Genomic DNA, 72,089 nt, shown 5'->3' with positions numbered 1-72,089 from the left:
TTGCCCCAGTCCAGCCTCTTGTGAGTACGAACACTCCCTACCCGGACCATCCTTCACTTGCCCTGCCGCCCTGTTTCCATCCTTGGCACCTGCTGACACTCATCTCTTGTGTCTGCAGCTACACAAGTTAGATTCAGACATTACAAATCTTCCTCTTTCTGGCCTACCCCAAAGACCTTCTGGATCGCCTGTGGATTTGGGAGCATGAAGGGATTTCTTGCTTATAACATTGTTTGGGTAACGTGTAAAGAGAAGCTGAGTCAGGACTAGCTATGGACAGATGCAGCACCATCTGATAGCACCATTCCTAGTCTAACTCCCATAGATGTTGATCATCTTATCCACAGGATCCTGTCCCTGGGGAGGCAGTGCCCATGGTGACACACAAGCAAACGGATTAGCTAACCCAGGGGGTGGGTTGAGGTATGGACTTGCAGCTCCTCTGCCCATGAGCAGTTCAAGGCTCATTTTGCTGGGAGTGAGAAGATGGGGAAAAAAGCACCCACTTTTATATTCACAGACTGTTCCAGGCACTTTCAGGTAATAACTGGTTTAATCCTGCAACAACCCCACAAAGCAGGTGGTCTGATTAGCTCATGAGACATATGAGGAAACTGAGGTGCAGACAGCAAGGGTCTTGCTGAGGTCACACATGTGGTAAATGGTGGAGCTGGGTTGGTTTTTCAGGACTGAAATTGCTGTAGGGTGTTTAGGGACAGGATAAAAGTGATCTGGGGATCCTTGGGGCAGTCAAGGGCTTCAGGTATCAATAGTGAGAAACTGGAGGCCAGAGATGTCAAGGGGCCTGATAAATGAGTTCTCACTCTAGGGTGCCTTTGAGAGTCCCATAAAATGTATGGCCTGCCTTCTCAAAGTACTTGAGTAGTTCCTCCCCCCCCCCTCCCCCGCCTTTCTGTCTCATACACACTTGCACAAATACACACATATCCCCAAAAGTGAATTTCCCAGGCAGCAGTTTCATTGAACCATGAGAGCAAGACTATGTTTTCGACTTCTGTCTTCCTGGACAGATGCATAATCGACAGTACCTTACAGAGAATTCATTCCATTCCTGTCATTAGGTCATAGTGATGCCAGAGAAGGCTACCTTGCTCTTGACTCATTTTGGCCACGAGGGGGCACCAATGGGTTCTGGCCTGATTCTTGATTACCCCACTTGGACAGAAGCCACAAGGCCAATTTGACTCACTCAGGTGGTGTTTTTCAGAGGGGCAGATGTTTTAAAATTCACAGCCTCTCACAAATGAGACACAATTTTTCCTCCCAGCATGGTCTAACCATCTGAGGTCCACCAAAGACACACCCCAGCCTCATTTCTTCTCTGAGGATTTAATGGCAATGCACCCCTGCTCAGTCCTAGCCTCACTTCTTGTATCTCTAAGGGAACACTCTTCTCTCCCACAGATTGGGGACCTTGTAAGTACTGACCAGCTGTTCAGTCTAAGCGTTGTGGAATACAGGTGTGAGGATGCATCTTTTGATGGCATCTTGGGCTTGAACTACCCCAATATATACTATCCCTATTTTTGCCAACCTGAAGAATCAAGGTGCCATGTCTAAGCCTGTTTGTGCCTTCTACTTGAGCAAGTAAGTTTGAGATGAACAATTCCTTTCTCCAAAGTAGCTATAAGATGCTTTCAGTTGCATGAAAATTATTGAACACTTGATAAAGAAGAATCCTGAGAGATAATCTAACCAATGATAAATATAGCCCCAGGGCTGTACCTGGCTTCACCACTGGCCTTTATAAATAACTTTTTTTATTGGAATACAATCCTGCTCCTGGGCTCAAGACCAGTAACTTGGTCTAGGGGGTTAAGGAGGAAGAGGCCACAGGAAACAACTTGGAGGAAAAAGCAATACGATTTGCTTATGAATTTGATAAGGAAGGAAGGAGAAGGATGGTGGATATCTTTCCTTCCTCATTACCATTCCACTGGGAGCCCAGGACCAGCTACCCAATTAGCAGGAGCCAGTGAAAAGCGAATGGGTGGGATACAAAACAAACATGTGGGACCCCTTGTTCAAGAAATATTCGGCATTTCAAGACAGGGAGAGCAGAGGTGGGGTCCCTTATGAGTGTGGGGCCCTTTGAACAGTAGAGGTCACAGGCCAGTGGTGCCACATCTGGGTGTCGTGAACCCACACCCTTAGAACTCCCAGGCTTTGATTTTCCTGAAAAATGACAAGCTGGACAAGGAGAAAGCCAATATGCTTCAGCACCGTGTCCTCTGAGTGTGTCTGAACACTCAGGTCTCAGGAGGTAGGGCATCTTCAGAAGATATAGTGGGTGGATCCCAGCCAGGTGACTCAGCTTCTAACCTCCTCTGTGCTACTCATTAGCCAGTAACAGACCTCAGTCTGGATCTCAATCGCTCCTAGATGCTATTTCTGCATCTGTACATCGGGACCTTATTAGGGCCTTGATAGGTGGACCAGCACAGCTCTCAGACAGTGCTGTTGTTACTGTCCACCAAGGATGTCCCCCTCTCTTCTCTCTATACCTGCAGGGCAAAAGACAGTGTGGTGATGTTTGGTGGGGTGGATAAATCCTCCTACCAGGGAGTGCTCAACTGGGTACCATTGATCCACACGGGTGACTGGAGTGTACACATGGACCGGTAAACATCTCCCTCTGAGGGTCAGCCCAAGTAATGCTCCCGCTACTGTACATGGACACAGGCAGTCACACACAAATGCATTCTCAGACACTCAGTCACACAGACATATACACCACCCACAATGACACTGACCCACAGACACATTGAAGCACACAAGCAGACACATATGAACATACACAGAGACACATAAAAACATGTATAGCTAGTCAGAGACACACAAACACTCACAGAGACACATACAAACACATATACAAAAAAACACACAAGCACATAGATATACAAACAACCCATGGGTTCATAATCCGCAGGCCTTCTGACCAGGGCTCTACCAGGGCCCTACCAGGGCCCTAAAAGGGTCCGGAGAGGTCTGTGCCACTGGGAGAGGATTGCACCCACTGCCCTGTGAGGCGTAGAGCATGGTTAGAGGACTCTACAGTGTGATGAACAGAGGATCAGGGAGAATTTCTCTAGCCTGAAGAGAGGTATAAGATGACCAACTGTCTGGAGCTATCTGGGACCAAAGAAGTTCTCAGTATAGGTAAATATCAGGTAGAAAACAGGGAAGGTCTTGAGCAAATTGGGAGAACTGGTCTACTAAGGGAGCAACTACTGAGAAGTGTACAGAGATTTGCTAGAGTCTTAAGATGTGAAAGCAACTAATAAAAAAGACACCCCAAGTTCATGGGCACAGTGGGGCAAGGGCTATAACAGAGAATCAGGAAGGTGGAATCGAGGAGTGACCTGTGGACAAGAGGCATAATTGATAGGATTCTGTGTGATCAGACAAAAGCTGACCCATCCTTTGGAATTTCTTTGGGCTAGTCATGTATTTCCTGGCCAGGGTCTCAGCATCTGAGCTGGTTGTAGGAGCAGTGCTGGCAGACACCCTCTCCAAGAGGAGCCCCTCTCTCCCACCACTATGAGAATCAGCTGCCCTTGTGAATCTCCATCATCACTCTGTGGTTGACTTGTTATTTGTTCCCAATCAGATACAGCTCTCTGGATGTTTCTCATTCATTATTTTCAGTCTTCGTTCACTCACAAAAAAGACAAGCATTGGGCATCCACAGTGTGCCAGGCACTTTAAGGAAGCAATGAAAAGAAAACTTGCCCTCACATCTAAGAAGGCAGATGCACAGGTAATGAGACACACACATAGTGAATTGTGACTTTGGTACATGCTAGACATGAGGGAATCTCTTGTGCCTCAGATGGTAAAGCGCCCACCTACAATGCGGGGGACCCGGGTTCAATCCCTGGGTCAGGAAGTTTCCCTGATGAAGGAAATGGCAACCCACTCCAGTATTCTTGCCTTAAAATCCCATGGCCGGAGGAACCTGGTGGGCAACAGTCCATGGGGTAGCAAAGAGTCAGACATGACTGAATCACTTCACTTCAGACATGAGGAAGTGTCTACAGAGACTGTCAAGAAAGGAGACTGAAAAACACTGAGGGAAAGACTTCCCTGAAACCATGACAACTAAGCAGGAATCTGGAAGATGAGAAGAAATTTGCTAGTCAAAGGGGAGTGGGCTCCTCTAGGAAGGAAGACCAGCTTGTGTCAAGGTGCAAAAGAGCCTGGTGTATTCAAGTACTGCATTCAAAAATGTCAAGGAAGATGCCATGTCAGGAGCAAAGGAAAAGAGGGCAAGAGACAAAAGGCTGTTTAGAAGACAGTCTGGAAGGGGGCATCTCTGGGGAGATCCAGAGTGACCTTGATGCCTGCTTAGTCACACTGTCTTTCAGCATCTCCATGAAAAGAAATATTGCTTGTTTGGCAGCTGTGAGCCCTTTGTGGATACCAGGACTCACTGATCCTTGGCCCAAGAAGACTGGTCAATAACATCCAGAAACTCATCAGCTCTACGCCAAGGGGTTCAAAGGTAAAGGGTCATGCCCCAGGGTCACTCCCAGTCTCCACACACAAGAAGGATCTCCAGGGCCAACCTCTGTCCCTCTCTCTCTAACAGCACTACGTTTCATGTTTTGCAGTCAATACCCTGTCCTCTATTATCTTCACCATCAATGGTATCAACTACCCAGTCCCAGCTCAAGCCTACATCCTCAAGGTGAAGGGAGGACCCTGAGGGGTGGTTCTCAAATAGGAACTTACAGGAACCCTTGGGCTGCTATGGGGAAGAAGGTGCCCTCTGCAGGCCATCTCACACTATTGCAGATGCTGCTGAGCCCTGTGGCTGGGCCAGAGCCTCCCACAACATGAACCATTTGAGAGTAAAGGGCCGTTTGGGACACTGATCATCTTGAAATAAATGTGGAGACACCACACCATATTGGCATGGTGGGAGTCACAAGGAGAGGGGAACACTCAGGTCCTCAGTGTTCAAAGAGCTTCAGTTCAATCTGAACCCTCAGATGTATGAACATGGTAGGTTAGCTCTAGCAGTCCTTGAAATAAGTCATGTGACAAGGAGAATGGCTGGGGACACTCCCAGTGTGCTGCCCCACCATAAGGATTAACAGTCTCCCTTCCCTTTTCGCAGTTTTCCTGGTTTGGATGATAAATTACAAGGTCACCCTAGTTCTCAGATGCATCTTCCCATAGCTCTGACCTGGTGCCCCCTTTGTGAGTTGAGATACCTGACCCCTCTGTGGGGAGGCTGGATGCTAATGTGAATAAAGGGTGCACAGTGACTGCTCAGCCCCGGCGCAGGGTGGAGGATTCATGTCAGCTCCCTGTGGGAGTTCAGAGCTGGCTGATGGGTTCAAAGAAGACTTTGAGGAAGGGAGGGAATTTCAGGAACTCTAAAACTGTAAACTCATGGAGCCATATGGAGGGTTACTTTGTTCTAGGCGAAACTGCACTGGATTCCATGCAAATGGCATCCCAAGGTGCTCTGCGTTGGGGCACTGGGGACTTTATCTGGGTGATGAAGGCTATGGACTGACCAGAGGGGCTGGAGAACCAGAGTATGTTACCCAACCAAGCCTGGAGTGGCCAAAGAGGGTGGGTTTCGGCCAAAGGAGGCTTCCCAGAGTTTCTAAGTTAAATCTTCAAGAACGTGTTGTGGGCACTGTTCTATTTAAGATGGATAACCAACAATGGTTTACTGTGTAGAATGGGGAACTCTGGTTAATTACATGACAACCTGGATGAGAGGGGTATTTTTGTAACCAGGATACAGGGATATACATGGTTGAGTCTGTTTGCTGTCCCCCTGAATCTCAGAATATTGTTAATCAGCTACACTCTAATACAAAATAAAGTTTTTTTAATCAAGTACAGATTGTGGGGATGCAGGAGGAGAACCAGCATTCTCTGCAGAGAAAACAAGGAGCAGGAGTCAGAAGGAAATAAACAGGGAGAGAGGAGAACTATGGACATTCTTTTTCTTTTCTAAAAATTTTATTGAACTGTGGCTAATCTTCAGTGTTGCATTAAGATCTGCTGCACAGCAAAGTGACTCAGTTATACACATACAGAAATACATATTATTTTTCTTATTCTTTTTCATGTGGTTTATCAATGGATAGTTAATATATTTGCTTATGCTCTTCAGTAAGACTTTGTTGTTTATCATTCCTCTGTATCCCCAACTCCCACACCCTTCCTCATGGCAACCTCATATCTTGGCCCCTTTGGTTGTGGATGAACTCTCATATCCCCTGCTTAGGAGAAAACCCTTTGATACTTACCAAAAGAGGGAAATAAAACCAAGAATTGTGCTGGGTCTGGATATTTATGGGAGTCGTAGGTAAGGGCTCAGGCTGACTGATGTGTGTCTCTGACTCCCCCAGGATTCTAGAGGCCACTGCTATAACACCTTTAAAGAAAACACAGTGAGGACATCTAGAGAGAACTGGATGCTTGGTGACGTCTTCCTGAGGCTGTATTTCTCAGTCTTGGATCGAGGAAATGACAGGATTGACCTGGTATAGGCAGTGTAAATGCTTGGAATGGTTCAGGAATCAGTAAGGCTGCTCCAAGCAAACACTAAATCACACTTAGGGTACTCCTGCCCAGGATGCTGTTGAACTGTGTTTTGTGGTCTGCACACCCTATTCTCAATAAAGAATAAAGTGTTTTACTCGTAATGTTGCTGAAACAAATGGATTACCTCTGTTTGTGTCTGGGAGGAGTAAAATGATCGGGAAGGATCTAGAACCAAGTCTGAATCACAGTTGAGAGGATCGCACTTTCAACTGGCTTTCAGGAAAGTGGAGACTCATTGAAATGATTCTGGGAATCCAGAACACAAGAATCAGAGCAAATGCAAAGATCTCAGTGACTGGACCCAAGAAATCAGAAGTCATCAGTTCTCTATTTCACACCCTCACTCTTTCATTCCCTCTTCTTTGATGGTCTTAGACTGACAACTTTCTTCCTTAAGGCTTCTACACCTAGTGAGGGAGTCCAAGTTACCTGCCCTAGGGTTCTATATCCTCAAGGCATCTCCAATAAGGAAAGAAAAGATTGAAGACATCAGAGTTCAAGGGTGTTCTCTGAATGAGCCACCTCAGATCACATTTACAGCCCTAGATCAGCCATCCTGACAGGGCCATTTGGCCCTATGATTGGCTTTACATGGTTCTGTGGCCCTGACCCAGCAGCATACATGATTGTCAATTTCCTCCAGAACTACATGACTGAAGCTGGGAGAGACAGCCTCAATAAAAGTGACTGGGAGATAGTCTAGGCCATGGAATGGTTGGTGATGACCCACCAACTTCACCACCTCCTCATTCAGAGGAATTATGAGGGATAATGAAATAGACTCTCTTCATCCCATCTCAAATGATCTTATCACTGGGCTTGTCCTCCAGGGGTGTTTTGGTGAGGTACTTCATGCAGAGCTGGTTCCTTCTTGTTCCCACACGAGCTCTCTGCTACATATGCCTGCTCTGTCCTTTCCAGTCTTACTTGGTAAGTGGTGGCCCTAGTGGATCCCTGAGCCATTCCCCTCCTCCAGGGCTCAGAATGCCCCTTCCTTGGCCTCCAAAGCTGCTAGTGAGAATGCAACACATGTATTGAGAGACCCAGGGTACACAGAGCCTTCAGCCTTTCTGAGCTTCTCCATGGGTGGGGATACACACTATTTGCTTGGAACTGCCATGATCAGGCACTTTTGCAGTGGAACCATCCGTTCTTTTCTCTTGGGGCCATCAGTAGATGCCTCAGCTGAGACAGCAGTGGTCAGAGGTTGATTTCCTTTCAGATTGACTAGTTTGATCTCCTTGTTGTATAAGAGACTCTCAAGAATCTTCCCAAGCACCACAGTTCAAAGCTCAATTCTTTGGCAATCACTGTTTCTTATGGTCTAGATATCACATTGCTACCTGATTACTGGAAAACCATAGCTGTGACACTACAGTCCTCTGTAGCAAAGTGAGTCTCTGCTTTTTAATACACTGTGCAGGTTTTTCATAGCCTTTCTTCCTTCCAAGGAGCAAGTGGCTCTTAATTTTGTGGCTGCAGTCAAGGTCCATAGTGATTTTGGAGCCCAAGAAAATAAAATCTGCCACTGTTTCCACTTTTCCCTCATCTATATGCCATGAAGTCGTGGGACTGGATGCCATGAATGTTGAGTATCTTTTTGTGAATAGTTTTTTGAATGTTGAGTTTAAGCTAGTTTTTTCATTTCTCCTCATCGAGAGGTTCTTTAGCTCTTTTTGCTTTCTGCTATTAGGGTAGTGTTATCTTCACATCTGTGGATGTTGATACTTCTCCCAGCAATCTTAATTCCAGCTTGTGATTTATCCAGACCAGCATATTGAAAGATGTATCCTACATGTAAGTTAAATAACCAGAATGACAGTGTATGCCTTGTCATTCTCCTTTCCCAGTTTTAAATCTTCCAGTTGTCCCGTGTCTGATTCTAACTGCTGCTTTTTGACCTACATACAGACTTTTTAGGAGTAGGCAAGCTGATCTGGTACTCCCATTTCCTTAAGAATTTTCCACAGTTTGTTGTGGTCCACACAGTGAAAGGCTTTAGCATAGTCAGTGAAGCAGATGGAAATATTTTTTCTGAGATTCCCTTGCTTTCTCTATGATGCAATGGATGTTGGCAATTTGATCTCTGCTTCCTCAAACCAGTTTGTGTATCTGGAAATTCTCAGTTCATGAACTGTTGAAACTTATCTTGAAGGATTTTGAGCATTACCTTGCTAGCAAGTGAGATGAACACAATGGCATGATAGGTTGAACATTCTTTGGAATTGCCTTTCGTTTGGATTTCAATGAAAATTGACTTTTTCCAGCACTGTGGCCACTGCAGAGTTTTCCAAATTAGTTGACATATTGAATGCAGCACTTTGGCAACCTCATTCTTTAGGATTTTTAAACAGCTCAGCTGGAATTCCATCACCTTCCCTAGCTTTTCTTGTAGTGATGCTTCCTAAAGCCCGCTTTACTTCATACTCCAGCATATCTGGCTTTATGTGAGTGACCCCAGCATCATCCCTGTTGTGGTCATTATGACCATTTTTGTATAGTTCTTCTGTGCATTCTTGCCACCTCTTGTTAATCTCATCTGCTTCTGTTAGGTCTTTGACTTCTCTGTCCTTTATCGTGCCCATCTTTGCATCAAGTGTTCCTCTGGTATCTCCACTTTTCTTGAAGAGATCTATACTTTATACAGTTTTGTTCTTTTCCTCTAATTCTTGCACTTTTCACTTATGAACCTTCTTATCTCTCCTTGCTATTCTCTAGAAGTCTGCATTCCATTGGGTATATCTTTCCCTTTCTCCTTTGCCTTTCCCTTCTCTTATTTTCTCAGCTGTTTTAAAGGCCTCCTCAGGCAACCACTTTGCTTTGTAACATTTGTTTTTCTTGAGGATGGTTTTGATGACCACCTCCCGTACCAGGTTACAAACCTCCAACCATAGTTCTTCAGGCTAAAGACCTAATCTCTTGAATCTATTTTTCATCTTCACTATATAATCATAAGGGATTTGATTTATGTTGTAGCTGAATGTTCTAGTGGTTTTCCTTACTTTCTTCAATTTAAATGTGAATATTGTTTTCTTCTGCGCAAGCATTGCTTCCAGATCACCACCCACCACTCCCAGTGGGTGTGGAGCAAAAAGACACAATATGAGCACTGTTACCCTGGGTTTGTGCTTGGCTTTTCACGTGCTTAGCTGTGTGACCTTGATCAAGTCTCTTAACCTCAGTTTTTTCATCTGGAAAATGGGTACCATGATGATAATTCCACCTTCTAGATTGCATGTGTGCCTGCAAAGAGCAAGTGGCCCCAAGAGGGTTCCTGAGTCTGGAACAAATATGAATTATTCTGCCACCTGGGGAGAAGGAAATGTGTTTAGAGGTTATGGCTGCCATCCCAAGGCTAAATATTGATTCCAGCCAAATGACATCTATTTCTGACCCAGAACTGACCCAGAACTCTGAGCCAGTGCTTCTGTTTTCTGGGATTCCTACAAGAGCTATTGATTACTGGCTCAGATCACTCCCTTCCTCAGCCTTACCAGTCAGCCTTTCCTTGTCAACTACTTCTCCCCTGAAGTCACACTGCAAGGAAAGTTGTACAGGCTCTTGGCCTCTTGCCAGTTTCCCACAACTTCAGTGTAGTAACAAGTAGCTGTTATGGCTACTTGTTATAGCAACAACAATGGCAACCTGTACAGTTCAATCTCAGCCTATTAAATGAATCTTTCTCCATTTGGCCCTTCATGTTTAAATTACCTATAGTTGCCTTTGTAACCTTCCTATGCTTACTGTTTAATGTTGAAATATGTGTGGACCTCATCTAGTTTTCTTTCCCAAGCATAATTCCAACCATGCAATTAAGTAACCAAATATTTAGTCATCGAACTACCCACAGGAATTAACAAAAACAAACCACCCATCATACATTTCTTGCTTTCCCCAAAACACCATTGAAATGATCTGCTGAAACAATGTGATACATTGGCATGTACTCTCCAGAAGGGACACTTTTTCACTGGATTTGTTTTCCACCTAGTGCAGAATGTTTACCATAAGCCTAGCCCTCCTTAGCTGGTCACCCAATTTTTGCAGACTCAGTCCACTCCAGATCCCTTCCACATCCCTCAGTAAATCTAGAGAACAGACTCAGCCAAAGGTCTCACTCCTGCAGGAAACAGTTTTTTTTGTTTTTTTTTTAGAAAACAATATTTGGTAATACATTCAAAATCTTGTGCTCCTTGCCTTGGATTCAAGGACCTGCACCAGAGGATGGGAAGCCTGTGCTTCCACCTAAATCTTTCATGACTCCCACCAGGGCCACAGGCTTGAATGGACCAGAAAGACTTCTGCCTGCTCGCTGATGTCCTCTGTACATCAGTTCAGCTCAGTCTTTCGCTCATGTCCAACTCTTTGCTATATCATGGGGTTCAGCTTGCCAGGTTTCCCTGTCCATCACCAACTCCCAGAGCTTGCTCAAACTCATGTTCATCAGGTCGGTGATGACAACCAACAATCTCATGTTCTGTCTGCCCCTTTGCTTTCTGCCTTTAATCTTTCCCTGCATAAGGGTCACTTCTAATGAGTCCGTTCTTCCCATAAATTGGCCAAAGTATTGGAGGTTCAGCTTCAGCATCGGTCCTTCCAATGAATATTCAGGATTTATTTCCTTTAGGGTGGACTGGTTGGATCTCTTTGCAGTCCAAGAGACTCAAAATTCTTGTCCAACAGCACAGTTTAAAAGCATCATTTCTTTGGTATTCAGCTTTCCTTATGGTCCAACTCTCACATTCAACACAACTTCTGGCAAAACCATAGCTTTGACTATACAGACCTTTGCTGTAAGTAATGTCTCTGCTTTTCAGTATGCTGTCTAGGTTTTTCATAGCTTTATCTTCCAAGGATCAGCGTCTCTTTTTATCACAGATGCAGTCATTATCTCCAGTGATTTTGGAGCCCAGGATAATAAAGCCTGTCACTGTTTTCATTGTTTCTCCAGGTATTTGCCATGAAGTAATGAAATGGGATGCCATGATCTTCGTTTTTTCTTTTTTTTTGATCTGTACATACCATATCAAGACCATCCTTAAGAAAAAGAAATGCAAAAAGGTTGTCTGAGAAGGCCTTACAAATAACTTAGAAAAGAAGAGAAGCAAAAGGCAAAGGAGAAAAGAAAGACATACCCATCTGAATGCAGAGTTCTAAAGAATAGCAAGAAGAGATTTTTTAAAAAGGCTTCCTTGCTGGGGTCCAGCCCCAGTGGATCCAGGGTGATTCGAAGGTGGGGATGGAATCAGCGTCCTAGGAAAAATCTTACTTACAGATATATAGAGAGATTAGAAATGGATAGTGTAGTAGGAAAATTAGTGGAGAAAAAGAGGCTGAATAACTGGTTTACATGGAATACCAATCACCATCTACATAGGCCACAGGCGTCTTTCCATTCTCCCGAAGGAGAGGAGGCACTGAGGCCTCCCTGGTCCAATCTCAGAAGCCCAGGCAGAATTAGCAGGCGTGGTGACTACCCACATTTCAGATGGGAATTCAGCCAGGAAAGCAAGAAAAAATGACACAGGGGAATCAGTCTTTCCAGAAACTGATCGGATTTCTTTATTTTTTAGGTTTGTTTATATAACCTGTTATACATAGGGATGAATACAGAGTCACAAGGGGGTTAGTGGACCTGACCCTTGTCAAAATCAGGTGCTTCATATAAAATTATACAAAGTTCTTATGGGTTTTTACATCATCTTCTGGCCATAAGGTCTGCTGACATTTTATGGCCCTTTCTGATACCGGTCAGTTAACCAGAAAACTTATTTTTCCAGGGGTGATTTTTTTCTTAAATCAGGCACCACCCTCTAAATAAAGTTGCATTCCTATAGGGTGAGGGTGTAGTGAGTTACAATCAAGAAAGGAATTTACTTAGCCTAATGTTTAACATGATTAATCTTAAAGGTTAATACATATTTTTCCTATATGCTAGTTATATTCATTATAAGGGCAAGGAATATGGAGATTTAGCAGCAAACATCAACCCAACAAATGAAAACCCTTCACCAATGTTTCCCTTAAGATCTATTTAGTCTTAAAATAGTGATAAAGTTACATTTTTGTGTAGCAAGGACGCAGTGATTTATAACAAGATACAGTGGTCTATAATAAAAGAGAAAATTCATTAACTCAAAAAGTCTGGTATTGCTAACATCAAAAGCTACTATATTTCCTTTTCTATATTCCAAATACATTGATTAATATATTCCCAGGTGCTTAAGGATATGGAGGCCTGATGGCAATCATGGACTCATCAGTGAAAAAAGCCCTATGCTAATACTCCAAACTCTCTGTGCTGTTTATGGTTGAGAGATTTTCACACAAGCTAGTTTGTCAGCAGAGAGGTTTGACCTGAGACATCCTTGTCACACCCAGGGCAAGGAATTATCAGTAATTATTGGCACGACAAATGAAAAAAAGCCCTTCTCCAATATAATTCCTAATCAACCCACTAATACTATACTAATAATCTTCTAACTTCTCAAAAGAGTCTGTATTTTGAAAGTTTTAAAGCACCTCGTGCCTCTCACAGTTGGGGGGTTTTAAACAATCACATGTGGCTGGACGAACCTATACAGGCAGGCTAGATAATCTTCAGAGTTTGTAAGTTGAAACACTCTTGTCACGCCCAGGAATTTTTATTAACTTGGAGTTGCAAGTTAACTCCTTTTCCGAGAGAAATGGTTATGGGGGAGAGCTCCCCATAAAGTACTCTGGTTTTGGGGGTAGATGCTTGGGAACAGGGGGTTTCCTGAGGCTTGATCACGCCTTTGCATATGCCAAGCTTCCTTCCTCATGACCTTTGCCATGAGTGGAGTTCCTCACGCCGGCTCCCGGCACTTCCTAAGGATCAGTGCAAAGAAATAGAGGAAAACAGGAGGACCGGAGGGAAAGATGGCGGAGGAATAGGACGGGAAGATCACTTTCTCCCTCACAAATTCCTCAAAAGAACATTTCAACGCCGAGCAAACTCCACAAAACAACTTCTGTAGGCTGGCAGAGGACATCAGGCAACCAGAAAAGCAGACCATTGTCTTCAAAAACAGGTAGGAAAAAATATAAAAGACGAAAAAGGAGACAAAGGAGGTGGGGAGGGAGCTCCGTCCCGGGAAGGGAAGCCCATCCCGGGAAGGGAATTTTAAGAAGAGAGGTTTCCAAACACCAGGAAACACTCTCCCTGCCGAGTCTGTGGCGAGCCTTGGAAACACAGAGGGCAACATAACAGGAAGGAAAAATAGATGAATAATTAAAACCAAGAGATTACAAGCCCACCAGTAACTCCCCCAGCGGAAAAGCAGCACAGACGCCTGCATCCGCCATTGGGAAGTGGGGGCAGGGCAGGGACGCGCGGGAGGCGTGGGCTGCAGTGCTTTGCAAGAATCGGGCAGGAATGCCCCATGTGCAACCAGAATGATCTAACTTGGGCTAGCAAACCAGACTGTGGGGTAGCTATCACGCGTAAAGCTCGAACATAAGACACTGCCAGGACCGAGCACAGAACAAAGGACGGAACGGAAAAGCCGGCTGCAGACCATCCCCCGCCGGGGACAGGCAGCCAGAGCCATAAGGACTGGAAAGGGGCAATTGCAGACCCGGAGAGACTTTACGTACCTAACTGCAAGCAGGCTCCTTTGCTAAGACTTCTGGGGGTGCTGGACAGTCACAGTCTGCCTCACAGGGTGCGCCAGTGGTCCACCCAGAAAGCTGAGTAGCAGCGGCAGAAAGGTGACAAGCCGCGGCGATCGCGCTCGCCAAACTCCTGAGCTACTTGGACCTGGGAAGGGCACAAAGCGCAGTCCCAGCCAAATCTGTGCCTCTGAGGGCTGCCTGAGCACCGAACCTGAGCGGCTTGGACCCGGGAAGTGCACGCAGCCTAGGGCCGGCCCCAGATGGTTCCTGGCTGAGCATCGTAGAGCCGGAGCGGTTTGTGCGCCGCGAGAAAGGACAGGTCAAGCGGAGCAGAGATACTGTGTGCCCAGGACAGTGCTATTTGTTTGTAGCATCCCCCCTCCCCACAGCGCGACTGAACTAGTGAGCCTAAAAAACCAGCAAACAGAAGAAGTTAAACAGAGGGAACCACCTTGGAAGAGAGCCCACACGGCCCATAACATCAGAGAAGGGCCAGAAATATTTTTAATATTTTTAAAATCATTCCTTTTTTTTTTTTTTTGCTTTTTGCTTTTTTGTTTTTTTTTTCTTTTTTTCTAGCTTTTTTTAAAATTGTTAAGTCTTCTATTTCTCCTCTACTTTTTATTTCTATAACCTATTATTACTATTTAAAAAAAAAGAATTTTTTTTTTTAAGGCAAACACCATATATACTCTTTGGATGGTTGTTGGTGTTGTTTTTCTTTTAAATAATTCTTTTTTTTTCTTCTTCCTTTTTCTTTCTGCTTTTCTTTAATATTGTATCTTTGAAAATCCAACCCCTACTCTAGATTTTTAATCTTTGCTCTTAGGTTTTTGTTGTCAATTTTGTACATTTAAAAACCCAAACTTCACTACCCAAGTTTACCTGAGAGTGAGATTACTGGCATGACCACTCTCTTCTCCTCTGGACTCTCCTTTTTCTCCACCAGGTGGCCTCTGTCTCTTTTCTCCCCCATCTCTTCTCTATCCAACTCTGTGAATCGCTGTGTGTTCCAGATGGTAGAGAACACCTAAGGAAGTGGTTACTGGCAGGATTTGTCTCTCTCCTACTCATTTCTCTCTCTTATCCTCCTGGTCATCTCTGTCTACTTCCTCCCTCTCCTCTTCCCCGTATAACTCTGTAAATACCTCTGAGCGGTCCAGACTATACAGCGCACATAAGGAAGTGACTACTGGCTAGCTTGCTCTCTCCTCTTTTGATCTCACCACATCTCATTCCAGTTACCTCTAACTACCCCCTCCATCTTCTCTTCTCCTTGTAACTCAGTGAACCTCTCTGAGTGTCCCTCCATGTGGAGAAACTTTTCATCTTTAACCTAGATGTTTTATCATCGGTGCTGTATAGATGGAGAAGTCTAGAGGCTACTGTAAAAATAAAACTGAAAACCAGAAGCAGGAAGCTTAAATCCAAAGCCTGAAAACATTAGAGAACTCTTGAATTCAGGGAACATTAAGCAATAGGAGCTCATCAAATGCCTTCACACCTACACCGAAACCAAGCTCCACCCAAGGGCCAACAAGTTCCAAAACAAGACATACCATGCAAATTCTCCAGCAACACAGGAACAGTCCCCTGAGCTTCAATATACAGGCAGCTCAAAATTATCCCCAAGCCTTTGATGTGTCATAACCCATTACGGGTCACTCCACTGGACTCCAGAGAGAAGAAACCCAGCTCCACCCACCAAAACTCCAACAGAAGCCTCCCTAACCAGGAAACCTTGACAAGCCACTGATACAACCCCACCCACAGTGAGGAAGCTCCATAATAAAGAGAACTCCACAAATTACCAGAATATAAAAAGGCCACCCCAAACACAGCAATATAACCAAGATGAAGAGACAGAGGAATATTCAGCAGGCAAAGGAACAGGAGAGTTGCCCACCAAACCGAACAAAAGAGGAAGAAGTAGGGAATCTACCGGAGAAGGAATTCTGAATATTGATAGTGAAAATGATCCAAAATCTTGAAATCAAAATGGAAACACAGATAAATAGCCTAGAGACAAGGATTGAGAAGATGCAAGAAAGGTTTAACAAGGACCTAGAAGAAATAAAAAAGAGTCAAAATATAATGAATAATGCAATAAATGAGATCAGAAACACTCTGGAGGCAACAAATAGTAGAATAACGGAGGCAGAAGATAGGATTAGTGAAATAGAAGATAGAATGGTAGAAATAAATGAATCAGAGAGGAAACAAGAAAAACGAATTAAAAGAAACAAGGACAATCTCAGAGACCTCCAGGACAATATGAAATGCTCCAATATTCGAATTATAGGAGTCCCATAAGAAGAAGACAGAAAGAAAGATCATGAGAAAATCCTTGAGGAGATAATAGTTGAAAACTTCCCTAAAATGGGGAAGGAAATAATCACCCAAGTCCAAGAAACACAGAGAGTTCCAAGTAGGATAAACCCAAGGCGAAACACCCCAAGACACATATTAATCAAATTAACAAAGATCAAACACAAAGAACAAATATTAAAAGCAGCAAGGGAAAAACAACAAATAACACACAAGGGGATTCCCATAAGGATAACAGCTGATCTTTCAATAGAAACTCTTCAGGCCAGGAGGGAATGGCAAGACATACTTCAAGTGATGAAAGACAATAACCTACAGCCCAGATTACTGTACCCAGCAAGGATCTCATTCAAACACGAAGGAGAAATCAAAAGCTTTACAGACAAGCAAAAGCTGAGAGAATTCAGCACCACCAAACCAGCTCTCCAACAAATTCTAAAGGATATCCTCTAGACAGGAAACATGAAAAGGGTGTATAAACCCGAACCCAAAACAATAAAGTAAATGGTAACGGGATCATACTTATCAATAATTACCTTAAACGTAAATGGGTTGAACGCCCCAACCAAAAGACAAAGTCTGGCCGAATGGATACAAAACAAGACCCCTCTATATGCTGCTTACAAGAGACCCACCTCAAAACAAGGGACACATACAGACTGAAAGTGAAGGGCTGGAAAAAGATATACCACACAAATAGAGACCAAAGAAAGCAGGAGTGGCAATACTCATATCCGATAAAATAGACTTTAAAACAAAGGCTGTGAAAAGAGACAAAGAAGGCCACTACATAATGATCAAAGGATCAATCCAAGAAGAAGATATAACAATTATAAATATATATGCACCCAATATAGGAGCACCGCAATATGTAAGACAAATGCTAACAAGTATGAAAGGGGAAATCAACAATAACACAATAATAGTGGGAGACTTTAATACCCCACTCACACCTATGGACAGATCAACTAAACAGAAAATCAACAAAGAAACGCAAACTTTAAATGATACATTAGATCAGTTAGACCTAATTGTTATCTATAGGACATTTCACCCCAAAACAATGAATTTCACCTTTTTTCAAGTGCTCATGGAACCTTCTCCAGGATAGATCACATCCTGGGCCATACATCTAAACTTGATAAATTAAAAAAAAATCGAAATCATTCCAAGCATCTTTTCTGACCATAATGCATTAAGATTAGATCTCAATTACAGGAAAAAAACTATTAAAAATTCCAACATATGGAGGATGAACAACACACTTCTGAATAACCAACAAATCACAGAAGAAATCAAAAAAGAAATCAAAATATGCATAGAAACTAATGAAAATGAAAACTCAACAATCCAAAACCTGTGGGACACTATAAAAGCAGTGCTAAGAGGAAAGTTCATAGCAATACAGGCATACCTCAAGAAACAAGAAAAAAGTCAAATAAATAACCTAACTCTACAACTAAAGCAACTAGAAAAGGAAGAGTTGGAGAACCCCAGAGTTAGTAGAAGGAAAGAAATCTTAAAAATTAGGGCAGAAATAAATGCAAAAGAAACAAAAGAGACCATAGCAAAAATCAACAAAGCCAAAAGCTGGTTCTTTGAAAGGATAAATAAAATTGACAAACTATAAAATAAATATATAAATATAAAATATATATAAATATAAAATATAAAATAATATATATAAATAATATAAATAATATAAAAAATATATATAATATATATAATATATAATATATAAAATAATATATATATAATTTATATATATATAAAATAATATATATAATTTATATATATAAAATATAAATATAAATATAAAATATATATATATAAATATTTATATTTATATATATAAATATAAAATATATCTACCTAAAGAAACTAAAGACCTATATGTAGAAAACTATAAAACACTGATGAAAGAAATCAAAGAGGACACTAATAGATGGAGAAATATACCATGTTCATGGATCGGAAGAATCAATATAGTGAAAATGAGTATACTACCCAAAGCAATTTACAAATTCAATGCAATCCCTATCAAGCTACCAGCCACATTTTTCACAGAACTAGAACAAATAATTTCAAGATTTGAATGGAAATACAAAAAACCTCGAATAGCCAAAGCAATCTTGAGAAAGAAGAATGGAACTGGAGGAATCAACTTGCCTGACTTCAGGCTCTACTACAAAGCTGCAGTCATCAAGACAGTATGGTACTGGCACAAAGACAGACATATAGATCAATGGAACAAAATAGAAAGCCCAGAGATAAATCCACACACATATGGACACCTTATCTTTGACAAAGGAGGCAAGAATATACAATGGAGTAAAGACAATCTCTTTAATAAGTGGTGCTGGGAAAACTGGTCAACCACTTGTAAAAGAATGAAACTAGATCACTTCCTAACACCACACACAAAAATAAACTCAAAATGGATTAAATATCTAAATGTAAGATCAGAAACTATAAAACTCCTAGAGGAGAACATAGGCAAAACACTCTCAGACATAAATCACAGCAGGATCCTCTATGATCCACCTCCCAGAATTCTGGAAATAAAAGCAAAAATAAACAAATGGGATCTAATTAAAATTAAAAGCTTCTGCACAACAAAGGAAAATATAAGCAAGGTGGAAAGGCAGCCTTCTGAATGGGAGAAAATAATAGCAAATGAAGCAACTGACAAACAACTAATCTCAAAAATATACAAGCAACTTATGCAGCTCAATTCCAGAAAAATAAATGACCCAATCAAAAAATGGGCCAAAGAACTAAATAGACATTTCTCCAAAGAAGACATACGGATGGCTAACAAACACATGAAAAGATGCTCAACGTCACTCATTATTAGAGAAATGCAAATCAAAACCACAATGAGGTACCACTTCACACCAGTCAGAATGGCTGCGATCCAAAAATCTGCAAGCAATAAATGCTGGAGAGGGTGTGGAGAAAAGGGAACCCTCCTACACTGTTGGTGGGAATGCAAACTAGTACAGCCACTATGGAGAACAGTGTGGAGATTCCTTAAAAAATTGCAAATAGAACTACCTTATGACCCAGCAATCCCATGGCTGGGCATACACACAGAGGAAACCAGAATTGAAAGAGACACATGTACCCCAATGTTCATCGCAGCACTGTTTATAATAGCCAGGACATGGAAACAACCTAGATGTCCATCAGCAGATGAATGGATAAGAAAGCTGTGGTACATATACACAATGGAGTATTACTCAGCCATTAAAAAGAATTCATTTGAATCAGTTCTGATGAGATGGATGAAACTGGAGCCGAGTATACAGAGTGAAGTAAGCCAGAAAGAAAAACACCAATACAGTATACTAACACATATATATGGAATTTAGGAAGATGGCAATGACGACCCTGTATGCAAGACAGGGAAAGAGACACAGATGTGTATAACGGACCTTTGGACTCAGAGGGAGAGGGAGAGGGTGGGATGATTTGGGAGAATGACATTCTAACATGTATACTATTATGTAAGAATTGAATCGCCAGTCTATGTCTGACGCAGGATGCAGCATGCTTGGGGCTGGTGCATGGGGATGACCCAGAGAGATGTTATGGGGAGGGAGGTGGGAGGGGGGTTCATGTTTGGGAACGCATGTAAGAATTAAAGATATTAAAATTTAAAAAAAATAAATATAAAATTTTTAAAATCTTAAAAAAAAAAAAAAAGAAATAGAGGAAAACATTAGAGTGGTAAAGACCAGAGATCGCTTCAAGAAAATTAGAGATAAGGAAGGAATGTTTCAGGCAAAGATGTGCACAATTAAAGAGAGACATGGGAGGGACCCAACAGAAGCAGAATGTATTAAGAAGAGTTTGAATTAATACATAGAAGAACTGCACAAAAAGATATTAATGACCCAGATAACCACAATGTTGTGATCACTTATCTAGAGCTAGACAATCCTGAAATGTGAAGTCAAATGGGTCTTCAGAAGCATCACTAAGAGCAAAGCTAGTGGAGGTGATGGCATTGCAGTAGAGCTATATCAGATCTTAAAAGATGATGCTGTTAAAGTGCTGCACTCAATATGCCAGCACATGTGGAAAACTCTGCAGTGGCCACAGGACTGGAAAGGTCGTTTTCCTTGCAATCCCCAAGAAAGGTGATTTAAAATAATGTTCAACTACCACATAGTTGCACTCATCTCACATGCTACCAAAGTTATTTCTCCAAGCAATCTTGAACAGTAATATTTCTTCAGGCAATCTTGAAACTGTGAAATTCCATATGTTCAAGCTAAATTTAGAAAAGGCAGATGAAACACAGATCAAATTGTCAATATTCGTTGGATCATAGAAAAAGCAAGAGAATTCTAGAAAAACACCTACTTCTGATTTATTGACCATGCAAAAGCCTTTGACTGTGTGGAGCACAACAAACTGTGGAAAACTTACAAAGATGGAAATACCAGACGATCTTACCTGCCTTCTGAGAAATCTGTATGCAGGTCAAGAAGCAACAGGTATAACTGAACATGGAAGAGCAGACTGGTTCCAAATCGGGAAAGGTGTATATAAAGGCTGTATATTGTCACCTTGCTTATTTAACTTATATGCAGAGTACGTCATGTGAAATGCCTAACTGCATGAAGCACAAGCTGGAATCAAGATTGCTGGGAGAAATATCAATAGCCTCAGATATGCAGAAGACACCATTCTCATGGCAGAAATTGAAGAGGAAGTAAAGAGCCTCTTGATAAATGTGAAATAGGAGAGTGAAATATCTGGTTTAAACTTCACATTCAGAGAATGAAGATCATGGCATTTGGTCCCATCACTTCATTGCAAATAGATGGGGAAACAATGAAAACAGCAAGAGACTTTAATTTTGGGGGCTCCAAGATCACTGCAGATGATGACTACAGCCATGAAATTAAAAGATGCTTACTCGTTTGAAGAAAAGCTATGACAAACCTATACATTTTTTTTAAGTGGAGTCATTATTTTGCTGAAAATTTCAGTATAATCAAAGCTATGATTTTTCCATTTGTCATGTATAGATGTGACAGTTGCACCATAAGGAATGTTAGCGATGAACAATTGATGGTTTTGAACTCTGGCGTTGGACAAGTCTGTTGAGAGTGCCTTGCACTACAAGGAGATCCACACAGTCATCCTAAAGGAACTCAAACCTGAATATTCACTGGAAGGACTGATGCTGAAATTGAACCTCCAATACTTTGGCCAACTGATGTGAAGAACTGACTCATTAGAAAAGACCCTGTTACTGCGAAAGATTGAATGCAGGAGGAGAAGAGGATGACAGAGGATGAGATGGTTAGATGGAATCACCAACTCGATGGACATGAGTTTGCCCAAGCTCCAGGAGTTGGTGAAGAACAGCGAATCTTGGTGTGCTGCAATCCATGGGGCTGTAAAGAGTCAGACATGACAGAGTCACTGAACTGAACTGAATGTACCACATAGCAAATACTATTTGTAATTGGCATGTTTTTTCAGCAAGACTGGGGCTCCCTAGGCCACAACACATATCCCCAATCAAGTTTGCACCCATGCACAGAAGTCAGTGTCTAGAATTCACAAAGCATTCAGTGAGTTCTGATTGCAGGGGAACCTCCATTTTAGTCGACATAAAGGAGTAAATGACACATTTATCCTCCTGTCCCAAAGAACTCCAAAGTAGAAAAGACAAATGAAAGAGCATTGTTTTACATCAAACATCTGGCAGCAGAGAATGGATTCCTGAGGCGTGGAGCAAGCAAAGAGAGTTCTACAATTGCCCCAACCCTAGAAATTGTTTCCAACACATACATGGAAGGTGTACCTAGGCAAAGACAAACAGTCTCCCCAAGAAGAGAGTTTTATGACTCTATTTAATTAGAGCTCACAGAAGAGAACTACATACAGAGAACTATGCGAGGTACAGGTGATGCCCTTCAAATTTTTAGCAGAGAGCTGATAGTACTGGTCTGTATTATAGGGAACAATCATTGAGTCTCAAATTTAACCAAGTCTAATTGTGTCCCCATCTGCCAGCGTAGAAATTACTCTTTTTAATATAAATTTATTCATTTTAATTGGCAGCTAATTACTTTACAATATTGTATTGGTTTTGCCATACATCAACATGAATTCTCCATGGGTGTACTCATGTTCTCCATCCTGAATCCCTCTCCCACCTCCCTCCCCATACCATCCCTCTGGGTCATCTCAGTGCACCAGCCCTGAGCATCCTGTATCATGCATTGAACCTGGACTGGAGATTCATTTCACATGTGACAATATGCATGTTTCAATGCCATTCTCCCAAATCATCCCACTGTCGCCCTCTCCCACAGAGTTCAGAAGACTGTTCTATACATCTGTGTCTCTTTTCCTGTCTCTCATACAGGCTTACTGTTACCATCTTTCTAAATTCCATATATATATGCGTTAGTATACTATATTGGTGTTTTTCTGTCTGTCTTATTTCACTCTGTATAATAAGCCCCAGTTTCATCCACTGCATTAGAACTGATTCAAATTTATTCATTTAAATGGCTGAGTAATACTCCATTGTGTATATGTTCCAAAGCTTTCTTATCCATTCATTTGCTAATGGACATCTAGGTTGCTACCATGTCCTGGCTATGATAAACAGTGCTGCGACGAACTTTGGGGTACACGTATCTCTTTCAGTTCTGGTTTCTTTGGTGTGTATGTCCAGCAGTGGGATTGTTGGGTCATATGGCAGTTCAATTTCCAGTTTTTTAAGGAATCTCCATACTGTTCTCCAGAGTGGCTATAGTAGTTTGCATTCCCACCAACAGTGTAAGAGGGTTCCCTTTTCTCCACGCCCTCCTCAGCATTTGCTGCTTGTAGACTTTTGGATACCAGCCGTTCTGACTGGCATGAAATGGTACCTCATTGTGGTTTTTATTTGCATTTCTCTGATAATGGGTGATGTTGAGCATCTTTTCATGTGTTCGTTAGCCATCTGTATGTCTTCTTTGGAGAGATGTCTATTTAGATCTTTGGTCCATTTTTTGATTGGGTCTTTTACTTTTCTGGAATTGAGCTGCAGGAGTTGCTTGTATATTTTTAGATTAATTCTTTTTCAGTTACTTCATTTGCTATCATTTTCTCCCATTCTGAAGGCTGTCTTTTCACCTTGTTTATAGTTTCCTCTGTTGTAAAGAAGCTTTTAATTTTAATTAGGTTTCATTTGCTTCCTTTTTGCTTTTATTTCAAATATTCTGGGAGGTGGGTCATAGAGGATCCTGCTGTGATTTATGTCGGAGAGGGTTTTGTCTATGTTCTCTGCTAAGAGTTTTATAATTTTGGTTGTACGTTTAGATCTTTAATCCATTTTGAGTTTATTTTTATGTATGGTGTTAGAAAGTGTTCTAGTTTCATTGTTTTACAAGTGGTTGGCCAGTTTTCCCAGCAACATTTGTTGAAGAGATTGTCTTTTCTCCATTGTATATTCTTGCCTCCTTTGTCAAAATAAGGTGTCCATAGATCCATAGGATTTTTGCATCTATGTTCTTCAGTGATATTGGCCTGTGGTTTTCTTTTTTTTTGTGTGTGTGGCATCTTTGTCAGGCTTTGGTATTAGGGTGATTGTGGCCTCATAGAATGAGTTTGGAGGTTTACCTTCCTCTGAAATTTTCTGGAAGAGTTTGAACATGATAGGTGTTAGCTCTTCTCTAAATTTTTGGTAGAATTCAGCTGTGAAACCATCTGGACTTTTGCTTGCTGGAAGATTTCTGATTACAGTTTCAATTTCTGTGCTTGTGATGGGTCTGTTAAAATTTTCTATTTCTTCCTGGTTCAGTTTTGGAAAGTTGTATTTTTCTAAGAATTTGTCCATTTCTTCCACGTTGTCCACTTTATTGACATATAATTCCTGACGGTAGTCTCTTATGATCCTTTGTGTTTCTGTGTTGTCTGTTTTGGTGATCTCTCCATTTTCATTTCTAATTTTATTGATTTGACTTTTGTCCCTTTGTTTCTTGATGAGTCTTAATGTTTTGTCAATTTTATTTATCTTCTCAAAGAACCAGCTTTTGGCTTTGTTGATTTTTGCTATGGTTTCTTGTGTTTCTTTTGCATTTATTTCTGCCTGAATTTTAAAGATTTCTTTCCTTCTGCTAATCCGGGGTTCTTCATTTCTTCCTTTTCTAGTTGCTTTAGGTGTAGAGTTAGGTTATTTATTTGACGTTTTTCTTGTTCCTTTTGTTTGTTTTTGAAGATAATGTGATGTTTTTATTTACTATATACTAATATATCTTAAAAGAGGTGCCTGTATTGTGATGAACCTTCCCCTTAGCACTGCTTTTATAGAGTCCCACAGGTTTTGGTTTATTGTGTTTTCATTTTCATTTGTTTCTATGCATATTTTGATTTCTTTTTGATTTCTTCTGTCATTTGTTGGTTATTCATCAGCGTGTTGTTCAGCCTTCCTATGTTGGAATTTTTAATAGTTCTTCTCCTGTAATTGAGATCTAATTTTACTTCATTGTGGTCAGAAAAGATGCTTGAAATACCAAGGCTAGATTTATGGCCCAGGATGTGATTTATCCTGGAGAAGATTCCATGTGCACTTGAGAAAAAGTTGAAATTCATTGTTTTGGGGTGAAATGTTCTATAGATATCAATTAGGTCTAACAGGTCTATTGTATCATTTAATGTTGTGTTTCCTTGTTAATTTTCTGTTTAATTGATTAGTCATAGGTGTGAATAGGATATTAAAGTCTTCCACTATTATTGTGTTATTGTTAATTTCCCCTTTCACACTTGTTAGCATTTGTCTTACATATTGCGGTGCTCCTTGTTGGGTGCATTTATAGTTATAATTGTCATACCTTCCTCTTAGATTGATATTTTGATCATTATGCAGTGTCCTTATTTGTCTCTATTCACAGCCTTTGTTTTAAAGTCTATTTTATCTGATATGAGTATTGCTACTCCTGCTTTCTTTTGGTCTCTATTTGCTTGAAATACCTTTTCCCAGCCCTTTACTTTCAATTTGAATGTGTCCGTTTTTTCGAGGTCAGTCTCTTGTAGACAACATATATAGGAGTCTTGTTTTTTTTTTTATCCATTCAGCCAGTCTTTGTCTTTTGTTTTGGGCGTCCAACCCATCTACATTTAAGGTCATTATTGATAAGTATGATCTCTTTGCTATTTACTTTATTGTCTTGGGTTTGAGATTATACGCCCTTTTTGTGTTTCCTGTCTAGATAATATCCTTTAGCATTTGTTGGAAATCTGGTTTGGTGGTGTTGAATTCTCTCAGCTTTTACTTTTCTGTAAACATTTTAATTTCTCCTACATATGAATGAGATCCTTGCTGGGTACAGAAACCTGGGCTGTAGTTTTTTTTGTTTTTTGTTTTTTTTTTAATTTCATCACTTTAAGTATGCCCTGCCATTCCCTCCTGGACTGAAGAGTTTCTATTGAAAGAAGCTGTTTTCTTTATGGGAATCCCCTTGTGTGCTATTTGTTGTTTTTCCCTTGCTGCTTTTAATATTTGTTCATTGTGTTTGATCTTTGTGAATTTTATTAATATGTGTTTTTGTTTTTCACCTTGGGTTTATCCTGTTTGAGACTCTCTGGGTTTCTTGCACTTGTGTGATTATTTCCTTCCCCATTTTAGGGAAGTTTTCAACTATCATCTCAGGTATTTTCTCATGGTCTTTCTTTTTGTCTTCTTCTTCTGGGACTCCTATGATTCAAATGTTGTGGCATTTAACATTGTCCCAGACGTCTCTGAGATTGTCCTCATTTCTTTTATTTTTTTTTCCTCTCTGTTTCATTGATTTCTACCATTCTATCATCTACCTCACTTATCCTATCTTCTGCCTCAGTTATCTTACTCTTGGTTCCCTCCAGCATGTTTTTCATCTCATTTATTGCATCATTCATTATGTACTGACTCTTTTTTATTTCTTCTAGGTCCTTGTTAAACCTTTCTTGCATCTTCTCAATCCTTGTCTCCAGGCTATTTACCTGTAATTCCTTTTTGTTTTCAAGATTTTGGATCATTTTCACTATCATTATTCGGAATTCTTTACTAGGTTGATTCTCTTTCTCTTCATCTTTTGTTTGGCTTGGTGAACATTTATCCTGTTCCTTTGCCTGCTGGGTATTTCTCTGCCTCTTCATCTTGTTTTATTGCTGTGTTTGGGGTTGCCTTTCCATATTCTGGCAGTTTGTGAAGTTTCTTTATTATGGTATTTCCTCTCTGTGTGTGGTGTTGGACAGGTGGCTTATCAAGGTTGACTGGTTGGGAAGCTTGTGTCGGTGTTTGGGTGGGTGGAGCTTGATTTCTTCTCTCTGAACTGCAATGAAGTGTCCAGTAATGAGTTATGAGGTGTCAGTGGGTTTGGAGTGACTTTGGGCAGCCTGTATATTGAAGCTCAGGGCTATGTTCCTGTGTTGTTGGACAATTTGTGTAGTATGTCTTGCTCTGGAACTTGTTGGCCCTTGGGTGGTACTTGATTTAAGTGTAGGTAAGGAGTGCATCAAGGCTGTATATTGTCACCCTGCTTATTTAAATTCTGTGCAGAGTACATCATGAGAAACGCTGGACTGGAAGAAACACAAGCTGGAATCAAGATTGCCAGGAGAAATATCAATTACCTCAGATATGCGGATGACACCACCCTTATGGCAGAAAGTGAAGAGGAACTAAAAAGCCTCTTGGTGGAAGTGAAAAAGGAGAGTGAAAAAGTTGGCTTAAAGCTCAACGAAGATCACAGCATCCGGTCCCATCACTCCATGGGAAATAGGTGGGGAAACAGTGGAAACAGTGTCAGACTTTATTTTTTGGGGCTCCAAAATCACTGCAGATGGTGACTGCAGCCATGAAATTAAAAGACGCTTACTCCTTGGAGGAAAAGTTATGACTAACCTAGATAGCATATTCAAAAGCAGAGACATTACTTTCCCGACTAAGGACCGTCTAGTCAAGGCTATGGTTTTTCCACTGGTCATGTATGGATGTGAGAGTTGGACTGTGAAGAAGGCTGAGCACCGAAGAATTGATGCTTTTGATCTGTGGCATTGGAGAAGACTCTTGAGAGTCCCTTGGACTGCAAGGAGATCCAACCAGTCCATTCTGAAGGAGATCAGCCCTGGGATTTCTTTGGAAGGAATGATGCTAAAGCTGAAACTCCAGTCCTTTGGCCACCTCATGAAAAGTGTTGACTCATTGGAAAAGACTCTGATGTTGGGAGGGATTGGGAGCAGGAGGAGAAGGGGACAACAGAGGATGAAATGCCTGGATGGCATCACTGACTCGATGGACGTGAATCTGAGTGAACTCTGGGAGTTGGTGATGGACAGGGAGGCCTGGCATGCTGCGATTCATGGGGTCGCAAAGAGTTGGACATGACTGAGTGACTGAACTGATCTGATGGAGGCATTTGATGAGCTCCTATCGATTAATGTTCCCTGGAATCAGGAATTCTCTGGTGTTCTCAGGATTTGGACTTAAACCTCCTGCCTCTGGTTTTCAGTATTATTCTTACAGTAGCCTCAAGACTTTTCCATCTATAGAGCACCAATGATAAAACATCTAGGTTACAGATGAAAAATTTCTCCACAGTGAGGGACATCCAGAGAGATTCACAGAGTTACAAGGAGAAGAGAAGAGGGAGGAGAGAGACAGATATGGCCAGGAGCAGAAGAGGGAGAATCAAAAGAGGAGAGAGCAAGCTAGCCAGTAATCACTTCCTTATGAGCCCTCCACAGTGTGCATCCCTCAGAGATGTTCACAGAGTTACACAGTGAAGAGAAGAGGGAGGATGGAGATGGAGGTAAACAGGAGGAGAAGAGGGGGAATCAAAAGAGGAGAGAGAAGCTAGCCAGTAATCACTTCCCTAAAAAGGAGAATGTCAAGGCTGTACATTGTTACCCTGCTTATTTAACTTATATGCAGAGTTCATCATGAGAAATGCTGGGCTGTAAGAAGCACAAGCTGAAGTCAAGATTGCCGGGAGAAACATCAATAACCTCAGATATGCAAATGACACCACCCTTATGGCAGAAAGTGAAGAGGAACTAAAAAGCCTCTTGATGAAAGTGATAGAGGAGAGTGAAAAAGTTGGCTTAAAGCTCAACATTCAGAAAACTAAGATCATGGTTTCTGGTCCCATAACCTCATGGGAAATAGATGATGAAACAGTAGATGCAGTGTCAGAGTTTATTTATTCGCATTCTAAAATCACTGTAGATGGTGATTGCAGCCATGACATTAAAAGATGCTTACTCCTTGGAAGGAAAGTTATGACCAAAATAGATAACATATTGAAACACAGATACATTACTTGGAAAACAAAGGTCCATCTACCAAGGCTATGGTTTTTCCAGTGGTCATATATGGATGTGAGAGTTGGACTGTGAAGAAAGCTGAGCGTTGAAGAACTAATGCTTTAGTACTGTGATGTTGGAGAAGACTCTAGAGAGTCCCTTGGACTGCAAAGAAATATAACCACTCCATTTTAAAGGAGATCAGTACTGGGTGTTCTTTGGAAGGAATGATGCTAAAGTTGAAACTCCAGTACTTATGCCACCTCATGCGAAGAGTTGACTCACTGGAAAAGACTGATGCTGGGAGGGATCTAGGGTAGGAGGAGAAGGGGGAAACAGAGGATGAGAAGGCTGGATAGCATCACTGACTTGACGGACATGGGTTTGAGTGAATTCTGGGAGTTGGTGATAGACAGGGAGGCCTGGTATGCTGCAATTCATGGGTCACAAAGAGTCAGACATGACTGAGTGATTGAACTGAACTGAACTGAACTGATATGCTCTCCACAGTCTGCATCCCTCAGAGATGTTCACAGAGTTACATAGAGAAGAGAAGAGGGAGGAAGGAGACAGAGGTGGCCAGGGGGATGAAGAGGGGAATAAAAACAAGAGAGACCAATCCAGCCAGTAATCATTTCCCTAAGTGTTCTCCACAGTCCAGAACACACAAAGAGATTCACAGAGTTGGGTAGACAAGAGAAGTGGGGAGGGAGGAGATAGAGGTGACCTGGTGGAGAAAAGGAGATCCAAATTGGAAGACAGCAATCAGGCCAGGGATCTCTCTCCCAAGTAAAAGTGGTTACTGAAGGTTGGGTTCTTAAGAGTACAAAATTGATACCAAATACCAAAAAGCAAAATTTGAAAATCTAGAGTAGAGTTTGGATTCTCAAAAATACAATGTTTAAGGAAAAAAAAAAGTCACAAAAATTATATATATATATATGTATGAAGTTTGCTTTAAGAAATAGGGTCTTTTTTTTTTTCAAAGTAACAGTAGGTTATAAAAATGAAAATTAAAGGAGTAGTAGAGGGTGTAAAAATTAAAAAAAAAAATTGAAGAATGAAAATAGTAAAAAATATATCTAGGACTTTCTCTGGTTTGTGAACAGTGTGGGGTCAGTTCACTTTCAGATACTTCCTTCATCCAGCTTATACTTCTCAAGATCTATGGTCTCCTCTCTATGTAGTTGGTGCTAACTGCAGGGTTTTAATCTATTGCACCTGTCACTTCCACGGCGGTTCCTTCTGTTTTAGCTTCTTCTGTTAACTAGTCTCTTGAGTGTCTAATTTCCGCCCTAACCCAAGGGGGTGGTGGTGGACAATTTTTTAGGCTCACTTGTTCAGTCTTGCTGTGGGGAGGGAGGAAAGCTGCAAACAAATATCACTTGTGTGTGGGGGGAATGCTCCCAGTGTCTCGGGCACACTGGGTTTGCCCCCGGTCATGGCGTGTGTGCTTTCACAGTCTACATTGCTCAGGCTCTAGGTTGCTCTGCAAGGAACTGTCCGAGGTGAGCCCGGGGTTGTCTGCATTTCCCAGGTCCAAGCCGCTCAGGTTCAGGTACTCAGGTACTCCTCAAAGGCGCAGACTTGGTTGGGCCTGCATTTTTTGCCCTTCCCAGGTCTGAACTGCTCAGATGACCAGGTGTTTGGAGAGCGGGGTCACTGCAACTTATTGCCTCTACCATCCCTGCCACTCATTTTTCTGGGTGTAGAAATGGTGCACCTTCTCAGGTGGATGTTGACTGTCCAGAATCCCAAGAAGTCTTGGTTAGCAACAAAGCCTGCTTGCAGTTTGGTAAATGATGCATCTCTGGGGCTGTGGTTGCCCCCTTCCAGTTCTGGCTGACATCACCTCCCTGTCTCTGGCAGGGCATGGGCCAGTCTGCAGCTGGCTAGCTCTGCTCGGTCCTTTGTTCTGTGAGCAGGCCTGGCGGTGTCTTAGTTTATGGCTTTTCGCTGGGGTAGCTATCCAAGGGTCTGGTTTGCTATTTCAAGTTAATTCCCTTAGGTTGCCCTCGGGGCATTCAGGCTGGGTCCTTATTTTAAGCAATGCAGCCCGCACCTCCCTGGCCAGCCCCTGCTGGCTAGTGGCGGATGCAGGTGCCTGCGTTGCTTCTGAGCTGGGAGTTACCATTGGGCATGTAGTCTGTGGGTTTAAATTATTTATTTATTTTTCCTCCCAGTTATGTTGCCCTCTGAGGTTCCAAGGCTCACCACAAACTCCCCAGTGAGAGTGTTTCCTGGTGTTTGGAAACTTCTCTCTTTTTTAAGACTCCCTTCTCAGGACAGATCCTCATCGCTACCTCTTTTGTCTCTCTTTCTATTTTTTACATTTTTTCCTACCTCCTTTTGAAGACAATGGGCTGTTTTTCTGGGTGCCCGATGTCCTCTGCCTGCATTCAGAAGTTGTTTTGTGGCATTTACTCAGCAATCAAATGTTCTTTGGATGAATTTGTTGGGGAGAAAGTGGTCTCCCTGTCCCATTTCTCCACCATCTTGTGACTGCCCTTGAAATTACTCCTATTTCCCGTGAGATCAATAGGACCCTGAAGACAATATGGCCTTCCTAGTTGGGAATAGTAAACATGGTCTAAAGGCTGGTTGCATCTCAGCTTAAATAACTTTACAGCAAGCCTTCAAAAAATGCAATTGTTTCCAAGAAATTAACAATGTTTGCAAACAGTGAAAGGAATAGTTTATAAAAGAAAAAAAAAATCCAGCATCCAAAGGCACGTTAAAATGACCACATCCACAATCCAATTTAAAATTTCCATATAAATTGTGAAAGTATTTGTCCTAGTTTCATCTCAGTATTGTAAGGTAATTATACTCTGATTAAGATAAATAATTAAATTAAAAAAATTCCCGATGTGTAAATAAGAAAGAAAATATCCATAACGAGGGAAAAATCAGTTAGTTAAAATACAAATAAAATATATATGACATAGTTAGCAGGGAAGGACATTAAAATGCTTACTACATCTATAATCTTTATTTTCATGAGGCTGAAGAATATTCAGTATTTTAAATAGAGACATATAAAATAGAAATGCAAAGACTATGGGAAAAATTAATTGTGCATCAGAGAGATTTGAAGTAATTTTAAAAGTCCTAAAATATATGTAAATAGAATCCCACAGGAAGTGAACGACAGGAGAATAGAGCAAAGAACTTCATAAATACTGGCTGAAAAATTCCCAGGTATAATGAAAGCTTTAAACCTATTAACACAGAAGCTCAATTAATTCAAGGACAAGAAATATGACAACTATACAAAAGCACATCATAACTCATGATTTAAGCCAATCAATGAAAGAAATGTAATCAGAAGGAGAAACAGACATAGTAGAACAAAAAATGGGAATGACAGCAGATTAGGCAAAAGAAACAATGGTAGCCAGAGGACACTGCCCTTACATCTTAAATGCTAAGAGAAATATAATTGACTCAGAATTCTATACCCAAGAAAAATACATATCAAAACAAGATAAAATACTTTCTCAGATATACAACAACTACAAGACTGCATCACCACCAACAGACCTTTTAGAAAAGGTTTCAAGTCAGAAGGAATTTAAAATGAAGTGAAAATCTGGAATTACAGGGGGAATGAACAGTTCCCAAAATAATAAACATGTGATATGTATTAAAAGGTAAGTATATGGACTTCCTTGGTGGTCCAGTGGTTAAGGATCTGCTTTGCAATGCAAAGCATTTGCAAATGGCAAAGGTTTGTTCCTTTGCCAGAGAACTAAGATCCCACAGGCCACTGAACAACTAAGGCTACATGTCTCAAATAGAGTTTACATGCTGCAACTACTGAGATTTCCCTCCTCAATAGAGAGTCCCTACCACAAGGAAGATACTGCATGCCACACTAGGACCCAGTACAGAGAAAGAAATGATAAATAAATGATTTAATAATTATCATAATTAATAATGGTATACTGGCAAGTTAAAAATGAATACTATTGGTCTCTAAACTATTTAAAAACAGTTACACTTAATAAAGTGACAAAGGATATAAAAGGGAATTCTAAAAACTACTCAGTCACAAAGAAGTCAGGGATAAAAAGAGACATGGAAAGAAAGAACATGGGACAAAATGAAGATAAAGAGCAAGATGATCAAAATAAGCCCAACTAGAATTAACCACATTGGTGAAGGAAATGGCAACCCACTCCAGTATTCTTGACTGGAGAATCCCATGGATGGAGGAACCTGGTGGGCTACAGTCCACGGGGTCGCACAGAGTTGAACACGACTGAGCAACTTCACTCACTCTCAGAGTTAACCCCTCAGATGTGAACCCAGACTGAAGATATAACCCAGGGCCCAGACGACAGCAGATCCCCATACACTGCACTGTACAGCCACAGCAGAGCCTGCCAGGCCCCAGGGCCCCATGTGCTTGGGGGCAGAACATCACCAGAATATTGTAGGGAACAGTAAATTAGAAGGCTTCAATCATACAAAGTACATCCTCTGTTTATAAAGAAATGGCATTAGAAATCAATGTTCACTGGACAGAGGAAGAATAAGGTGCTAGCATAGTCCAGACCTTCCCTTTTTTACAACTCTAATTCTTGTCAGGAGGGAGCAAATAAGTTGACAGGACTTACATCTCTTCAATACTAGATATACTTGATATACATAGACATACTAGACACACATGTTTAATTTTCACGGTTCAGTCTCCTCTCTCTTCCCCTCTCTCGCTCATCCTGGGCAACAGGGAATGCTCCTCTAAACCACAGCTCAGTCACTACACACAAATCCGGATGATATTTGTCGAGTCTTTCACATAAACCAGTGAAAACTTGTTTCCTCATATTTTGCCCCCTTAGCTCTTTTCAACCAACCACGGCTCTTGTCCTACCTCCTGGGATCCTGGTCCTCTGTCACTTGCAGCCATGTTCCCATCCATGGGGCCTCAGTTACACTCAGTGAAATTCCTATTCAGAGTGGCCATAATACACACAAAAAGGGAAAGAACAGGCAGCCCCTTACTCTCCCCTCTTGTTCCTCCACTACATACATTCACTGAAAACCTGTGTAGCAAGTTTGTTACATGCAAACGTTCAAGTTGAAAACTTTCAAACATGTAAAAGTGCATTTCATGTGCAATCACATCAGTTAGTTCACAGATCTGACACCCAGTGTCGTGGGCACATCCAAGACAAGTTGGTGTTCATTTGTGTATTTTACTGTACAGAACTGTATGGAGTACAATAGTGCAAGAATTTTATGTCAAGCCTACGGTTTCTGAAAGGAAGCATAAATTCAGTGGTAATGTAGATGGTACTTCTATTCTATTTTTATTTATTTATTTATTTATTTATTTTAATTTTATTTTTTTATTTTTTAAATTTTAAAATCTTTAATTCTTACATGCATTCCCAAACATGAACCCCCCTCCCACCTCCCTCCCCATAACATCTTTCTGGGTCATCCCCATGCACCAGCCCCAAGCATGCTGCATCTTGCGTCAGACATAGACTGGCGATTCAATTCACTTGATAGTATACATGTTAGAATGTCATTCTCCCAAATCATCCCACCCTCTGCCTCTCCCTCTGATTCCAAAAGTCCGTTATACACATCTGTGTCTCTTTCCCTGTCTTGCATACAGGGTCGTCATTGCCATCTTCCTAAATTCCATATATATGTGTTAGTATACTGTAGTGGTGTTTTTCTTTCTGGCTTACTTCACTCTGTATAATCGGCTCCAGTTTCATCCATCTCATCAGAACTGATTCAAATGAGTTCTTTTTAACTGCTGAGTAATACTCCATTGTGTATATGTACCACAGCTTTCTTATCCATTCATCTGCTGATGGACATCTAGGTTGTTTCCATGTCCTGGCTATTATAAACAGTGCTGAGAAAAACTATTAAAAATTCCAACATATGGAGGTTGAACAACACACTTCTGAATAACCAACAAATCACAGAAGAAATCAAAAAGAAATCAAAATATGCATAGAAACTAATGAAAATGAAAACACAACAACCCAAAACCTGTGGGACACTATAAAAGCAGTGCTAAGAGGAAAGTTCATAGCAATACAGGCATACCTCAAGAAACAAGAAAAAAGTCAAATAAATAACCTAACTCTACAACTAAAGCAACTAGAAAAGGAAGAGTTGGAGAACCCCAGAGTGAGTAGAAGGAAAGAAATCTTAAAAATTAGGGCAGAAATAAATGCAAAAGAAACAAAAGAGACCATAGCAAAAATCAACAAAGCCAAAAGCTGGTTCTTTGAAAGGATAAATAAAATTGACAAACCATTAGCCAGACTCATCAAGAAGCAAAGAGAGAAAAATCAAATCAATAAAATTAGAAATGAAAATGGAGAGATCACAACAGACAACACAGAAATACAAAGGATCATCAGAGACTACTATCAGCAGTTGTATGCCAATAAAATGGACAACGTGGAAGAAATGGACAAATTCTTAGAAAAGTACAATTTTCCAAAACTGAACCAGGAAGAAATAGAAAATCTTAACAGACCCATCACAAGCACGGAAATTGATACTGTAATCAGAAATCTTCCAGCAAACAAACGCCCAGGTCCAGATGGCTTCACAGCTGAATTCTACCAAAAATTTCGAGAAGAGCTAACACCTATCCTCCTCAAACTCTTCCAGAAAATTGCAGAGGAAGGTAAACTTCCAAATTCATTCTATGAGGCCACCATCACCCTAATACCAAAACCTGACAAAGATGTCACAAAAAAAGAAAATAACAGGCCAATATCTCTGATGAACATAGATGCAAAAATCCTCAACAAAATTCTAGCAATCAGAATCCAACAACACATTAAAAAGATCATACACCATGACCAAGTGGGCTTTATCCCAGGGATGCAAGGATTCTTCAATATCTATTCTATTTTTAAAGGTGCACTTAGCTGCTCAGCTGTGTCTGAATTTTCAACATATGGACTGCAGTCTGCCAGGCTCTTCTTGCCATGGGGATTCTCCAGACAAGAATAAGGGAGTGAGTTGCCATGCCCTATCCAGGTACTGCAAGGTTAAAAATGTTTCTTTTATTGTTTGTGTTTGTTTTTTTACGTATTATTAGTGTGAAAAGTATCATAAATCTATTAAACTACAGTAATATATAGCCAATTGCCTTAGTTGGCTACCTAAGTAACTTTGCTGGATTTATGAAGAAATTGGGATTTTGAACACCCTTTTCAAAAGTAACTTGTTCATATACAGGGGACTTACAGTTCTCTTAAGACCTGTGGATCCAAACGTGAACGCATCACCTCCAGGTCCAAGGAAGTCACATTCTTGGTTGGGATTTTACAGGAAACGTGAGATCTCCATAATTCTAGCGATTTCAGTATTTTCAAAAGACCTTGATCAGGACAAACAAATACTAAAGTAGAAATAGTCACTGTGTTTCTACCCACTTCTAGAAAGTGTTGCTACGTTCTCAATACTGGATCTTGTAATGCTGGTGGATTAGATGGAGAAGTGATGTGAATAGAAATAAGGAAGGTGAGACAGGTAGGTCAGAATGTGAGGTAACAAAGAGAAGATATTTAGAAGCTGAAGGATTGAGAGAGATTTTGGACCTGGGTTGGAAAAGCAGCTTGCAATACAAATTGGGTCATGTGGTATGTTTAACCCACACTCCAGTCCTTAGAAAATCTCTACTAACCAGTCTGCCTCTATTTTCTGGAGCACAGTTCAGATCCATCTAGCTGTTTCTCATTGCTGCTCCTTTCTCCTGGCTCCTACACTATGCCCAGAAATTCAGCCTACTCCATTCTTTTTTGATGTTGCTGTTCTTTAAGGAAGGCGCTGCAGGCTACCTACAAAATGACCTATTTTCTGCTTCTCTTTCAAAACTGAAAATACTTTGTTATATAGCCATGAGCCCAGTAGCTACAGGACTGCATTTCCTGCCCACCCATGCTCTTAGTCATGACAGGTGAGTGAGAGATGTAAGCAGATCTGTAAGAGAAAGTTCTTGGAAGACTGTATTCAAGGAGCTGATTTACCTGAGAGATGGGACTCTTCCCTTCCCTACTTTCTTCCTAACTGTTGTCTGGATTTTAGTTGTGATGGCTGGAACTCCTGCAGTTGTATTGGACAATCATGTAACCTTGGAGATGGGTAGCACCCAAGCTCTGGCTGGCCCAGCTCCAGCTTTGTTTCAGTGGGACAGAAAAATCAACTTTATCTTGCTAAAGTTATAGTTGTTTTAGTTTTTTGCAATGTGCATCCACACTTAATCCTGATACTACTATCTGTTTAATACATTATAGCTTTAATATTTTGTTGGGTTTAGTGAATATATTTATATTTTATATTTCTCTAAATTTTATTTTATAAATTGATTCATCAACCATTACATCTAAATTGTATAAATGCAAAATTATGATATAAGCATGCTTTTATTTGATTTTGAGTTTTATACTTTCGTGTCTTCTTTCCATTCTTGTTTTCTCCATATTTGTACAGCCTGGGCCATGTCCTCTCTTATAACCTCATCCATATCCATATCTGCTTACCAAAACAGATAGAGAGCTGTGTGGGGAGAACCAAAGAAGAATGAATATAGGGATATGAATGAAGAGTTGTGGCCATCATGAATGTTCTGAAGTATGATCACATTTCTCTGCCCTTCTGTGTACCCACCACCCCCAGGTTTGCCATGATCATGGAAGATACTTCCCCCAGTGGAATTTGATAGGGGTGTTATGTCACTTCCAAATGGAAGTATTATTTTCTGTCCCACTAGCTGGAATGCAGATGTAATAACAGGAGCTGGAGCAGCCATGTTAGACCAGAGGTAAGTAACACAGGTGAAAGATGTGACAAGAAAGAAGTAGGTCCCCATTTCTGTGGAGAGACCTGCACTAACATTATATGACAGAGAACTGAAATTGTATTGTATTTAAGATAATGTTATTTAGGGTTTGATTACAGTCATTGAACCTGTAACTTAACACTCATAATAGAAAAACTGATTTTTGTGTTAGCCTTGTCTTGACATTAGGGTCTGAATGAGACAATATCTGCTGACAAATACTTATAAGTGAGTCAAGTGAGAACCCTGCTCTCTGGAAGGTGTGGTCTAGTGTGGGATTCAGAAACTGAAGCAAGAACAAAGCCACATGGCAGGACAGCTTCAAGATCCTGTAGGAACCCTTGGGAAGGGAATCTCAATCAGTCCTGATCTCAGGAGGTTGCTTGAAGCAGGGACAACCCTCTCTCAGTCTCCTCATAAATAGGCCATGGTGCCAAGTTTCATGTAAAAGTTTTGTATTTCAAATTCCTTCCATAGTGTTTTCCCTTTTGATCCAGTGCTTAAGATATGCATTTGGACCTGGTTTGGGAAGATTGGAAATGCCCCAGGGCAACTAAGCCAGTGGGCCACAACTACTGAGCCTGAGTGCCCCAGAGCCTGTAATCAACATTAAGAGAAGCACAGGATTGAAAAGCTAGTGCACTGCCATTACAGAGGAGCCCCTGCTCGCTGAAAATAGAGAATTCTTGAGCAGCATGAAGACCCGCTGCTGCTGCTAAGTCACTTCTGTCTTGTCCAACTGTGCATCACCATAGACATCAGCCCACCAGGTTCCGAGATCCCTGGGATTCTCCAGGCAAGAACAGTGGAGTGGGTTGTAATTTTTTTCTCCAAATGCAGTGAACTGCAGCCTTCCAGGCTTCTCTGTTCATGGGATTTTCCAGGCAAGAGTACTGGAGTGGGGTGCCATTGCCTTCTCTGAAATGAAGACATAGTGCTGTTATGCCCAGAGTCCGAGTCCCCAAAACTGAGAGAATAAAAGACGTCCATAGCAATGCAAAAGCATAAAGGGGTTTATTGCTAGCTCGAGCTAGGGCTCCCCTCTCATCCAGCACAGTGGACTCTTGACGAGAGAGCCCCGAGCTCTGACTCACAGCTGCTTTTATAAAGGCGGTTCTTAGTACAGCTGACGGGTAATGATTGGCTGAGCCGAACACGTGCGTGATTCCAAATCCTACATCCCTATCTGGATTGGCTCAGGTTTGGCGCCATCGGGGACTTTCCCAGGGTGTGGTTCCATGGAATCATAACTCAGGTTTTAATCTGGTGGGGCTTCCTAGAATTATGACTCATGCTTACAAGAACCTGAGGCTTAGGCCTAGTGTGGCCAGTTGAGCCTATCATGGCTCAGGTTAGGTGCCAACAGTGCTGCCAAAATTTAAAAAAAAAAAAAATTCTCCCAGAGAAACCAGTGAGGTCTCAGGGGAAGCAGGACATGTAAGATGATGAAACCAGTCTGGGTCTGATATCATGCAAGTCATGGAAAGGGAAACTACAACCTGTTTTCACAGGGAACTTGGGATATAAGTTGTGCCTCAAACGTGCCCCAACCCAAGGCTAGGGAGCTGAGATTTCACTCTCCCACTAATGCCTCCCTCTCATCCTTCAACTAACACCCAGCTGGTGTCTCCAAGCCCTTGTATTAGATCCTCCAAAGACAAATCAAAGGTGACACTAGAAGCAAAAGACACCAAAGCTCAGGAAAATGCAACCTCAGATAATGTCTAGATTTCTGCACCCGTTCTGCCTTCTCCAGCACCATATCTGAAATTCTGCAAGTCTAAAGAACTCCATGAGTCTCTACATGAAAGCATTTTTTAAAACAATTTCAGGTTTTAATTTATATAGGAGTGTAGTTGATTTACAGCATTGTATTAATATTAGTTGTATGGGAAATTAATTCTGTTATACATACACATGTACCCATTCTTTCTTAGATTATTTTCCTATACAGGATATTACAGACAATTGAGCAGAATTTCTGTGATGTACTGTAGGTCGTTGTTGATTATCTATTAAATAAAGTAGTATATATATATTTATCTCAAACTCTCAATTTATCACTCTCCCACCTTTCCACTTTGTTAACTATATTTATTGTTTTGACGGAGGCAAGGGTCTAGGCACTTTTTTGATGAAGGTCTCTGCTTGTGAGAGTGCAGTGGCAAGGGAAAGCAAGCCTGAGAGAGACTCATTTGAGATGATGCTAAATGTTGAGAAGGACCCGGCCATACAAAAAGCTGAGAGAGAAACATTCTACATGTGGGAAGTATCCCTTGCTAAGGACCAAGGTAACCAAGTTTAATAAATGGCTACTCTTCCACTGCCAATCTTCCTTGCATGCTTGGAACTTGGCCTACAGGTCAACCACCATGACCTCATCCCATGCTTCAGTTGTGAGTTAGCAGAAATGAGGCATGTCAGCTTTCCCAAGAAGGGAGAACCTGGAGCTATCACGAGGCAGAATATGTTCTGGACAATCTGGTTATCACCAGGAGCATCAGGAACCAGGGGCACCACCAATGCCTCTGACTATCTCCATGTACTTGTTCTCAGGAGTAGAAATGCCAAGGAACTGATAGAGCAAAGAAACAAATAATGGCTGCTGTTTCATCTTGCCCCAGGTGATTCCCATGGCCCTTTGACCACTCTGTTCTCTGACCAAAAATTCTTCTTCAAAGATGGCTTGTGAATAACATCAGCACCTGACTGTGAAGCCTGGTGGATGGAACTCAACTCACAGTCACCTGGGACCCAGAGATGTCCAGCCTTGTCCTGTGTGTCTGTCCTTTCTATCCAACCAGATTCATAAAGCAAAGTCTCTACAAAATATAATTGTGATTGTAATTCTCTCAAAGCCTTTGGATCTCCAAGGTCTATTTGGAGCATCAAAGAGGGAACACATCCCCTGCATCCAGGCTAGCCTCAGACCCTGACCTCGCTCAGCCAGTGGTTCCCTGAGGAAGCATAAGTCACATATCTAAGTTGCCAGAAGGCTGAGAAGAGAATGCTTCTCGCTGTGAATGCAGGTTGATGCTACCCAGTCAGCCAAGGGTCTGTCTTGTATGAATGAGGAGCGGGAGTTCTGGTGATCTGAGTTGGGAGTGAGTCAGTCACCACCTTCAGGACTACCTCCAAGGGTGGGGCTCTGCTATTGTGCCTGTAACTCAGAAGAAACAGCAATGAACACACTTTCCTGCTGCTACATTCAGGCAGGTCTGCCGATAAAATTGGAACCAGACTTGAAGGGCAATGGGAAAGAAACTTCCACTCTGGTGCTTGCAGACATCTGAGAGTTACCCGGGATTGGATGCAATTGGGCTTTTCTCTCATCCTTCCCTTACTGGAAGTCTCCTAGCCTAGGAACCAGAGTTTCTGGGTCCCAAGTCTTCACTAACTTAATTTCAGCTAAGGTGAGTCATACACCCCAGGGTTCAGTTTCCCATCTCTTGGATGAGGGAGACTGGACTTGCTCCAGAACACTTGTTCCAGACTGAGGTTCAATGCCAATCAGTGGACAAGTGGCCCAAAGGGGCGTGTTGCTGAGGATGCTGAGGTTGCCTCTGGTGGGCAAGGGGCTGTAACTGTCTGTTGATGTTCATGGGTCCTGGGCTCAGGACTGGGAGTAGTAGACCACTTGGCACACAGCTGGTGTGACACCGAGGACCTTAGAGGCCTTGCCCGCTAGACCTTACTATCATTTGGGTTCTGTGGGATGAGATAAGGTAGTTATAAATCAGAAGTCACCACTGGGGAAGCTTGTAGATTCCTCAGCAGAATCCCAAATTAGGCTGATGAATCATCTCTCAAAAAAATAAAAAATATGAAACAACCTCTGGGAACTAGATATGCCAGAATTCTTAGACAAATTTTGCAGTATTTTAAATACCATTTAAAGTAGGTCATCTTAAATGACCTGTCATTTGCTCTCTGGCTTGGAATGATACCCACAGTCAGAGTGGAGTGCCTCTGGGGCAGGCTGTCCCTCTCCCTGTGACTCATTAGCAGTGAGTACAGCTCTCTCCCCTACACATCTGGAGCAGGAATTCCAGCAGGAAGGATGTGACCTCCAAGAGTAATCAGAAGACTCAAGAAGGTCTGGCCCTCAGGGAGGAACTTTTGTTTTCCCAGTGCTTCTTCCTTCCCTCCTGGGTCCTGTGCAAGCTGCCCAACTCCTAGTTACTGCACTCTGAATTCCTGCTCACTTCACTTCCAGATATCTATGCAGTCCCACTTGAGCCTTCCTCCCTACCCAGGCCCAATCCCGCACCTGCAGATGGCAATAAAGAAGGGAAAACCAAGACGGGTCTTCCCAGTTCATTCTTTCTAAAAATGTATGCATTCCTTCTGCTTCCAGATCCTGTCCTGAATCATCAATATCTCCACTAGATGACTCAGCTTAGCAGAGGAATCGAAATGCAGATGGGAGAGGGGGGCAGTAAGGGTGTCAGGTGTGGGGGAGAGTTTTCAGATGACAAGAGATGAGGTGGAGTAAGGAGCATATGGTCTTCCAACCAGTCATTCACTGGGGACCTGCCTGAATCCTTTGTCTTGGGCTCCTCAGGGTATCACTAAGACAGAAACTTCAAAATGGACTTTCTATAAACTTCTTACTGCAAAACAATTTCAAACATAACAAATATAAGAAAGAAGAGTGTCATGCATCCTACATTTCATCATTCGGCATCAGTAACTACAAAACTAACCTCTTAGTCCCACAGATTGTCATAGACTGGAGACGACGCAACATCAAAGTGGTGGCCAATTGAGTTCACAGGAAGACATTCTTGACTTGCATCAGTCTTTCTCTTCTTGCTATGTTCTCATATGTGGTGGTTGAAGGGAACAAGAAGAGGGAGAATGAGAGAGAAAAAGAGGGAGAGGGTAATCCCATCATGAAGGACCGCCATCAAAACCCCATGTCAACCAGGTCCTACCTCTTAATGCCATCATATTGGGAGTCAAGGGTGGACACAATTCAATCCATAGCAATTATGCATAGCATAGCAGCTATCTGTTTTTAAATCAAGACAGACCATCATTTCATTCTCTCTTTGACTCCTTATTCATTTTTCCTGAAGTGGTGGCTCAGATGCTAAAGAGTCTATCTACGAAGTGGGAGACCCGGGTTCGATCCCTGGGTTGATAAGATCCCTTGGAGAAGGAATTGGCAATCCACTCCAGTACTCTTGTCTGGAAAATCCCATGGACAGAGGAGCCTAGTAGTCTACAATCCATGGGGTCGCGAAGAGTCGGACATGACTGAGCGACTTCACGTTCACGTTCATTTTAGGGACAAGATGAACATTTCACCAAATGTACCTAATGAGTATTTGTGGTAGAATGATAGGATATGAAAAAAAATGCTCTTTTGGTCCCAATAAAAAGGACAGTAAATATCCAGCCCACGTGCAAATTTCCCTGATTCTCAAACAGCAGATGTCTTCTCACAGTTATTGAAGAATGTAGTCATATGTTGCACTTGGTTGTTCTCTTTAGGACTAAATAACTGTTCCTCTCCCAATTTTAATGCCATTTGTTTGTTCAGAAACAGGGAAGAAGCAGGGTGGTTTGTCATACAGAATATCCCACTGCTGGGTTTGGAGAAGGAGACCACAGTATCAGCACTGTGGGTCAGGACCAGTACCAGTCCTTGGTCTATTAGGAACGAGACCTCCACAGCAGGAGGTGAGCTGCAGGCCAGTGAGTGAGGCTTCATCTGTATTATAGCTGCTCCCCATCACTCTCTGATCACCCCCAGAAGGGACAGTCTAGCTTATTTTCCTGGAACTGTTTGTAGCTACATAACCTATGCTTGTTGCTGCTGCTGCTAAGTCGTTTCAGTCATGTTCAACTCTGTGCGACCCTATAGATGGCAGCCCACTAGGCTCCTCTGTTCCTGGGATTCTCCAGGCAAGAATACTGGAGTGGGTGGTTAATAGAAACAAAAAATAGCATACATATTGATGATTATTTTTCTTTCTCGGTGCTCAGAAAGGTGTGTTGGAGCCCTAGCAGTCTATCACAGTGACAAATTAGATGTTGCCTATTAACATTTGGACACAGCTAAAATTAAATATTAAATAAAAAGCTAAGATCATAGGATCCAGCCCCATCCTTTATGGCAAATAGGAGGAGAAAAGGTGGAAGCAGTGACAGATTTCTTCATCTTAACTTGTAAAACCGCAGTGGATGCTGCCTGCAGCCATGAAATCAGAAGGCATTTGCTTCTTGGCAGGAAAGCTATGACAAACATAAAGAGTGTGTCAAGAAGCAGAAACATCATTCTATCCAACAAACTGGTAGATGTTTGGCATTTTCATTTGGATTCCTAAACTTTCTGTCCATTCCCCATTGGTCTTTGAAGTCCCTCAGCTTTCTAGTTCTTCATGATTCCCAGATTATTTTGAGCATTTCTTTACCCAGTCCTGAAATCAGCCATCTCTTTAAGATCATCTGATGAGAAATGTATTTGGAAGCTAGATGTTAGACCTCAGAATAGTCACTGTTTCAAGATGTCACTTGAGGCTTTACAGTGGTCGGAAGAGGAAGGACAGATTTTCCTTGAAAATTAAAATAAAAAGGAATATAATTAGTTGGTACAAACATGCTTTCAGTTCAAGATGTAAGACAGCAGGGTTTGAATTAAACTTCTCTATGTTATGTGTGAGCCTCTTCTTCTAGGCACTGAAAGCCTTACTTGAAAACACTAGTTTCAATTATTGTCTTGCTTTTACCTGTTAACATACATATGATTCTGTCACAATAAGAGAAACAATATGAGGAACAACACGTTGTTGAATTATTGCTCGCCACAGATGCAACGGTGGTGCAGATGCATGGCGGCTACAACAGGAGTGCAGATGTGCGGTGGATAGGAACTACCCCACGTTCACATCAGGGGCAGAAGCTGAGAGGAGCTACCCTACTTCCAAGGTAAGGAGCAGCAGCTGCACTTTGCTGGAGCAGCCGTGAAGAGATACCCCACATCCAAGGTAAGAGAAACCCAAGTAAGATGGTAGGCACTAAGAGAGGGCATCGGAGGGCAGACAGACTGAAACCACAATCACAGACAACTAGCCAATCTGTTACATGGACCAGCCTTGTCAAACTCAATGGAACTAAGCCATGCCATGTAGGCCCACCCAAGACGGATGGGTCATGTTGGAGAGATCTGACAGAATGTGGTCCACTAGAGAAGGGAATGGCAAACCACTTCAGTATTCTTGCCTTGAGAACCTCATGAACAGTATGATAAGGCAAAAATATAGGCCACTGGAAGATGAACTCCCCAAGTTGGTAGGCACCCAATATGCTACTGGAGACTGGTGGAGAAATAACTCCAGAGAGAATGAAGGGATTTAGCCAAAGCAAAGACAGCACACAGTTGTGGGTGGGACTCATGATAGAAGCAAGATTCGATGCTGTAGAGAGCAATATTGCATAGGAACCTGGATTGTTAAGTCCATGAATCAAGGCAAACTGGAAGTGGTCAAACAGGAGATGACAAGAGTGAATATAGACATTCTAGGAGTCAGCGAACTAAGATGGACTGGAATGGGTGAGTTTAACTCAGATGACCATAATATTTACTTCTGTGGGCAGGAATCCCTTAGAAGAAATGGAGTAGACATCATAGTCAACAAAAGATTCTGAAATGCAGTACTTGGATGCAATCTCAAAAATGATAGATTGATCTCTGTTTGTTTTCAAGGCAAGCCATTCAAAATCATGGTAATCTAAGTCTATGCCATGATCAGTAATACTGAAGAAGCTGAAGTTGAACAGTTCTATGAAGACCTACAAGAGCTTTTTGAAAACACCCCAAAAAGATGTCATTTTCATTATGAGGGACTAGAATGCAAAAATAGAAGTCAAGAATCACCAGGAGTAACACACAAATTTGTCCTTGCAGTACAGAATGAAGCAGGACAAAGGCTAATAGAGTTCTGCCAAGAGAACACACTGGTCACAGCAAACACCCTCTTCCAACAACACAAGAGAAGACTCTACACATGGACATCACCAGATGGTCAATACCAAAATCAGATTGATTATATTCTTTGCAGCCAAAGATGGAGAAGCTCTACACAGTCAGCAAAAACAAGACCAGCAGCTGACTGTGGCTCAGATCATGAACTCCTTATTGCCAAATTCAGACTGAAATTGAAGTAAGTGGGATAAAGCACTAGACCATTTAGGTTTGACCTAAATCAAATCCCTTTTGAGTATACAGTGGAAGTGAGAAATAGATTTAAGGGACTAGATCTAATAGACAGAGTGCCTGATGAACGATGGATGGAGGTTCATGACATTGTATATGAGACAGGAATCAATACCATCCCCAAGAAAAAGTAATGCAAAAAAGCAAAATGGCCATCTGAGGAGGCCTTACAGATGGCTGTGAAAAGAAGCGAAGAAAAAAGCAAAAGACTGAAGCAAAGATATACCGATTTGAATGCAGAGTTCCAATGAATAGCAAGGAGAGATAAGAAAGCCTTCCTCAGCGATCAATGAAAAGAAATAGAGGAAAACAACAGAATGGGAAAGACTAGATAACTCTTCAGCAAAATTAGAGATACCAAGGGAATATTCCATGCAAAGATGAGCTCAATATAGGACAGAAATGGTATGGACCTAACAGAGGAGGAGATATTAAGAAGAGGTGGCAAGAATACAAAGAAGAACTGTACAGAAAAGATCTTCATGACCAAGATAATCACGATGGTGTGATCACTCACCTAGAGCCAGACATCCTGGAATGTGAAGTCAAATGGGCCATAGGAAGAATCACTATGAACAAAGCTAGTGGAGGTGATGGAATTCCAGTTGAGTTATTTCAAATCCTGAAAGATGATGCTGTGAAAGTGCTGTACTCAATATGCCAGCAAATTTGGAATCTCAGCAGTGGCCACAGGACTGGAAAAGTTCAGTTTTCATTCCAATCCCAAAGAAAGGCAGTACCAAAAAATGCTCAAACTACAGCACAATTGCACTCATCTCACAAGTTAGTAAAGTAATGCTTAAAATTCTCCAAGTCAGGCTTCAGCAGTAAGTGAACCATGGACTTCCAGATGATCAAGCTGGTTTTAAAAAAGGCAGAGGAACCAGAGATCATATTGCGAACATCCAGTGGATTAACAAAAAAGCAAGAAATTCTAGGAAAACACCTAATTCTGCTTTAGTGACTATGCCAAAGACTTTGACTGTGTGGATCACAATAAAATGTGGAAATTTCTTAAAGAGATAGAAATACTGGACCACCTGACTTGCCTCTTGAGAAATCTGTAAGCAGGTCAGGAATCAACAGTTATAACGACATGGAACAACAGACTGGTTCCAAATAGAAAAGGAGTATGTCAAGGCTCTATATTTTCACCTTGCTTATTTAACTTATATGCAGAGTTCATCATGAAAACGCTGGGCTGGAGGAAGCATAGGCTGGAATCAAGATTGCCGGGAGAAATATCCATAGCCTCAGATATGCAGATGACACCACCCTATTGCATAAAGTGAAGAAGAGTAAAGAACCTCTTGATGAAGGTGAAAGAGGAGAGTGAAAAAGTTGACTTAAAGCTCAACATTTAGAAAACTAAGATCATGGCATCCAGTCGCATCACTTCATGGCCAATAGTTGGGTTAACAGTGAAGACAGTGGTTGATTTCATTTTTCTGGGCTCAAAAATCACTGCAGATGATGACTGCAGCCATGAAATTAAAGGATGTTTACATCTTGAAAGGAAAGTTGAGACTAATCTAGACAGCATATTGAAAAGCAGAGACATTATCATGTCAACAAAGGTCCATGTAGTCAAGGTTATGGTTTTTCCAGTGGTCATGTATAGATGTGAGAGTTGGACTATAAAGAAAGCTGAGCCCTGAAGAATTGATGCTTTTGAACTGTGGTGTTGGAGAAGACTCTTGAGTGTTCCTTGGACTTCAAGGAGACCCAACCAGTCCATCCTAAAGGAAATCAGTCCTGAATTTTTACTGGAAGGACTGAGGCTGAAGCTGAAACTCCAATGGTTTGGCCACCTGTTGCAAAGAGCTGCCTCATTTGAAAAGACCCTGATGTTGGGAAAGATGAAGGGCAGGAGGAGAGGGGATGACAGAGGATGAGATGGTTGGATGGCATCACCAACTGAATGGACCTGAGTATGTGTGGACTTTGGGAGTTGGTAATGGACAAGGAGGCCTTGTGTACTGCCGTTCACGGGCTCATAAAGAGTCGGGCATGACTGAGCAAATGAACTGAGCTGAAGTTGTTGAATATAGTTTCAGATTTCTTTCCTTGTTTCCTTTTTATAAAAAAATTTAAATTTATTTATTTTAATTGGAGGCTAACTACTTTACAATATTGTATTGTTTTTTGCCATACATCAACATGAATCGACCATGGGTGTACAAGTGTTCTCCATCCTGAACCCCTGTCCGACGTCCCTCCCCGTACCATTCATCTGGGTCATCCCGGTGCACCAGCCACAAGCATCCTGTATCCTGCATCGAACCTGGACTGGCGAATAGTTTTTATATGATATTATACATGTTTCAATGCCATTCTCCCAAATCATCCCACCGTCTCCCTCTGCCAAAGACTCCAAAAGATTGTTCTAAACAACTGTGTCTCCTTTGCTGTCTTGCATACAGGGTTATCGTTACCATCTTTCTAAATTCCATATATATTCATTAGTATACTGTATTGGTGTTTTTCTTTCTGGCTTACTTCACTCTGTATAATTGGCTGTAGTTTCACCCACCTCATTAGAACTGATTCAAGTGTATTCTTTTTAATGGCTGAGTAATAATCCATTGTGTATATGTACCACAGCTTTCTTATCCATTCATCTGCTGATGGACATCTAGGTTGCTTCCATGTCCTGGCTATTATATACAGTGCTGGGATGAACATTGCGGTACACGCGTCTCTTTCAATTCTGGTTTCCTCAGTGTGTATGCCCAGGAGTGGGATTGCTGGGTCATAAGGCAGTTCAGTTTCGTTTTTTAAGGAATCTCCACACTGTTCTCCAGAGTGGCTGTAGTAGTTTGCATTCCCACTAACAGTGTAAGAGGATTCCATTTTCTCCACACCCTTTCCAGCATTTATTGCTTGTAGACTTTTGGATCGCAGCCATTTTGACTGGCATGAAAGGGTACCTCATTGTGTTTTTGGTTTGCATTTCTCTGATAATGTGTGATGTTGAGCATTTTTTTCATGTATTTGTTAGCCATCTGTATTCTTCTGTTGAAAAATGCCTATTTAGTTCTTTGGCCCATTTTTGGATTGGGTCGTTTATTTTTTCTGGAATTGAGCTGCATAAGTTGCTTGTATATTTTTGAGATTAGTTGTTTGTCAGTTGCTTCATTTGCTATTATTTTCTCCCATTCAGAAGGATGTCTTTTCCCTTGCTTATAGTTTCCTTTGTTGTGCAGAAGCTTTAATTTTAATTAGATCCCATTTGTTTATTTTTGTTTTATTTCCAGTATACTGGGAGGGGGTCATAGATGATCCTGCTGTGCTTTATGTCAGAGAGTGTTTCGCCTATGTTCTCTTCTAGAAGTTTTATAGTTTCTGGTCTTACATTTAGATCTTTAATCCATTTGAGTTTATTTTTATGTATAGTGTTAGAAAGTGTTCTATTTTCATTTTCTTACAAGTGGTTGACCAGTTTTCCCAGCACCACTTGTTAAAGAGATTGTCTTTTCTCCATTGTATATTCTTGCCTCCTTTGTCAAAGAGAAGGTATCCATAGGTGTGTGGATTTATTTCTAGCCTTTCTATTTTGTTCCATTGATCTATATTTCTGCCTTTTTGCCAGTACCATATTGTCTTGATGACTGTGGCTTTGAAGTAGGGTCTGTAGTCAGGCCGGCTGATTCTTTCAGCTCCATTCTTCTTTCTCAAGATTGCTTTGGCTATTCGAGGATTTTTTTGTATTTCCATATAAATTGTGAAATTATTTGTTCTAGCTCTGTGATAAATACCGTTGGTAGCTCAATAGGGATTGCATTGAATCTATAGATTGTTTGGGGTGTTATACTCATTTTCAATATATTGATTTTTTCCTATCCATGAACCTGGTATATTTCTCCATCTATCACTGTCCTCTTCGATTTCTTTCACCAGTGTTTTATAGTTTTCTATATATAAGTCTTTAGTTTCTTTAAGTAGATATGTTCCTAAGTATTTTATTCTTTTTGTTGCAATGGTGAATGGAATTGTTTCCCTAATCTGTCTTTCTAGTTTCTCATTATTAGTGTATAGGAATGCAAGTGATTTCCGTGTGTTGATTTTATATCATGCAACTTTACTATATTCATTGATTATCTCTAGTAATTTTCTGGTGGAGTCTTTAGGGTTTTACTTCCCTGGTGGCTCAGATGGTAAAGCGTCTGTCTACAATTCGGGAGACCCGGGTTTGATCCCTGGGTTGGGAAGATCCCCTGGAGAAGGAAATGGCAATCCACTCCAGCACTATTGCCTGGAAAATCCCATGGACCGAGGAGCCTGGTAGGCTACAGTCCATGGGGTCGCCAAGAGTCGGACACGACTGAGCGACTTCACTTCACTCACTTCACTTCATGTAGAGGATCATGTCATTGCAAACAGTGAGACTTTACTTCTTCTTTCCCAATTTGGATTGCTTTTATTTCTTTTTCTGCTCTGATTGCTGTGGCCAATGCTTCCAAAACTATGTTGAATAGTAGTTGTGAAAGTGGGCACCCTTGTCTTGTTCCTGGACTTAGGGGAAATGCTTTCAGATTTTCACCATTGATCGTAATGTTTGCTGTGGGTTTGTCATGTATAGCTTTTATTATGTTGAGGTATGTTCCTTCTCTTCCTGTTTTCTGGAGAGTTTTTATCATAAATGGATGCTGAATTTTGTCAAAGGCTTTCTCTTCATCTATTGAGATAATCATATGACTTTTATTTTTCAATTTGTTAATGTGGTGTATTATATTGATTGATTTGCAGATATTGAAGAATCCTTGCATCCCTGGGGTAAAGCCCACTTGGTCATGGTATATGATCTTTTACTGTGTTGTTGGATTCTGATTGCTAGAATTTTGTTAAGGATTTTTGCATGTATGTCCATCAGTATATTGGCCTGTAGTTTTCTTTTTTTGTGGCATCTTTGTCAGGTTTTGGTATTAGGGTGATGGTGGCCTCATAGAATGAGAGTGGAGGTGTATCTTCCTCTGCAATTTTCTGGAAGAGTTTGAGTAGGATAGGTGTTAACTCTACTCTAAATTTTTGGTAGAATTCAGCTGTGAAGTCATCTGGACCTAAGCTTTTTTTTTTTTGCTGGAAGATTTCTGAATATAGTTTCAATTTCCGTGCTTGTGATGGGTCTGTTAAGATTTTCTATTTCTTCCTGGTTCAGTTTTGGAAAGTTGTACTTTTCTAAGAATTTGTCCATTTCCTCCACGTTATCCATTTTATTGGCATATAATTTCTGAGAGTAGTCTCTTATGATCCTTTGTATTTCTATGTTGTCTGTTGTGATCTCTCCATTTTCATTTCTAATTTTAGTGATTTGATATTTGTCCATTTGTTTCTTGATGAGTCTGGCTAATGGTTTGTCAATTTTATTTATCCTTTCATAGAACCAGCTTTTGGCTTTGTTGATTTTTGTTATGGTCTCTTTCGTTTCTTTTACATTTATTTCTGCCCGAATTTTGAAGATTTCTTTCCTTCTACTCACCCTGGGGTTCTTAATTTCTTCCTGTTTTAGTTGCTTAGGTGTAGAGTTAGGTTATTTGTTTGCCTTTTTTTGTTGTTTCTTGAGGTATGTCTGCATTGCTATGAACTTTCCCCTTAGCATTGATTTACAGTGTCCCACAGGTTTTGGATTCTTGTGTTTTCATTTTCATTTGTTTCTATGCATATTTTGATTACTTATTTTTATTTTTCTGTGATTTTTTTGGTTATTCAGCAGCATGTTGTTCAGCCTCCATATGTTGGAAATTTTAATAATTCTTCTCCCGTAATTGAGATCTAAACATACTGCATTGTGATCAGAAAAGATGCTTGGAATGATTTCAATTTTGTTTTGAATTTACCAAGGCTAGATTTATGGCCCAGGATGTGATCTATCCTGGAGAAGGTTCCGTGTGTGCTTGAGAACAAGGTGAAATTCATTGTTTCTGGGTGAAATGTCCTATAGATATCAATTAGGTCTAACAGGTCTATTGTATCATTTATAGTTTGTGTTTCTTTGTTAATTTTCTGTTTAGTTGATCTATCCATAGGTGTGAGTGGGGTATTAAAGTCTCCTACTATTATTGTGTTATTGTTAATTTCCCCTTTCATACTTGTTAACATTTGGCTTACATTTTGTGGTGCTCCTATGTTGGGTGCATATATATTTATAATTGGTATATCTTCTTGGATTGATCCTTTGATCATTATGTAGTGTCCTTCTTTAGCTCTTTTCACAGCTTTTGTCTTAACATCTATTTTATCTGATATGAGTATTTCTACTCCTGCTTTCTTTTGGTCTCTATTTGAATAGAATATCTTTTTCCATCCCTTCATTTTCAGTCTGAATGTGTCCCCTATTTTGAGGTGGGTCTTTTGTAGACAACATATATAGGGGGTCTTTTTTTAATATCCTTTCAGCCAGTCTTTGTCTTTTGGTTGGGGCATTCAACCCATTTATGTTTGAGGTAAATATTGATAAGTATGATCCCGTTGCCATTTACTTTATTGTTTGGGGTTTGAGTTTATACCCCCATTTTGTGTTTCTTGTCTAGATAATATCCTTTAGCATTTGTCAGAGAGCTGGTTTGGTGGTTCTGAATTCTCTCAGCTTTTGCTTTTCTGTAAAGCTTTTGATTTCTCCTTCATATTTGAATGAGGCCCTTGCTGGGTACAGTAATCTGGGCTGTAGATGATTTTCTTTCATCCCTTTAAGTATGTCTTGCCATTCCCTCCTAGCCTGAGGAGTTTCTATTGAAAGATCAGCTTTTATCCTTTTGTGAATCCCCTTGTGTGTTATTTGTTTCCCCCCCCCCCTTGCTGCTTTTAATATTTGTTCTTTGTGTTTGATATTTGTTAAATTGATTAATATGTGTTTTGGGGTTTTTCGCCTTGGGTTTATCCTGTTTGAGACTCTGGGTTTCTTGGATTGAGAGATTATTTCCTTCCCCATTTTAAGGAAGTTTTCAACTATTATCTCCTCATTTATTTTCTCATGCTCTTTCTTTATCTTCTTCTTCTGGGACTCCTATGATTCGAATGTTGGAACATTTAATATTCTCTTGGGGGTCTCTGAGATTGTCCTCATTTCTTTTAATTCGTTTTTCTTTTCTCCTCCCTGATTCATTTATTTCTACCATTCTATCTTCTACTTCACTAATCATATCTTCTGCCTCCATTATTCTATTATTTGTTGCCTCCAGAGTGTTTTTGATCACATTTATTGCATGATTTATTACATTGACTCTTTTTTATTTCTTCTAGGTCCTTGTTAAACCTTTCTTGCATCTTCTCAGTTCTTGTCTCCAGGCTATTTGTCTGTGATTCCATTTTGTTTTCAAGATTTTGGATCATTTTCACTATCATTATTCAGAATTCTTTCTCAGGTAGATTCCCCATCTCTTCCTCTTTTGTCTGGTTTGATGGACATTTCTCCTGTTCCTGCACATGGTGAGTATTAATCTATCTCTTCATCTTGTTTATATTGCTGAGTTTTGGGTGGCCTCTCTGTATTCTGGCAGTTTGTGGAGTTCTCTTTATTGTGGAGTTTCCTCGCTGTGGGTGTGGTTGTACAGGTGGCTTGTCAAGGTTTCTTGGTTAGGGAAGCTTGTGTCGGTATTCAGGTGGGTGGAGATGGATTTCTTCTCTCTGGAGTGCAATGAAGTGTCCAGTAATGAGTTATGAGATGTCAGTGGTTTTGGAGTAACTTTGGGCAGCCTATATATTGAAGCTCAGGGCTGTGTTCCTGTGTTGCTGGAGAATTTGTGTGCTATATCTTGCTCTGAAACTTGTTGGTCCTTGGATGGTGCTTGGTTTCAGTGTAGGTATGGATGTGATTGATGAGTTCCTGTCGATTAGTGTTCCCTAAAGTCAGGAAATCTCTGGTGTTTTCAGATTTGGACTTAAGCCTCCTGCTTCTGGTTTTCAGTCTTATTTTTACAGTAGTATGAATACTTCTCCTTCTAAACAGCACCACTGATAAAACATCTATGTTAAAGATGAAAAGTTTCTCCACGGTGAGGGACACACAGAGAGGTTCACAGAGTTACACGGAGAAAAGAATAGGGAGAAGGGATTTAGAGGTGACCCGAATGAGATGATCTGGAATCAAAAGAGGAGATAGCAAGCTAGCCAGTAATCACTTCTTTAGGTGTGTTCCACAGTCTGGACCGCTCAGAGTTGTTCACAGAGTTATACAGAGAAGAGAAGAGGGAGGAAGGAGATAGAGGTGGCCAGGAGGATAAAAGGGGGGGATCAAAAGGAGAGAGAAAGATCCAGCTGATAATCATTTCCCTAAGTGTTGTCCACCGTCCAGAACACACTGGTGATTCACAGATTGGGTAGAGAAGAGAAGGGGGAGGGAGGAGACAGAGGCAACCTGGTGGAGAAAAAGGAGAGTTCAAAGGGAGAGAGAGCAGTCAAGCCAGTAATCTCGCCCCCAAGTAAAAATGGGTACTGAAGATTGGGTTCTCAATGGTACAAAATTGATAACAAATACCAAAAAGCAAAGATTAAAACTCTAAACTAGAGGTTGGATTTTCAAATGTACAATATTAAAGAAAAGAAGAAGAAGAAAAAAAAAAATAAAACAAGACAAAGTCACCAAAATTATACACACACACACACACACACACACACACACACACACATATAGTTTGCTTTAAAAAAAATAGGGTCTTTTTTTTTTTTGCAAAGTAATAGTAGGTTATAAAAATGAAAATTAAAGGAGTAATAGAGGACTTAAAATTAAAAAAAAATTAAATAAAAGACTGTTCATATAAATAGTAAAAATATATCTAGGACTTTCTCTGGTGTTGTTGTGGACAGTGTGGGGTCAGTTAATTTTCGTATAGTTCCTTGGTCCAGCTTATATTTCTCAAGATCCATAGGCCCCTTTCTATGTAGTCAGTACTAACTACAGGATTTTAATCTATTGCACCTGTCACTTCCAAGGCGGTTCCTTCTGTTATAGCTTCCTCTGTTTGCTGGTCTCTTCAGTGTCTGGTTTCCACCCTGACACAAGGGGGGCGGTGGTGGACACTTTTTAAAATCTCACTTGTTCAGTCGTGCTATGGAGAGGGAGGGACACTGCAAAAAAAAAATCACTGGCGTGTACTCACAGTGCCTCAGCCACACTGGGCCTGTTCCGACTCATGGCGCCTGTGCCCTCCCTTCCCACACTGCTCAGGCTGTAGGATGCTCCGTCAGGAACCTTCCGAGCCCAGCCCTGGGCTGCATGCACCTCCCAGGTCTAAGCCACTCAGGTTCAGGGACTCGGGTAGTCCTCAGAGGCACAGACTCGGTTGGGCCTGTGTTTTGTGCCCTTCCCAGGTCTGAGCAGCTCAAGTGATGAGGTGTTTTGTGAGCATGGTCACTGCGACTTATCGCCTCCCCCGTCCCTGCTGCTCAGTTTTCTAGGTGTACAACCAGTGCACTTTCTCAGGCAGATGTTGACTGTCCAGAACCCCAGGAAGTCTTAGTTAATAAAGAAGCCTGCTTGCTGTTTGCTAGATAATGCCTTTCTGTGGCCACGATTGCCCCCTTCCAGCTCTGGCTGCTTGTCACTGGACGGGGATGGTCTGCAGTGGGCTAGTTCTGTTCAGTCCTTTGTTCTGTGTGCGGGCCTGGCAGAGTCTTAGATTAGGGCTTTGTGCTTGGTAGCTATCCCACAGTCTGGTTTGCTAGCCCAAGTTCGCTCAGATTGCCCTTGGGGCATTCAGGCCTGGCCCTTACTCTAAGCAATGCAGCTAGTGCCTCCCTGCCCAGGCCCTGCTTTCTAGTGGTGGGTGTAAGCATCTGTGCTGCTTTTCCCCTGGGAGAGTTACCATTGGGCTCATAATCTGTGGGGTTTAATTATTTATTTATTTTTCCTCCCTGTTATGTTGCCCTCTGTGCTTCCAAGGCTTGCCACGGACTCAGCAGTGAGAGTGTTTCCTGGTGTTTGGAAACTTCTCTCTTTTAAGACTCCCTTCCAGGGATGGAGCTCCATCCCTACCTCTGTTGTCTCTTTTTGGTCTTTTATATTTTTTCCTACCTCCTTTCAGGGACAATGGGCTGCTTTTCTGGCTGCCTGATGTCCTCTGCCAGCATTCAGAAGTTGTTTCGTGGAATTTACTTACCATTTAAATGTTCTTTTGATGAATTTGTGGGGGAGAAAGTGGTCTCCCCATCCTATTCCTCCAAGAACTTAGGACTGCCCCCCCCCTCCTTTTTTTCTTTTGGTTTCCTTTGCTTTTGTTTTTGATGGGCAGTATTCTTATTTTTCCTTAGAAGATATTCCACTCTAAATGTAGAGTCATAAGTCTGAATTTTAAAGCCACTTGAGTAATGTGTTGTTATAGGTAGCTAGTCAACAACCTGATGCAATTAGATTTATTATTCTTTGTTCTCAATTTGTTCAGTTCAGTTCAGTCCTTCAGTTGTGTCCGTCTCTTTGCAACACCATAGACTGCAGCATGCCAGGCTTCCCTACCCATCACCAACTCCTGGAGCTTGCTCAAGCTCATGTTCATTGACTTGGTGATGCAAGCATCTCATCCTCTGTCTTCTGCTTCTCCTCCTGACTTTCATCTTTCCTAATATCTGGGTCTTTTCCAATGAGTCAGCATGTTTAGAGTGCATTCAGTCTCTTTTTAAATCAACCAACATGAATTAAATTTCTCTCTGTCCCTACTGCACTCCCAACTCTAGGCCAAAAACAAAAATTGCAGAGACTGAAGGCTGATTCCAGCACATCACTGTGGAGATTTCATTCCCACTTTTTATTTGGGAAAAAAATTAGTTGTGAATATTAAAATCAGTAGATTGTACATAAATACCCAAACTTTTATTCTCTTGAAAACATGGCCAACTTGCCTACTTTCCAGCATGGATGAAGTGGAAAAAAGCCTGCTCCCAGTGGTAAGGCCTCTGCTGCCCAGATTCCAACATGGCCTCCTAGTCCTAGTATCATATCTCCTGCCTCCGGGGACCACGAGCTTGTTAGAACTAGATTTCTAGCTCTCTTAAGATAAATACCACTTTTGTCTTGATCAACTTTGACTTTGAAGCCTTTAACCCAGAACCTAGCACACAGTTCTTCCTCGTACAGTTGTCGGATGATATAAAATCTCTTGTGGATGCAGATGACATTTCTTTCAGTACTGAAACCATGCAATTGAAGTACTGCCCTAAATCTGCCCTAAATCTTTGATGCAGACTTGCATCATAGGTGCCCCTGATGTCTGCCAATAGACTCACTACCTAAAACCAGTTGTATGTCCCTGGGCTGTCCCTGAAGCCTTCACTTTGTCATTTGACAACTTATCCTCCTAGCAATCTCCTCTCCAATGAAGACAGCAGTGCATATCTCATGAAGTGGCTAGGAAGATGGCATGAAACCAAGAATGTTGAGCATGGCCCCTAGTATCCATTTTCATGGTGTTCTTAGCAGATTTTTCTCCATGTAGGCAAGGTTCTCTGTCTTCTTAGATGTCCATGCAGATCAGTTTGATTTTCTAACCAAGCTTCAGGGAAGAGATTACAGTTAAATTCTCTATATTTTGAGAAGCTTCAAAGGCCGCTGACCAAGGACACTGATGAAGGTAAAGATTTAATCAAGAGCTTTGTGTTTTTTTTTCAGATCTTTTAGTGGCCTAAAGGGGAAAACTAGGGTAGGTCAGAGCATATATAACTAGGAGCTCCTGGTCACCACTAAATGCTAAGAACCCAAACTTCCCTGAGTACTTGGATGCAGGAAAGAAGCATGAAGTGGCTTGTGCTCCTCGGGCTGGTGTCCATCTCAGAGTGCATAGTCAAGTAAGTATGGGGACTGTAAGTTATGTCATACTCCTTTCTCAGATTTTTCTTTTCATCTGATTATTCTTCCACCCATCAAGTTCAGAAGGGAATGGAATATTTCCCTAAGAGTCTTAAAGCTCCACTCTTACTTATTGATAAGTAACTTGCTATAGGAACTTTGGATCCCAAGGTCTTGGTTGGGTTGCACAAAGCTTGGGGTCCAGTCATGTCATGACCTATTGAAAATACAACTCCTTGTAACAGTTCAATGCACAGTCTATGCAGATGTCGATATGGTCCTGTGGAAGAGCACTTTCTAAATTTTATTCAACACGTCCTCTTTCATCCCTGTCTACTTCAGTGTGTATACACTTATGTCTGCATCTCTGTATCACTGTCATTTATCTCTCCATCTCTTTGGAAGTCACAGGGAATGTATTTTTCTTTGTGTTGTTTTCTTTTAATTTTTCATTTGACTCATCCTTCCTTCTTCAGCCTTTGAATTTCCCTTACTTGTTCACTATATCTTGGATTCTTCTGTCAATTCTCTCTTCTCTGTCAACTTGGAGAAAGATACACTGTTTTGTATCTGACAAGCAGTGTGACCACAGCCAACTCAGAAATCTCTTGCATTTCAAATTGGTCCCTTGTAAAAGAGGATGAGCCCCCCTTCAACCTACATCCTTGAGGTTCTATGAGAAGGAATGAGTGAGATGGCAACACTAATGATAATGGCTGTCATTGTTGAGACTGGAAGATCCCCTGGAGAAGGAAATGGCAATCCACTCCAGTATTCTTGCCTGGAAAATCCCATGGATGGAGGAGCCTTGTAGGCTACAGTCCATGTGGTCACAAGGAGTCAGACACGACTGAGTGACTTCACTTTCACTTTATATACATCACTTCTCGTATCCCCAAGATACCCTATTTGGAGGGTTTGTATTGTTACATTCTACCATTTTACCGAAGGGGAGACTGAGACACCACATGGTCATATAGCTTACCCAAGATTGCAGAACAGAACCAGTATTGAAATCTATGTCTTTGCCATAGTATATGCATAAAATTCTGATAATGATATGCCTCATAAAAATGATTAGAAAACACACAGGGCCATTACAATGACAGTTATGTCTTAACACTGACATCTAATTGTAGCATCTTCTTTGTTTTGTTTGTCAAATGCTCGGTGAAAGAATACCTCTAAGGAGAGTGAAGACCATGAGAAAAACCCTCAGTGAAAAAAACATGCTGAACAATTTCCCGAAGGAGCATGCTTACAGACTGTCCCAGATTTCTTTTCGTGGCTCAAATCTAACTATTTGCCCGCTGAAAAACACCAAGGATGTGAGTATTTTGGGAGGATGGTGCTCCAAAGCACCCCCTGGTGCTCTAGCCTAGCACTGGGGCTCATCTGGAGGTGCCAGGTGGGATGATGGGGATGGGGTTCCTGCAGGAGGCAGAGACACTGGAAAACAGTGACCCCCAACCAGAAGAGAAGGCAGTCTCATCCTCAACTGTTAGTCTTTGTGACTGGGCCTGACAATTACCAGGTGTCAGGTAAATATCCATTTCTGTGTCAAAGATGTGTCATTTGTTTGAGGGCGATTGTTCCTTCTGAACTAAGTGAGAGCCTCAGTTACAGATGAAGAATGAACCATCACTGATCAAAAGGTAGAACCAACTGCAGAGCAATTGTGAATCCCCAGGCAGAGAAATTCAGTTTCCACAGATGCAAGAACGATAGCACTAAAAAGTTACTGAACCTGTATTCCATGTATGGCCATAAGAATCACTGTGGTTACTGTTTTTAGATTAGCCAAAGGGCTTATTTTGTCTTCAAGAATGTCCATGCCAGCCTGAGAGATAGGCAAAGGTAAATACATGTCAAATGAAAGGGTCACCTGTGTGGTGTTGACTGGATGTGGTCTGAGTTTGGAGGGCGTGGCTGGGGTTGATCAAGAAGGACCTCCTGGAGAAGGAGATGCTAAGACTGGGTTTGAAGAGACAACAGAGCTTCTCAAATGAAGGCACCAGGACTTCCCTGGGTGTTGAGTGGTTCTGGAGGCCCAGTGTATATGCCTATGGGAATCCCATGCAGGAGGAACCACATCAACACCTGGTCATAGAGTCAATATCCTGCATACAATGTAGCACAGGAAAAATATATCAAATGCAGACACCTCTGTGACCAACGTCTGTGAGCTGCATGGTGGTTAGAAAGTGATCTCAGAAGATATGTGACACCCAGAGGGAGGCAGCAGTTTGAGAATAGAGGGTAGCCAATTCTGCACTAACCTACTCCCTGCCTTTCCCTGTAGTTGGTCTACCTGGGTAACATCACCATTGGAACACCCCCTCAGGAATTCCAGGTTGTCTTTGACACAGGCTCATCTGACTTGTGGGTGCCCTCCGACTTTTGTGCCATTGAAGCCTGTTGTGAGTACAGATACATTGTACCCGGACCATCTTTCACTTGCCCTGCTACCCTGTTTCCATCCTTTGCACCTGATGACACTCATCTCTTGTATCTACAGCTACACACGCTAGGTTCAGACATCTTCAGTCTTCCACTTTTCGGCCTACCAATAAGATCTTCAGCATCACCTACGGATGTGGGAGAATGAAAGGAATTGTTGTTCATGACACAGTTCGGGTAACAGTGTAACATATACTGAGTCAGGTCTGGCTAGGAAGTGACTACTGCTTGCAAAACAGATGCAGGACCATCTGGCAGGACCCTTCCAAGCCCAACTCCCATAGATATTGGCCATCTTATCCACAGGATCATGTCTCTGGGGAGGCAGTGCCTGTGGTGACACACGAACAAACAGATTAGCTAACCCAGAAAGTGGTTTGAGGTGTGGACTTGCAGCTCCTCCGCCCATGAGCAGTTCAAAGTTCATTTTGCTGGGAGCGAGAAAAAAGGATAAAAGCACCCACTTTTATATTCACAGACTGTTCCAGGCACTTTCAGGTGATAACTGGCTTAATCCTGCAACAACCCTACACATCAGTTACTCTGATTAGCTCATGAGACATATGAGGAAACTAAGGCGTAGACAGCAAGGTCCTTGCTGAGGGCACACACATGGTAAAGGTGGAGTTAGGATGGCTTTCCAGGACTGAATTTGCTGTGGGATGTTTGTGGACAGGATAAAACTGATCTGAGGACCCTGGGAGCAGTCAAGGAATCCAGAGTGGGAAACTGGTGGCCTGAGAAGTCAAGGGGACCAATAAATGATTTCTCACTCTAGAGGACCCTTGAGAGTCTAATAAAACTATGGCCCGCCTCCCCCAAAATACTTGAGTAGTTGATCTCTCTTTACTCTCTCATACACACTCACAGGAATATACACATATCCCCAAAAGTGATTTCCACAGGCAGTAATTTCATAGAGCCCTGCAAGAAAGATTGTGTTTTTGACTTCTGTCTTCCTGGACAGATGCAGAATCCACAGTACATTACAGAGAATGCAGTCCATTCCTGTCATTAGGTCACAGTGATGCCAAAGAAAGACTATCTTGCTCTTGATTGCTTTGTCTATACGGTGGCACCAATGGGACCTGGCCAGACTCTTGGTTGCCCCACCTGTACAGAAGCCACGAGGGCAAAATGACTCACTCAGGTGGTGTTTTTCAGAGGGGCAGATGTTATAAAATTCATAGCCTCTCTCAAATCAAACCCAAATTCCCCTCCCAGCTTGATCTCACTGTCTGCTGGCCACTGAAGATAGAGCCCAGCCTCAATTCTTCTCTGAGGATCTAATGGCAATGCATCCCAGCCCAGTCCTAGCCCCACTTCACGTATCTGCAAGTGGGAACACTTTCCTTTCCCACAGATTGGGGACCTTGTAAGCACTGACCAACCATTTGGTCTAAGCACGGAAGAATACGGGTTTAGGCGTATACCTTTTGATGGCGTCTTGGGCTTGAACTACCCCAACATGTCCTCTTCTGGAGCAATCCCCATCTTTGACAAGCTGAAGAATGAAGGTGCCATTTCTGAGCCTGTTTTTGCCTTCTACTTGAGCAAGTAAGTCTGAGATGGACAATCCCTTTCACCAAATTAGCTGTAAGATGCTTTCAGTTACACAAAAGTTATAGAACACTTGTTAAAAAGGTATCCTGAGAGATAATCTAACCCAGGATAAGTATGGACCCAGGACCCTACCTGGCTTCACCCCTGGCTTTCAGAAATAAAAGTTTATTGGAACACAAGCCTACTCCTGGGCTCAAGACCAGTAACCTGGTCTAGGGGGTTGAGTGAGGAGGAAGGGTAATGGAAGGCCACAGGAAACCAGTTGAAGGAAGGATTTACTTATGAATTTGATAAGGAAGGAAGGAGAAGGATGGTGGATATTTTTCCTTCCTCATTAGCATTTCACTGGGAGCCCAGGACCAGCTACCCAATTTGTAGGAGCCAGTGAGAAACGAAAGTGTGGGACCCCTTGTTTAATAAATATGAGGCATTTCAAGACAGGGAGAGCAGAGGTTGGATCCCTTCTGAGTTTGGGGCCCTTTTGACAGTAGAGATCACAGGCCGTTGGAGCCAATGCTGGGTGACCTGAACCCACACCCTTAGAACTCCAAGGCCTTGATTTTCCTGAAAAAATGACAAGGTGGACAAGGGGAAAGCCCAAACACTTCAGCACCCTGTCCTCTGATGGTGTCTGAGCACTCAGGTGGCTGGAGGTCCAGGGCATCTTCAGAAGACATAGTGGGTGACACTCATCCAAGTGGGTTCAGCTTCTAACCTCCTCTGTGCCACTCGTTAGCCAGTAACAGACCTCAGTCTGGATCTCAGTCTCTCCTAGACTCGATTTTTGCCACTGTACAGGGCGACCTTATTAGGGCCTTGATGGGTGGACAAGCACAGCTCTCAGACGGTGCTGTTGTTACCGTCCTCCAAGGATCGCCCCCTCACTTCTCTCTACAGAGGCGGGCAGGAGGGCAGTGTGGTGATGTTTGGTGGGGTGGACCACCGCTACTACAAGGGAGAGCTCAACTGGGTACCATTGATCCAAGCGGGTGACTGGATGGTACACATGGACCGGTAAGCCTCTCCCTCTGAGGGTCAGCCCAAGTAGTGCTCCCACTACTGTACATGGACACAGGCAGACACACACAAATACATTCTCAGACACACAGTCCCACAGACATACACACCACACACAATGACATAGACAGACACACAGACACATGGAAACACACAAGCAGACACATAAAAACATACACAGCAACACATAAAAACATGCATAGCTAGTCAGAGACACACAAGCACACACAAAGAAACATGCAAACACGGATACAAACAAACACACAAGCACAGAGATACACAAAGAACCCATGGGTTCATAATCCCCAGGCCTTCTGAGCATGGCTCTTATCAGGGTCCTAAAAGGCACCAGAGAGGTCTGTGTAGCTGGCAGAAGACTGCACCCACTGCGCTTTGAGTTGGGGAGCATGGTTAGAGGACTCCACAGTGTGGTGAATAGAGGATCAGGGAGAATTTCTCCAGCCTGAACAGAGTTATGATAAGATGACCGACTGTCCAGGGCTACCTAGGACATAGGAAATTCTCAGTACAGATAAATGTCTGTTTAAAAACAGGGACAGTCCTGATAAAATGGGGACAACTTGTCTTCTCAGGGAGCAGCTACCCAGCAGTGGAGAGTAGTTGCCTGCAGTCTTAAGACGTGAAAGCAACTAATAGAAAAGACATGCCAAGTTCTTGGGCACACGTGCGACAGGGGCTATTACAGAGGATCAGGAAGGTGAGATCCAGGAGTGACCTGAGGACAAGAGGCATAATTGAAAGGATTCTGTGTGATACCCTCAGGCAAATGTTGACCTGTCCTTTGCAGTTTCTATGGGCTGGTCACGTATTTCCTGGCCAGGGTCTCAGGGTCTGAGCTGGTTGTAGGAGCAGTGCTGAAAGACACCCTCTCCCAGAGAAGCCCCTCTCTCCCCCTACGATGAGAATCTGCTGCCCCTGCGAATCTCCATCTTCACTCTGTGTGCGAGTTGTTATTTGTTCCCCACCAGATACAGCTCTCTGGAGGTTACTTATTGTTTTCTTAGTTTTCATACACTCATTGAACAGACAATATTGGGCATCCACTGTGTGTGAGGCACTTTAGGGAGGCAAGGAGCATAAAACTCCCCCTCACATCTAAGAAGGCAGATGTACATGAAGTGACTTGCCCACATAGTGAATTGTGACTTTGGTACATGTTAGACATGAGGAGGAGAAGGCAATGGCAACTCACTCCATTACTCTTGCCTGGACAATCCCAGGGATGGCAGAGTCTGGTGGGCTGCCCTCTATGAGGTCACACAGAGTCGGATATGACTGAAGTGAGTGAGCAGCTGTAGCAGCAGCAGACATGAAGAAGGTTCTACAGAGACTGACTAAGACAGGAGACTCATAAACACCAGGGGAAAGACTTCCCCAAAACAATAAAATTAAGCTGGAATCTGGAAGATGAGAAGAAATTTGCTAGTCAAAGTGCAGTGGAGTCTTCTAGGAAGGAAGACCAGATTGGGTCAAGGTACAAAAGATCCTGGTATATTCAAGTACTGCATTCAAGGATGTCAAGAAAGGTACTGTGTCGAGAGCAAAGGAAAAGAGGGCAAGAGACCAAGGGCTGTTTAGGAGACAGACGGGAAGAGGACAACTCTGGGGAGGCTCAGAGTGACCTTGATGCCCACTTTCTTCCTTTGTCTCTCAGCATCTCCATTGAAAGAAATGTTATTGCTTGTTCTGCTGGTTGCAAGGCCGTTGTTGACACCGGGGCAGCATTCATCCAAGGCCCAAAATCACTTGTTGATAACATGCAGAAGCTCATCAGTGCCACGCCAAGGGGCTCCAAGGTGAAGGGTCATGCCCCGGGATCACTCCCAGTCTCCACACACAACAAGGATCACCAGTGTCAACCTCTCACCCTCTCTCTCTAACAGTACTACGTTTCATGTTCTGCGGTCAATACCCTGCCCTCTATTATCTTCACCATCAACAGTATCAACTACCCAGTGCCAGGTCGAGCCTACATCATCAAGGTGAGGTGACAATACTGAGGGTTGGTTTTCAAGCTGGAGCTTGCAGGAAAGGAACCCTTGGGCTGCTGCTTGGAGGAGGGCGCCCTCTGGAGGCCATGTCAAACCATTGCAGATGCTGCTGAGCCCTGTGGCTGGGCCAGTGACTCCCACAAAACCAATCACTTGAGAGTTAAGGGCCATGTGGGACACTGATCTTCCTGAAATAAATGTGGAGAGGTCTCACCATATGGCATGGTGGGATCAAGGACAGGGGAACACTAAGGTCCTCAGTCCTCAAAAAGCTTCAACTCAATCTGAATCCTTAGGTGCATGAACATGAAATTCAGCACTAGCAGTCCCTGAAATAGGCCATGTTACAAGGAGAATGGCTGGGGACAGTCCCAGTGTGATGTCCCAGCGTACGTTAACAGGCTCCCTTCCGTTCTCAAGGTTTTCCTGGTTTTAATGATAAATTACATGGTCAGCCTAGTTCTCGGCTGTATCTTCCCCTTGCTCCGGCCAGGTGCCTCCTTTGTGAGTTCGGGCACCCAACAACTCTGTGGGGAAGCTGGATGCTAATGTGAATAAAGGGTGCATTGTGACTGTTCAGCCCCAGCACTGGGTGGAGGTGTCATGTCAGCTCCTAGAGGGAGTTCAGAGCAGGCTGATGGGCTCAAAGAAGGCTTTGAGGAAGAGAGGGAATTTCAGTAATTCTAAAACCACAAACTCATTGAGCCATATGGAGGGTTGCTTGATTTTAGGCAAAACTGCACTGGATTCCATGCAAATGGCATCTCAAGATCATCTGCACTGGGGCACTGGGGACTTACGAGGGGTGATGAGGGCTACAGGCAGACCAGTGGGGATGGGGAACAAGAGTACGTTACCCAACCAAGCCTGGAGTGGCCAGAGAGGGTGAGTGTGGGCTGAAGGAGGCTTCGCAGGGTTCCTGAGTTAAAGCTTCAAGAAAGTGTTTTGGGCACTGCTCTATTTAAGATGAATAACAAACAACGACTTGCTGTGTAGCACAGGGAACTCCGCTCAGTTATATGATAGCCTGGATGTGAGGGATGTCTTTGGGACCAGGATACCCGGATACATACGGTTGAGTCCCTTTACTGTCCACCTGAAACTCAGAATATTGTTAATCAGCTATACTCAAATACAATATAAAGTTTTTAAATAAGGTACAGAGTGTGGAGATGCAGGAGGAGAACCAGCATTCTCTGCAGAGAAAACAAGGAGCAACAGTCAGAAGGAAAGAAATAGGGAGTGAGGAGAGCTATGGACACACTTGTTCTTTTCGAAAATAAATTATATTGAAATGTGGCTAATCTTCATTGTGGCATTAAGTTCTGCTGCACAGCCATGTGACTCAGTTATACACATAAAAATATATATTTTTAAATTATTTTTCACGTGATTTATCACTGAATGTTGAATATGGCTTCTTGCGCTCTAAAGTAGGACTTTGTTGTTTTTCATTCCTCTGTTTCCCCAACTCCCAACCTCCCCTCCCCCACACTCTTCCTCATGGCAACCTGATGTCTTGGCCCTCTTTGATTGATGAACTCTCATATCCCCTGCTGCTGAGAAAACCCCTTGATACTTACCAAAAGAGGGAAATAAAACAAAGAATTGTGCTAGGTCTGGATATTGGGGGGAGTTACCAGTAAAAGCTCATGGTGACTGGTGTGTGTCTCTGATTCCCCCAGGATTCTAGAGGCCGCTGCTATACCACCTTTAAAGAGAACCAATTGAGTCCATCTACAGAGATCTGGATCCTGGGTGAAGTCTTCCTGAGGCTGTATTTCTCAGTCTTTGATCGAGGAAATGACAGGATTGGCCTGGCACAGGCAGTGTAAATGCTTAGAGTGGTTCAGGAATCAATAAGGCCACTCCTAACACATACTCACTCACACTTGGGCACTGCTGCCCAGGATGCTGGTGAACTGTGTTTAGTGGTCTGCACACCTTATTCTCAGTAAAGAATAAAAGGTATCACTCTTAGTGGTGCTGAAACAGATTGTTGCCTCTGTGTCTGGGAGTGCAGTATCTAGAACCAAGTCTGAATCAAAATTGAGAGGAGCCCTCCTCCACCTGCCTTTAAGGAAAAGGGGGACTCATTGAAGTGATTCTGGGAATAGAGGACACAACAATTACAGCAAATACAAAGATCTCTGTGACTGGACCCTAGAAATCAGAAGTCATCAGTTCTCTCTTTTTCTCCCTTGGCCTTTCCCTTCCCGCTTCTTTGATGGTCTTAGCTGACAACTTTCTTCCTTAAGGCTTCTACACTTAGTGAGGGAGTCCAAGCTACCTGCCCTAGGGTTTTATACCCTGAAGGCATTTCCTAGTAAAGAAAGAAGCTGGGAGCCATTAGAGTTCAAGGGTATTCTCTGAATGATGCACCTCAGTTCACATGTACAGCCCTATATCAGCCATCCTGGCAGGGCCATGTGGTCCTATGATGGGCTTTACATGGTCATTGGCCCTGACACAACACACATGATTGTCAATTTCCTCCAGAACTGCATGACTGAAGCTGGGGAGAGGCAGCCCCAAGGATAGCGACTGGGGGATGGTCTAGGCCATGGAAGAGTTTGTGATGACCTGCCAACTGCACTACCTCCTCATTCAGAGGAATTATAAGGGGTAATGAAATAGACTCTCTTCATCCCATCTCAGATGATCTTATCACTGGACTTCTCCTCCAGGGGATTTTGGGAGAGGTACTTCATGCAAAGCTGGTTCCCTCTTGTTCCTAAACCCCAGTCAAAAGCTCTCTGCCACATATGCCTGCTCTGTCCTTTCTAGGCCTACTTGGTAAGTGGTGGCCCCAGTAGATCCCTGAGCCATCTCCCTCCTCCAGGGCCCAGAATGTCCCTTCCTTGGCCTCCAATCCTGCTATGGAGAATGCAAGGCATGTATTGGAGGACCCAGGGTACACAGAGCCTTCTGCCTTTCTGAGCTTCCTCCATGGGTGGAATTACAAACTACTTGCTTGGAGCTGCCATGGTCAGGCACTTTTACAGTGGAAGCATCCATTCTTTACACCTGGAGACCCTCAGTAGATGCCTCAGCTAAGACCGCAGTGGTCAGAGGTTGATTTCCTTTCAGAGTGACTGGGTGATCTCCTTGTTGTATAAGGGACTCTCAAGAATCTTCTCAAGCACTGCAGTTCAAAAGTTCAATTCTTTGGCATTCACCCATTCTTATGGTCCAGGTCGCACATCTGTACATGATTACTGGAAAACCATAGCTGTGACACTACAGCCCTCTGTGGCAAAGTGAGTCTCTGCTTTTTAATACACTGTGCAGGTTTTTCCTTCCGAGGAGCAAGTGTCTTTTAATTTTGTGGCTGCAGTTAAGGTCCATAGTGATTTTGGAGCCCAAGAAATTAAAGTCTGCCACTGTTTCCACTTCTCCGTCATCTATATGTCATGAAGTGGTGGGACTGGATGTCGTGAATGTTGAGTATCTTTTTGTGAATATTTTTTTGAATGTTGAGTTTTAAGCAAGCTTTTTTCATCTCCTCTCCTTATCAATTGGTCTTTAGTTGTTTGCTTTCTGCTATTATGGTGGTATCATCTTCATATCAGTAGATGTTGATATTTCTCCCAGCAATTTTGATTCCATCTTGGGATTTATGCAGTCCAGCATATCGAATGATCTTTCCTACATACAAGTTCAATGATCAGAGTGACAATGTATACCTTGTCATGTTTCTTTCACAATTTTAAATCTTTTATTTGTTCTATATCTGATTCTAACTTCCATTCAGACTTTCAGGAGACAGGTAAGGTGATCTGCTACTCCCATTCTCTTAAGAATTTTCCACAGTTTGTTGTGGTCCACACAGTGAAAGGCTTTAGCATAGTCAGTGAAGCAGATGCAGATGTTTTTCTGGCATCTGCTTGGTTTCTTTATGATCCAATGGATGTTGGCAATTTGATCTCTGGTTCCTTAAACCAGTTGTACATCTGGAAGTTCTCAGTTCATGTACTGTGAAGCTTAATTTGAAGGATTTTGAACATTACCTTGCTAGCAAGTGGGATAGGACAACTGCATGATAGGTTGAACATTCTTGGGAATTGTCTTTCTTTTGGATTGGAATGAAAATTGACCTTTTCCAGCATTGTGGCCACTGCTGCATTTTCCAAATTTGCTGTCATATTGAATGCAACACTGTTACAACCTCATTCTTTAGGATGTTTTAAACAGCTCAGCTGGAATTCCATCACCTCCACTAGCTTTGCTTGTAGTGATGCTTCCTAAGGCCCACTTGACTTTATACTCTAGTATTTCTGGCTAACATAACGGACTCCAACATCATCTATATCTAGGTCATTATGACCATTTTTGTATAGTTCATCTGTGTATTCTTGCCATCTCTTCTTAATCTCATCTGCTTCTGTTATATCTTTGACTTTTCTGTCCTTTATTGTGCCCATCTTTGCATGAAATATTCCTATGGTATCTCCAATTTTCCTGAGGAGATCTATACTCTTTACAATTTATTATTTTATTCTAATTTTTGTATTTTTCACTTACGAAGACTTTCTTATCTCTCCTTTTATTCTCTGAAAGTCTGCATTTCATTGAGTATATCTTTCCCTTTCTTGTTTGCTGTTCAGTTCTGTTCTATTCTCAGCTGTTTTCAAAGCCTCCTCAGGCAACCACTTTGCCGTCTCACATTTGTTTTTCTTGGGGATGGTTTTGGCCACCACTTCCCATACAATGTTACACTCCATCCATAGTCCTTCAGGCTACCAGACCTAATCCCTTGAATCTATTTTTCATCTCCACTGTATAATCTTAAGGGATTTGATTTAGGTCGTAGCTTAATGGTCTAGTGGTTTTTCCTACTTTCTTCAATTGAAGCCTGAATATTGCTTGCTTCTGCCTAAGCAATAGTGCCAGATGGCCACCTACCACTCCCTGTCGGTATGGAACAAATAACACAATTTGAGGACTATACAGTGAAAGTCAGAAATAGATTTAAGGGACTAGATCTGATAGATAGAGTGCCTGTTGAACTATGGACGGAGGTTCAGGACATTGTACAAAAGACAGGAATCAAGAGCATCCCCATGGAAAAGAAATGCAAAACAGCAAAATGTGTGAGAAACCTTACAAATACCTGTGAAAAGAAGAGAAGTGAAAAGCAAAGGAGAAAAGGAAAGATATAAACATCTGAATGAAGAGTTTCAAAGAATAGCAAGGAGAGATAAGAAAGCCTTCCTCAGCGATCAATGCAAATAATAGAGGAAAACAAGAGAATGGAAAAGACTAGAGATCTCTTCAAAAAAATTAGAGATACCAAGGGAACATTTTGTGCAAAGATGGGCTTGATAAAGGACAGAAAGGGGATGGACATAACAGAAGCAGAATATATTTTAAAAAAAAGGTGGCAAGAATACACAGAAGAACTGTACAAAAAAGAGTTTCATGATGAACACGATGGTGCAATCAGTCATCTAGAGCCAGACATCCTGAAATGTGAAGTCAAGTGGGCCTTAGAAAGTATCACTATGAACAAAGCTAGTGGAGGTGATGGAATTCCAGTTGAGCTATTTCAAATCCGGAAAGATGATGCTGTGAAAGTGCTGAACTCAATATGCCAGCAAATTTGGAAACTCAGTAGTGGCCACAGGACTGGAAAAGGTCAGTTTTCATTCCAATCATAAAGAAAGGTAATGCCAAAGAATGCTCAAACTTCCTCACAATTGCACTCATCTCACACACAAGTAAAGTTATACTCAAAATTCTCCATGTTAGGCTTCAGCAGTACAAGAACAGTGAACTTTCAGATGCTCAAGCTGGGTTTAGAAAAGGCAGAGGAACCAGAGATCAAATTGCCAACATCCACTGGATCTTCGAAAAAGCAAGAGAGTTCCAGACAAACATCTATTTCTGCTTTATTGACTATGCCAAAGCCTTTGACTGTGTGGATCACAATAAACTGTGGAAAATCTGAAAGAGATGGGAATACCAGACCACCTAACCTGCCTCTTGAGAAACCTCTATGCTGGTCAGGAAGCAACAGTTAGAACTGGACATGGAACAATAAAATGGTTTCAAATAGGAAAAGAGTGCATCAAGGCTGTATATTGTTACCCTGCTTATTTAATTTATATGCAGAGTACATCATGAGAAATGCTGGACTGGAAGACACAAGCTGGAATCAAGATTGCCAGGAGAAATATCAATAATCTCAGGCATGCAGATGACACCACCCTTATGGCAGAAAGTGAAGAGGAACTAAAAAGTCTCTTGATGAAAGGGATAGAGGAGAGTGAAAAAGTTGGGTTAAAGATCAACATTTAGAAAACTAAGACTATGGCTTCTGATCCTATCACTTCATGGGAATTAGATGGGGAAACAGAGTCAGACATTATTTTTTGGGGCTCCAAAATCACTGCAGATGGTGATTGTAGCCATGACATTTAAAGATGCTTACTCTTTGGAAGGAAAGTTATGACCAACCTACACAGCATATTGAAAGCAAAGATATTACTATGCCAACAAAGGTCCGTCTAGTCAAGGCTATGGTTTATCCAGTGGTCATATATGGATGTGCGAGTCAAACTGTGAAGAAAGCTGAGCACCAAAGAATTGATGGTTTTGAACTGTGGAGTTGGAGAAGACTCTTGAGAGTCCCTTGGAGTGCATGGAGATCCAACCAGTCCATCCTAAAGGAGATAAGTCCTGAGTGTTCATTGGAAGGACTGATGTTGAAGCTGAAACCCCAATACTTTGGCCACCTCATGCAATGAGTTGACTCACTGGAAAAGACCCTGATGCTGGGAGGTATTAGGGGCAGGAGGAGAAGGGGACTATAGAGGATGAGATGGCTGCATTTGTTTTCCACCTAGTGCAGAATGTCTATCACGAGACGGGCCCTCCAGCAACTGGTCACCTGGCTTTTGCAGACTTATCCCACTCCAGATCCCTTCCACATCCATCAGTAAAATCTAGAGAACAAACTCAGTCAAAGCTCTCACTTCTGCAGAAAACAGCATTTGTTTTTTTAGAAAACAATATTTCATAACACATTGAAAATCTTTTGTCCTTGCCTTGGATTCAAGGACTTGTACCAGAGGATGGGAAGCTTCCCCTTCCACCTAAATCTTTCTGTACTCCCACCAGGGCCAGAGGCTTCACTGGACCCTGTGTCCTCACTGGTTCAGTTGCTAAGTCATGTCTGACACTTTGTGATTACATGTACGGCAGCAAAAAGGCTTCCTTATCTTTCACTATTTTGTGGAGTTTTCTCAAACTCATGTCCATTGAGTCGATGATGACATCTCATCATCTCATCCTTTTCACAACTCTCCTTCTGCCAACAATCTTTCCCAGTATCAGAGTCTCTTCCAA

The 72,089-nt window shown here is 42.0% G+C and overlaps 1 protein-coding gene across 2 annotated transcripts; it reads left to right on the top strand.

Annotated features, from left to right (window-relative positions):
• The first annotated feature begins 50,816 nt into the window (after positions 1–50,816).
• On the top strand, positions 50,817–66,735 carry LOC101106045 (pregnancy-associated glycoprotein 6-like). 2 transcript variants are annotated; one of them, XM_012101967.5, is made up of 9 exons: positions 50,817–57,686; positions 58,865–59,015; positions 59,990–60,107; positions 60,206–60,324; positions 61,511–61,704; positions 62,608–62,724; positions 64,403–64,544; positions 64,632–64,730; positions 66,425–66,735. In XM_012101967.5, exons 1-9 carry the CDS (start codon positions 57,586–57,588, stop codon positions 66,572–66,574), a joined length of 1,191 nt encoding a protein of 396 aa, XP_011957357.1. In that variant the 5' UTR covers positions 50,817–57,585; the 3' UTR covers positions 66,575–66,735. The 2 variants fall into 2 exon arrangements, with proteins under 2 accessions (XP_011957357.1, XP_042094190.1); XM_042238256.2 differs by lacking the exons at positions 59,990–60,107; positions 60,206–60,324 and having other exon boundaries at positions 57,550–57,686.
• The last annotated feature ends 5,354 nt before the right edge of the window (positions 66,736–72,089 follow it).

This window comes from Ovis aries, chromosome 21 (assembly GCF_016772045.2).
Source record: "Ovis aries strain OAR_USU_Benz2616 breed Rambouillet chromosome 21, ARS-UI_Ramb_v3.0, whole genome shotgun sequence".
Lineage (NCBI taxonomy): Eukaryota > Metazoa > Chordata > Mammalia > Artiodactyla > Bovidae > Ovis > Ovis aries.
Note: the sequence above shows the minus strand (reverse complement) of the source record. Positions and strands in the feature narration are given on the sequence as shown.

Coding starts and splice junctions, on each gene's coding strand:
- LOC101106045 (XM_012101967.5), top strand. CDS start 57,586: ATGCTAAGAACCCAAACTTCCCTGAGTACTTGGATGCAGGAAAGAAGC. Junction 60,325..61,510: donor TTGTTCATGACACAGTTCGG/GTAACAGTGTAA, acceptor CCTTTCCCACAG/ATTGGGGACCTTGTAAGCAC. Junction 62,725..64,402: donor TGGATGGTACACATGGACCG/GTAAGCCTCTCC, acceptor TTTGTCTCTCAG/CATCTCCATTGAAAGAAATG.